The 52,172-nt window shown below is 44.7% G+C and overlaps 2 protein-coding genes across 2 annotated transcripts in view; one reads left to right on the top strand and one right to left on the bottom strand.

Annotated features, from left to right (window-relative positions):
• Positions 1–3,301, bottom strand: part of RPS6 (ribosomal protein S6) — a 4,549-nt gene extending 1,248 nt beyond the window's left edge. The window contains exons 1-4 of the mRNA XM_065878710.1: positions 3,261–3,301; positions 2,603–2,734; positions 1,874–2,084; positions 1,557–1,703 (exon numbers count right to left, since the gene is read on the bottom strand). Coding sequence (XP_065734782.1) covers positions 1,557–1,703; positions 1,874–2,084; positions 2,603–2,734; positions 3,261–3,266 — 496 coding nt within the window. The 5' untranslated portion in view covers positions 3,267–3,301. The remainder of the gene's footprint in view (positions 1–1,556; positions 1,704–1,873; positions 2,085–2,602; positions 2,735–3,260) is intronic.
• A 20,280-nt stretch (positions 3,302–23,581) lies between these two features.
• Positions 23,582–51,801, top strand: ACER2 (alkaline ceramidase 2). Its single transcript, XM_065879477.1, has 6 exons — positions 23,582–23,689; positions 30,982–31,096; positions 31,974–32,115; positions 39,563–39,700; positions 48,365–48,502; positions 51,615–51,801. Exons 1-6 carry the CDS (start codon positions 23,582–23,584, stop codon positions 51,799–51,801), a joined length of 828 nt encoding a protein of 275 aa, XP_065735549.1.
• The last annotated feature ends 371 nt before the right edge of the window (positions 51,802–52,172 follow it).

Here is a 52,172-nt window from a genome sequence, read left to right as displayed (position 1 = left end):
CTAATGATATTTCCAGGGGTGCAACTGCAGGGAACTACCATATATTTGCCAGTTACTTCACTGAAAGTCATACCCGGCACACAGTAGGTGCCCAAATATTTCGTATGAGTGACCAATGAGCACTTACCATATACCAGGTATTAGCTTATTTAAGCCCCCAGTCCTGAAAACCAAAACCCAAGCAAAATTTTTCAGATCTGTCAAGAAAACCCAACCCAAAATCAACATGCTATTTATTCCACTTATTATAAATATTCATACAATTTACTACAGAAATATTACTGAGCATTGCTGCTGCAGACCTCACTACTGATGGGTTATCTTGCCTAATAAACAATATACCTTCTTAAAATATAAAACACCAAGGTTCCTGAAAAAACTAAAAATTGAGTTCCCATATGATCCAGCACTCCCACTCCTGGGCATATATCCAGACAAAACTGTAAGTCATAAAGATACACGCCACCCCTATGTTCATAGCAGCACTATTCACAATAGCCAAGACAGGGAAACAACCTCAATGTCCACCGACAGATGAAGGGATAAAGAAGATGTGGCAGGTATATACAATGCAATACTACTCAGCTACAATAAAGACCTAATGCCATTTGCAGCAACGTGGACGGACCTAGAGATTATCATACTAAATGAAGTTACAGTAAGACAAATAGCATATGATATCACTTACATGTGAAATCTAAAATATGACACAAATAACTTTACAAAACAGACTCACAGAGAACAGACTTGTTGCCAAGGGGGAGGGATGGATTTGGGAGTTTGGAATTCAGATGTATATTATACAAAGAATGAATAGACTAAGGTCCTACTGCATAGCACAGGGAATTATATTCAATATCCTGTGATAAACCATAATAGAAAAGAATATGAAAACGAATGTACATACATATAACTAAACCACTTTGCTGTACTGCAAAATTAACACAACATAGTAAATCAACTACACCTAAATAAATTTATATACATATGAAAACCCCCAAACCCCAAACACTTGTTCCCTGGTATTTTGAATAAAGTTTCTTTCCAACTTCTAATTCTCACAACTCTACTGCTATCCACATTCCAGTTGAAGTAAACCAAGGCCAGAAGTTAAAGCAACTTAAGTGGATGAAAGCATGTATTTCTTTGGTAAACAAAAAAATTAAAACCACTGATATAGAAAGCAAGCAAGCTGGGGGGGGGTGGGTGGGTGTGAGAGCACATTCAATAACAACCCCAGAGTTTTCTGTCATTCTTTCAATTCCTAACCCCAAAGCAACGAACTTAAAATGTCTCATAAGTTATCTCTGAATGAACTTATACATCAGTGACCCAAAGGCAGATTTCCAAGAAAAATTCTATCACTCTAGAGGGCACTGGATATAATAAGGATTCATACCAACTGCACGTCCTGACCCTCTCTCCCCTCCACTATCTTCCTAAAAACTCAGATTCTAGGTAACTAGCAGGCAGATTTTTATCTTCTGACGTGCACACGAACCGCTACGACGAATCAGTGAAATCAAGCAAGCCCTCAACTGCACAATGCCCCGTACCTTCTTTGTTTAGAGGCTTTCTCACAACATACTGGCGGACATCATCTTCTTTAGAGAGATTGAAAAGTTTGCGGATTCTGCTAGCTCTTTTGGGCCCCAGGCGACGAGGCACAGTAGTATCAGTGAGTCCAGGAATATCCTTCTCCCCTGAAAGAGAAAAATGAACAGACGTTTTAATTCAACAACCTCCTTACAAACAAGAACCCTAAACTGTTCAGGCATTGCTAAAACAAGTCCACTGGTCAAAACTGTGGATCAATCGACAACCAGCTTTAAATCAGTGTGGACAAAAATTAACTCAAGAATAAAAATCTCACCTTTTTTTACAATGACCAAATTGAGAACGCTCAGATTGGCATCCACAATGCAGCCCCGTACAGATTTGCGCTTTCTTTCGCCAGTCCTCCTTGGTCTGTAACAGGAATGCCCCTTACTCAGTAGCAGGCGGACTCGGCCATGGGTCAAGACACCCTGCTTCATGGGGAAACCCTGTTTGTCGTTCCCACCACTGATTCGGACCACATAACCCTGGAAGAGAACACAATGACACATTATAGAACAAAAGACTGTGGCCTCCAACAAGTACACACTTCATTAGGACCAATCTGAAACTTAATAGCTTTCTCTGGTCACTAAATTTTGTCTATACTTCCAATTTCCCAAGTTCAATTAGCAAAGTCCTTTCAGTCAAGCTACTTCTAGCCGATGCTTTACCAGAGTTAACAGCTCTTGGGGGAGAAAGACTATGTTAAGGAACAAAGCATCAATGAACCACAAATAAATAAAAAACAACCCTTCTTGGCACTTTTCAAAAAAAAAATGGAGACCATTAGCTTGCAGGGCCAAGAACTATGTATTTTTTCACGAACATAACCCTGCCAGGTGATAGCTCCACGTTATAAAGTGACATCTGGAAGTAACTAAACCCAAGGTCAGAAGACAACCCGAGTTTGAACCCCATAACATTTACCAATTACCAACAGCGTTTACCATCTCTCTTAAATATTCTAACAATTCAATTCGGCAGTCCGGCAGGCCACTTTTACCTTCCATTCTTCACCCAGAGCGTCAGCAGCAACTTCTGTGGCCATACGCTTCTCATAAAAGGTTCGAAGTTTTCGTTCATCGTCCACTTCAATGAGTTTCTGGCAGCCAGTGGCCGGGAAAGAGATGTTCAGCTAAAATTTAAACGGGGGGGGAAAGAACTTCATGAAAATCGCAGAACCACTACGAAGGTTATTCCACTGCAAAAAGCCTTTCCTGTCACCCACACACAACTAACAGAAAATTTGATACTACTCGCTAAAGCATGTGTGTACATTAAGACCGCGCAAGACACACCGCCCTAAAAAAGTAGGACACATCTTTCAAGCCTCGCGGAATGACGCCGGGGCGAAGGTCGCTGCGCAGCCGTTCACCCTCTCGGAGCAAGAAGCCCGACCTACTTGCCGCCAACCGGGCAGCAGGGTCGCCTCTATCCCAGCTGGGGGGCAGGACGCCACCATGGCGCTCCCCGCCTGGCGCAGCTCCAGCTGCAATCGCTCGCCATCCGCTCTCCCAAGGGGCTCCGGCCCCAAAAGAGCGATCCTTCTCCTGTCTCAGGCCCTTCTCCATCCAGAGCCAGGATTCTGGAGCGCAGCGCCCTATTCTGGGGCTAGATCCACGTTACTCAAACCTAGCGCAACACCCGCCACCACTTCCCACCTTCATTCTGAAGCTGCCGACCGCCTCCGAGGCGCCACGAAAAAGAGACCCAACTTCCGCTTAGCCCAGGTCACATAGGCTCTTCCAGTTCTCGCGAGACGGTAAGACGCCTGGGGTAGCGGAAATGAGCGTGGGTAGGCGGCACTTCCGGGGGTGGGGATAATCCGCGGTGGGCGGTGTTAGTGAGGTAACCTAGGTTTAGTTCCGAAGATTAGTCTGTCCACTCCTTGTTCTTTCCGCCGTCGTTCTGGGTCAGAGAGCATCCCCGGTCGGTCCCGGCCACTGCTTCTGATGACACCAAAGAGGGAGAGCGGGATCGGAGTTCGGCTCTCCTGGGCTGTCTTGTACCTCAGCCTCCGTCTGAAGATTTCCACTTTAGGAGCGTGCCCTGCCCTGGTTCCGGCTGTTCAGAACAAGACGCCTTGAAAGCTGTGCTTTGTTTTTTCCTTAAATACTCGATCATCCGCTTGTCCTCTAACCGCTGCAGTCATCGTTCTACCACAGAATGATACACTCAGCCACCCTGTCACCCAAGCCAAAAACCATAATTACTCCAAGTCCTGGTACCTCCTAAATAGTCTCCCTGCTTTCTGCCTTGCCCCTGCGATCTTTTTAAAACGCAAAATTCTATCACTCCCTTTCTGGAAATGCACCATTTATTTCCCACTATAGTTAAATACTTTCCAAACTTCTTAACCTGGCTTTATAAACTTTCCACAGTCCAAAGCTCACCTATCGCCATTCGTTAATGCCATGCCAGTCTTTTCAGATTGCATGAAGCCTTTCCTGAACACAAGAGAAATTGTATTCCTCTCCTCTAGTGTAGCACTATTTCCCTTTATAGTACTGTTTACTCATGATACATAAATGGTTTGCTTATGGTCTGCCTCCCCTACTAGATGGTAAATTAGGCCAGGGCTCATGTCTTAACTTCACTGTGGAATACTCAGGACGCAGCAAAGTGTATGGTACTTAATAAGTAAGGCTCAGTAAATATCTGTTATATGATCATAACCCCAGCTCTGCTATGTGTTAGTCTATCAGTGTAGTAGTATGGAGCCAGCCAGCAGAGGGAGAAGGAATGAATGTATTATAGTAAATCTTGAATCAGCAATGATTCAACTCTTATTAGAATAGAAAGATGCAGGAAAGATACAGTGTATCTGATAGTCCTCCAGAACATTCCTGGGAGAATGAGAATGGGAACCCAGGTGATCTAACTTTGAAGCCCACAGTACCCTGAATCAGTACCCTGAAGGAAGAAACATTTATTATCTATTACATATTTACTCCATATTTTTTCTTCAAGAAAAAATCTCCTGCTTAAAATAAACAAAAATAATTTTTACTTTTCCAAGATTATTACATCCCATCTTCCATTTCAGTATCACAAAGTTTTGAGTTTAGGCCTGCTTCACATTCAAAGCTGAAATATTCTGCTAAATCCTGTTCGATCATCTGATGTTAGTGTAAAAAGGTTGGTGAAATGATGCATTTAAATCCTGTGTATGTACTTTTTGTTAAGGTGAAATTGACACAACCTAAAATTATTCATTTTTACGTGAACAATTCAGTGGCATTTAACACATTCGCAATGTTGTGCAATCACCACCTCTATCTAGTGCCAGGATATTTTCATCACCCCAAAAGGAAACCTTGCATCCATTAAGCAATTGCTCCCCATTCCGCCCCCCTTCCACCAGCTACTGGCAGCCACAATCTGTGTACTGTCTCCATGGATTTACTTACTCTATATATTTCATATAAATGGAATTATACACTATGTGACCTTTGTGTCTGCCTTGTAATATTTTTGACATTCATCCACGTTGTAGCATGTATCAGTGTTTTATTCCTTTTTACGATTGAATGCTATCACACTGTATGTGTAAATCACAATTTGTTTATCCGTTCATCCACTGATGGACATTTGGGCTGTTTCCAACTTTTGACTATTGTGAATAGTGCTGGTATGTTTGAGTACCTATTTTTAGTCCTTTGGGGTATATAGGAGCAGGATTGCTGGGTCACATGGTAATTCTGTGTTTCCCAGGGGAACTGCCGAACGATGTTCAGAGCAGCTGAACCATTTTACATTCCCCCCAGAAATGTATGCACTTGTTATTTTGTTATTTTCTCTCTTTTTAAATTATATTCATCCTGGGGGTGTTTAGTGGTACCTCAATGTGGTCTTGATTTGCATTTCACTAATGACTGATGATGTTGAGCATCTTTTCATGTGTTGGGCCATTTATATATTTTCTTTGGAGATATGTCTACTTAAGTCCTTTGCCCGTTTTTTATTTTAGCTCTATTTTTATTGAAGTAGTGGTAGTGAGTTAATATGAGGCAAAGAGTAAAATCCAGGAAAATTCCTCAGACTTTTTTTTTCTTTTCTAATGCATTTTTTCAAAGACATAAAATTTACCATCTTAACCATTTTTAAGTATACAGTTCAGTAGTGTTAAGTATATTCACATTGTTGTGAAACATCTCCAGAGCTATTTCATCTTGCAAAATGGGAACTCTATACTCATTAAACAACTCTTTCTCGCCCTCTCCCATCCCTGGTAACCACTATTTTTCTTTCTGTTTCTATGAATTTGACTACTTTAGATATTTCATACAATTGGAATCACGCAGTACTTACCTTGTTGTGACTGGCTCATTTCACTTAACCATGTCCTCAAGCTTCATCCATGTTGTAGCATGTGACAAGATTTCCATCCTTTTTAAGATTGAATAATATTCCATTGTATTTACATACCACATTTTATTTATCCATTCATCTGTTGATGAACATTTGGATTGCTTCCACCTCTTAGCTATTATGAATACTGCTGGTATTAACATAGGCATGCATATATCTCTTCAAGACCCTGCTTTCAGTTCTTTTGGATATATACCCAGAAGTGAGATTGCTGGATCATATGGTAGTTCTATTTTTAATTTTTTGAGGAACCTTCATACTGTTTTCCATAGAAGTTGCACCATTTCATAATCCCACCAACAGTGCACAAAGGCTCTTTTCCTGTATTTGAATTGGCTTGTTTTGTTATTGAATTGTAAGAGTTCTTTATATATTCTGAATGCTATACCCTTATTAGATATATAATGTCCAAATAGTTTCTCCCATTATGTACATATCTTTCCACTTTTCTTGAGAATGTCCACTGATGTATAATAGTTTTGAACTTTGATGAAGTCCAATTTATCTAATTTTTCTTTTGTTGATCATGCTTTCATTGTCATATCTGAGACAAATCCATTGCCAAATCCAAAATCCCTATATTTTTGTCCAATAATTTTATGGTTTGAGTTCTTGTATTTAGGTCATTGATCCATTTTGAGTTATTTTGTTAATATGGTGTAAGGTTGGCAGTACAACTCCATTCTTTTGCATGTAGACATCCAGTTGTCCCACCACCATTTGTTGAAGAGGCTATCCTTTCCCTCATTTAATGATCTTGGCACCCTTGTTGAAAATCAACTGGCAATAGATGTATGAGTTTACTTCTGGCCTCTCAAATCTATTCCATTGATTTATGTATCTATCCTTATGCCAATACCACACTGTTTTGATTTGTAGTAAGTTTCAAAATCAGGAGGTGGGGTCCTTGACTTTTTCAAGATTGTTTTAGTTCTTTGGGAATCCCTTGTAATTCCACATGAATCTTATGCTCGTTTATGCAAAATATGCTCTTGGAATTTTGATAGGGATTGCATTTAATCCATAGATCAATTTGGGGAGTATTGCCATTTTTACAAAATTAAACTCATTAAACTCTTTTAACTCATGAACATGATATGTCTTTCCATTTACTTAGGTTTTCTTTAACTTATTTCAGCGCTGTTTCGCAGTTTTCAGTATGCAAGTCTTTTACCTCCTTGATTAATTTTATTCCTAGGTATTTTGTTGTTTTGGATAATATATAATACATATATATAAATATATATATATATACACACATTTATTTATTATATGTATATGCACACATATACTATTTTTTTCTGAGCCATTTGAAATTAAATTACAAACACCATGGTATTTCTCTTCTGAATACTTAAGGATGTATCTCCTAAGAATAAGGATATTCTGCCACATAGCCTCAATACCATTATCACATGTAAAACTTATTATTTAGGCAATACATTCTACTACACAGCCCATAAAATTTTACCAATTGTCACAAATCTCTCCTTTAGTGTTCCCTCAAGCCTATTAGTGCCAGGGCCTGGCCCCACCCACCAGCAGATGCGTACCAGCCCCTGGACCTCCTGGGCCATGTAGCTAGCCACACTGTGACCCACCAGTGGACCAGCAGCCACTGCATGAGGTAGGGTCTAGTAGCCAATCAGGCTGTTGGCCAGCCCCACCTACCAGCATGCTCAAACAAAGGAACAAGACAAAACTCCAGAAGAAGAACTAAACAAAGTAGAGGTAAGCAATCTACTTGATAAACAGTTCAAGGTAATGACCATAAAGATTCTCAGTGAACTTGGGAGAAGACTGGATGAACACAGTGAGAAGTTTAACAGAGTAAAAATACATAAAGAAGAACCAAGCAGAGCTGAAGAATACAATAACGGAAATAAAAAATACATTAGAAAGAATCAATCAATTCATACTACCCAAGGCAATCTACAGATTCAATGCAATCCCTATCAAAATAGCAAAGTCAGGGAATTCCCCGGCAGTCCAGTGGTTAGGACTCGGCACTTTCACTGCCAGGGCCCGGGTTCAATCTCTGGTTGGGGAACTAAGATCTTGCAAGCTGCACAGTGTGGCCAAATTAAAAACAAACAAACAAACAAAAAACCGCACCAAAGTCATTTTTCACAGAACTAAAACAAATAATTCTAAAATTTGTGTGGAAACATAAAAGACTCTGAATAGTCAAAACAATCATGAGAAAGAAGAACACAGCTGGAGGCAACATGCTGGCACAAAAACAGGCATATACATCAATGGAACAGAACAGAGAGCCCAGAAAGAAACCCACACGTTAACCTACGACAAAGGAGGCAAGAATATAAGATGAGAAAAAGACAGCCTCTTCATAAATGGTGTTGGGAAAATGGGACAGCTACATGCAAAAGGAACTGCACTACTTTCTCACACCATATAAAAAAACAAACTCGAATTAAAGACTTAAATGGAAGACCTAAAACCATATATTTCATAAGACTCTTAGGAAAAAAACATAGGCAGTATACTCTTTGATATTGATCTTAGCAATACTTTTTGGGGGGGGATGTGTCTCCTCAGACAAGGGAAACAAAAGTAAAAATAAATACTGCACCAAACTAAAAAGCTTTTACACAGTGAAGGAAACTATCAACAAAATGAAAAGTCTGCCTACTGAATGAGAGATGATATTTACAAATGATGTATCCCATAATGGGTTAATATCCAAAATATACAAAGAGCTCATTTAACTCAACATCAAAAAAAAAAGATTAAAAATGGGCAGAGGACATGAATAGACATTCTTCCAAAGAAGACATATTGATGGCCAACAGGCGTATGAAAAGATGCTCAACATCACTAATCACCAAGGAAATGCAAATCCCAACCATGATGAGATATCATCTCACACCTTTCAGGTGGCTATTATCAAAAAGACAACACATAACAAGTGTTAGTGAACATGTGGAGGGAAAGGGAACTCTCATGCACTGTTGGCGGGAATGTAAATTGGTGCAGCCCCTATGGAAAACAGTATGGAAGTTCCTCAAAAAATTAAAAATAAACTACCATATGATCCAGCAATTCCTCTTCTGGGTATTCTTCTAAAGAAAACAAAAACACTAATTTGAAAAGATATATGCACCCCTATGTTCACTGCAGCATTATTTACAATAGCCAGGAAATGGAAGCAACCCAAGTGTCCATTGATACATGAATGGATAAAGAAGATGTGGTATATATGCAACATAATATTAGCCACAAAAAGAATGAAACCTTGCCATTTGCGACAACTTGGATGGACTTACAGGGTATTATGCTAAGTGAAATGAGTCAGACAGAGAAAGAGAAATACCATATGATTTCATTCTTACGTGGAATCTAAAAAACAAAACAAACGAACAAATGCAACAAAACAGAAACAGATTCATAGATACAGAGAATAAACTAGTGGTTGCCAGAAGGGAGGTGGGTAAGAGGCATGCATGAAATAGGTGAGGGAGATTGAGGTATAAACTTCCAATTATAAAATAAATAAGTCACAGGGATGTAATGTATAGGAAATGGAATATAGTCAATAATATTGTAATAACTTTGTATGGTAACAGCTGGTAACTAGACTTATCATGATGATCATTTTGTATTGTATAAAAATATCGAATTATTATGTAGTACACCTGAAACTAATATATTTTAAGTCAATTACACATCAATAAGAAATTTACAACATTCACATAGATATCAAAAGTTTACAAAAGGGGGCTTCCCTGGTGGCGCAGTGGTTGAGAGTCCGCCTGCTGATGCAGGGGACGTGGGTTCGTGCCCCGCTCCGGGAAGATCCCACATGCCGCAGAGCGGCTGGGCCCGTGAGCCACGGCTGCTGAGCCTGAGCGTCCGGAGCCTGTGCTCCGCAATGGGAGAGGCCACAACAGTGACAGGCCCACGTACCACAAAAAAAAAAAAAAAAAAAAAAAGTTTATAAAAGGAATATTCAAAGTATTAACATCAGCAAGATGGCTGAATAATACTTTCTTGCTCACACCCCTCCTACCAACAACAATAATTCAGCATCCATCAGGGAAAAAAGTGCCTTTGTGGCAGCTTTGGGACCCAGGTAGATTGTGAAATCTTGGTGCAGTCCAAGACCAGGAGAGATATTTTGGGAAGGGAGGCCTGAACCCAGGGTGCTGATTTCACCCGTCACAGACCCGAAACAGCTCCGCGTCTGAGGACTCAGCTACCACCCCATTTGGCTTTGGTTCTGTCACCAGCACCATATGCTATGGTACCCAGAAGGAGTCATGCCCACCCATGCATTGGACAGTAGGCATACAGACCTCAGTCTTGGTTATGGATCTTGAAGTGGCCGGTGAACTGGCTCTAGCCACTCTCGGCTGTGATCTGAGAGCCCTTGCAAGTAAGCCTGTCAAACTCAGTCAAAGTGTAGATTTCGAAATAACTTTGAACTGGGCTCCAGTCCATCTTAGCCACAGTCAGCGAACAGTCCTGCTGACAGAAGGACCGAGCAGCAGACGCTCAATGCCCCAGAGATCATGAAATGGCCCTATACTTTGTTCCAGCCCCCGTGGCCACGGCCGTGGAGCAGTCCAGCCCACCCAGGGCCCTGACGGGAGACCTACCAATCCATGCCTCCCGAGCCAGGTCTGCAGACCTCAGTGAAACCTGAAATAGCCCTGGGCCTCGGTTTCAGCCCTTCTCAGCCACAATCCAGAGCCAGTCCCGCCCACCCAGGGATTCATCCAATTACCAGGTCCACCCAGGGTTTCATCCAATTACCAGGTGGGAACTACCTCCAAGCACCTGGTGATAGGCTGCTGTCTGAGGACCCAGCTGCAGAATCTGAAGCAGACCCTTCTCCCAGCACCACCATATTGAACAAGGTACTGGAGGCAGTCCCTTACCACCGGTGACCAGACAGGATCCACGCCTGCCCCAGCCCCTAGTAACACACCCGCCAGCCAGAGACCCCTCTGGAGACCCAGCAACATCACATAACTGGCTCTAACCCAGCAAGACTGCAATTCTGAGAGTAATCTCATCATCCCTGGGAACTGACCAGGACCTTGAAGAGATATCTGCACCCACACGTTCATTGCAGCATTATTTACAATAGGCAAGAAAGGGAAACAGCCTAAGTGTCCATTGACAGATGAATGGATAAAGAAAATGTATCTATTGGGAATTCCCTGCCAGTCCAGTAGTTAGGACTTGGCACTTTCACTGCCAAGAGCGTGGGTTCAATTCTTGGTCAGGGAATTAAGATCCTGCAAGCCGTGTGGCACGGCCAAAGGGGGAAAAAAAAAAGGCAAGAAAATGTATCTATCTATAATGGAATATTATTCATCCATAAAAAGAAGGAATTTCTGCCATTTACAACAACAGGGATGGATCCTGAAGGCATTATGCTAAGTGAAATAAATCAGACAGAGAAAGACAATTACTATATGACCTCACTTATATGTGAAATCTAAAAAAGAAAAAAAGGAGACAGAGAGAGCTGAACTCACAGAAATAGGATGAGAATGGTGATTGTCTGGGGCTGAGGGGTGGGAGAAAATGGTGTTAACACTGAGTGTTAATCGTCTACGGGATATACAAGTAGAGATATCCAACAGGCTGTTAGGTATACAGGTTTGGAGGCTGAGTGTTTGACTCAGTGAAAAAGGTGGTTTTGAGAGGGGGCCCATATTCATTTGCTAGGGCTGCCATAACAAAATCCCACAAACTGGGTGGCTAAACAGCAGAAATTTATTTTCTCACAATTCTGGATGGAGCTAGAAGACTGAGACCAAGGTGTCAGCAGGATTGGTTTCTTCTGAGGCCTCTCCTTGGCTTATAGATGGCCATCTTTTCTCTGTGTCTTCACATGGCCTTTCCTCTGTGTGTGTCTGGGTCCTAATCTCCTCTTCTCCTAAGGACGCCAGTCATATTGAATTAGGGTCCTTCCTAATAACCTCGTTTTAACTGAATTACCTCTTTAAAGACCCAATCTTCAAAATACAGTTATATTCTGAAATACTGGGGGTTAGGGCTTCTACATAAGACTTTGTGAGGGACACCATCCAACTCCTAACAGAGCCCAAAGGTAGTCTCTCAACCATGAGGAGCCTGACTAAACAGAATAGAATTTGTATTCAATAACACTCAGTTAAAGTAATCCTGGAAGCAATCAGTAAAGGTAAAATTTCCCCTAAGTCACTGAGCAAGTGAGTTTTGCAAGCGTGTTTGGGGAAGGAGATACTTTCCAAAGGGAGATATAAACACAGGAAGGAAGAGAAGTAGTAGAGGGAGGAAATGAGCTTGTGCCTTTCAGGAAGCTGTCTCATATTTGGCCCCAGTCAAGAAAACAGGAAAAAAAGATCATTTAGACAGAAAATAACTAAATTTCAAGGGCAATTTCTACTCATAGGAAGAGACTAATTTTAAAACATGCCATGCTGTGTTTGAGAAAGGAAGTTAAATCAAAGAAATGAAGCTAGGAAAACTCCTTGCCAATATTTCTGTAACTATACCCAGGAGCAAGAATTACAATGGATTTCTCACCCCTCGGGTCAGGGACTAAGGGCTGTTTTTGCAGTGCTGTGGAAAACAAGCTCTAGCATATGTTTATTAAATATTTGGTGGTGGGCAGGAAGGAAAGGGGATGACAGGAAAAATACAAGAATAAATCTTGAGTTTTTATCAGATCAATTCACTCTATGGGGCAATCTTCTTTTTGTCCCATGCATTTTCATTCTTTTTTTTAAATATTTATTTTATTTATTTTGGCTGTGTGGGGTCTTTGTTTTAGCATGGAGGATCTATTAGTTGCGACATGCGGACTCTTAGTTGTGGCATGCACGTGGGACCTAGTTCCCCGACCAGGGATAGAACCCGGGCCCCCTGTGTTGGGAGCACGGAGTCTTACCCACTGGACCACCAGGGAAGTCCCTGTCCCACGTATTTTCATTCTTTAATAGCTATGTGACCTTGGACAACTTATTCACTCTCTTGGTTCCTTAGTTTGCCCATCTGTAAAATGGTGGTAATACCTTCCTCACAGAGTTCTTGTCGGGGATAAATGAACTGATACATGAAAAAAGTTAAACCTTTCTGGGTGCACAGTAGACTCTCAATGAGTGTTAGTTGTCTTCATCATCCCTGACACCACATCATCACCTGTCATTACCCACGTCCCTCTAACTTTACTCGTGTCACTCTCACTCCCAGGAATGCCTTCCTTTCCCCTCTCCCAAGTTGTGCTTTGGGTAGGCTTTCCGTGAGGGCTCCAACCCAGACTGACCTTGCTACAAGGAGAAGATCGAAGGCTGAGCTTGGTGCTGAGGTGCTGTGGGTTGATTCAGATGATGGACAGCCTTGGGGAGGCGTACCAAGAACATACCTTCTGGGCTCAAGAACTTCAGATGGCAATTCTAACAAAAACTGGCACTGAGGTTCCAGTTTCTTCCATGGGTGGAAGTTGAGAGTGGGATTTAATCTAGTCAAGGACATCATCCAGTAGGAAACCACACAGACCCCAGAAGCAGCAGAGAGAGGGCAGGGAGAGCTGTGGCCTGGGCCCGATCCACTTCTTGTTCCTAATTGACTGGCTGGAAAGGTCACCAGGATGATAATCCATGAGTTGTTTGTAGTTAGTTGATATCTGCAAGGAGATGCCCAAAATTATTCTCTAAAATTGTCGCTGCAAATCCTAGCAAAGGTTTCTTCAAACTGCTCATCCTAAAATACACTAGAAACTTTTTCATGTGAAGAGAAATCCCAGGTTCACTCATTTTGGGAATCATCAGATATTTCTAAGAGGGTCAAGCATCCCTTAACTTCTCATCATTTGTTCCCCACGCTGCATTGCTAATGAGAAAGATTAAAGATCTGTGGCTCTTCTTGTCTAGTCTGCAACCTTCCGGGCAATGACTGTCTCCATCTATAGAACATACTACATTTTAGAGTCTTGCCTCCAACTATTAAAATGATCAGAGAATTTAGTTAAAAAAAAAAAAGGGATGATCTTCTCATTGGCTCCAGTCTTCTCCGCTTTCTTTAAAGCCCTTGACCTCTTACCTGGGCCTCTTTCTTTCAGTAGACAACGTATCCTGCCACTTTTCTCAGAAGTATGAACTGCTTCAATTTTCTCTCACCCTCAAAATGTGTCCAGACATTCGTATATATACTCCATATTCCCTTCGTTCTTAGCATGGAGTTCTGTTAGGACACTTAGTTTTAAGTCACAGAAATCCTATCCAAATTAGCTTAAGGAAAACTGCAACTTTACTATAAAGGTTCCAGGGTATCTTGGGAACATTTGGATGTAGCTAGATCCCTGGGCAGAGCTGGAGCCAGGGACTTCTTTCCCATTTGGACTGTCTCTTATCTATACAGTTCTCTTTGGAACTGCTTCATCATTCTCTTATGCTGTGTACCAGTTCTGCCTACATCTCCATCCATTTGAACAAGTTACCAATAGTGCCTCAGTTCAAATCTCTATTCCATCAGGCAGCCAGATGGAGCTGGAAAGCTCCATTCTGATTCCAAATTCCCGTGGGTGCATTCTGATTGGCCAGCTTGAGCCAAGACCCCCTCTTGGACCAATGAACTCTAGCCACGGAGTTGGGTCACAGTGCATTGCACGGCTGTTCCTATGGTAGCCATCTGAATGGAGGTGAGGGCAGCGGGATGTGGGAGGTGGGCAGACCTCACTGAAGAGGCAGAAGGTCCCAGAAAAGGAGGGGATTCTGGGACAAAACAATACGTGTCTACTGCACGCTGTCCCTTCTCTCCAGGCAAATTGCATTCCACCTCTTTGCAGCTCCTTCAGGATCTGGTCTCATTAATCACCTTTTTTTTTTTTCTTTTACATTTTCAATCTGTTTCTCTACCTGGGCGTTAAAATTTGCTCAAGGCCCTCCTGTACTAGAGGACCATCCCATAACCCTTCTTCAAGCTCCTGCCCAACTGGGTACCATTTCTCTCTACCAAGTAAATTTCATCCACCCTTTACTCACTTTTTACCCCAACCTGGCCTCCTCCCCCTTGACTCCTGCTGCTTGCATTTCCCCAAGGTGCTTCTTGGTGTTGGAAGGGCTGAAGACAAGGCAGAGAGAAGGAAGCATGAAGTGTATAGGCCACTGTGAGTAGGCGTGATGTCTCTGACGTGCCAGAGACCCCCTCCTGGCACATCTCAGTAGCCACAGAGCCTAGCCCCAAGGGGCACTCTGGACTGTGAGGTGTGACAGTGACCAGTCCCTGACCTTTCGAGCTTCCTAGTTCCAGAGAATCTGTGGCCACAGCACCACCTGGACCCCACCCAGGATGCTGATAGCTTGTTTACCAAAGCCTCCCTTGGTGAAAGGGCCTTCTCATACAGAGGCCTGAGACGGTACCCTTCAGGCCACTTGCCATTCACTTCCTCAGGTAAGGGTAATCTCTCTGCTAGGTCTGTGCCCTTGGGAATGAAGGGGACAGGGAACAACCACAGGTTTGACCAGAACTGCTGCTTTAAGGGTACCCACTGGTAAAGGCCGAACCCCCCAGCACTTGCTCCCCAAGCTGCCTTTCTGGTGCTCTCGGCTACATGGGTGCTTATGGAGACACCCCAGCTAATGAAGCCCTTTGCTGGTTTAATTTTTTTCAAACTTTTTATTATGGTAAATTTTAAACACGTACAAAGTAAAGAGACTAGTTTTACGTGTCTACCACCCAGGTTCAACCACTCAGGTTCAATAAGAATCCATTTAAAGCCTGTGTTGTTCCATCTGTACCACCAAACCAACACCCTTCCCCATAATCTCAAAGCAAATCTCAGATATATTTTGTCTGTAAATATTTCAGTATGTATCTCTAAATAATAATGTCCCTTTTTTGTTTTTGTTTTGTTTTGTTTTCTGGTTTTGGTCCTGTTTATTAAGGTATAATTTACATGAAGTAAAATTTTCCCTCTTAATGTACAGTTCTGAGGTTTTAGAAACTCATTCAGGTGACCACCACAATCAGGATACATATCCCTTTGCAGTGAACTCCCTCTCCCATCCTCAAGCAACCACAGATCTATTTTTATTCCTTAGTTTTACCTTTTCCAGAACGTCATAAAAATGGAATCATAAAGTATGTAGCCTTTTGAAGAATCACCTTTTAAAACATAATCACACCATTATCACACCTCCTCGGTCAGCAATAATTTCCCCAATATCAAACATCCAGTGTTCAGGGCTTCCCTGGTGGCGCAGTGGTTGAGAGCTCGCCTGCCGATGCAGGGGACGCAGGTTCGTGCCCCGGACCGGGAAGATCCCACATGCCGCCGAGCGGCTGGGCCCGTGAGCCATGGCCGCTGAGCCTGCGCATCCGGGAGCCTGTGCTCCGCAACGGGAGAGGCCACAACAGTGAGAGGCCCGCGTACCGAAAAAAAAAAAAAATCCAGTGTTCACATTTCCACAATTGCTCTAAAAAACATTTGTTTATACTCTCATTAGGATCTAAAGAAAGGATTGCAAACTGGTTGTTATGTCTCTATAGAAAAATCTATAGGTTTCCTCCCCGTTTTAAGAAATGAGGTTGTTATGAAGCGTTTCCCTCAATCTGCATTTTATCGACTGCATCTGCACGTTGTCATTTCTTCCATTCCCAAAGCCTTGTTTCTAAACTACGGCCCAGGCCCAGCGGCATCTGCATCACCTGGGAGTTTGTTAGAAATGCAGAATCTTGGACCCCACTCAAGACCTACTGAATCAGAATCTGCATTTTTAACATTTTTAACAAGATCTCCAGGTGATTCACCTCCTGTGAATTGGTAGTGAGAGCTAGAGTTTGGGCCTCTCGCTGTTGTGGCCTCTCATATGCGCAGGCTTAGTGGCCATGGCTCATGGACCCAGCCGCTCCACGGCACGTGGGATCTTCCCGGACCGGGGCATGAACCCGCGTCCCCTGCATCCGCAGGCGGACTCTTAACCACTGCGCCACCAGGGAAGCCCCGAGAGCTAGAGTTTTGATATGGTTTAGGTTCACTATTTTGGGGAGCAAGGCTGCTTTGTAGGTGGTGTTGCATCCTTGATTACTTCTCAACCCAGTATGCCTGCTCCTCGTCTGCCAGGACTTGTGCCTCCTTGTCACTCAGGCCTCTGAAAATGCAGGCACGACCAAGGATCTGCCCTCTGCCAGCCTCCACTCTCTTTCCCTCCTGAGCCCCAGTGAGCTCACTTACCCCAGAGCTCTCAGGTATCACTTTTATAATCATGATCCACAAGTCTTTCTCTCTAATCCTGACCTGTCCTTGGTCTCCTGATTTGCCTTTCCAGTTGCTGAAAGAATATATCTTCCTAGATGTTCAGCCTGCCCTTTAATTCAACACATCAAAGCCTAAACCATTATTTTCCCTCTTATCTTCCCTTTTGGGTTAGTAACCTAGCCATCTTCTGATCACTCAGGCTACACTGTTTGAAGTTCTCTTGTATTTTCCACCCACTCTTTCATGTCCTGCCTCTAATCGGTAGTTAAGTTTTATTAATTCTCCTTCTGTATTTGTCAGGCTTCATTAGGTTATTCTGGGGTAAGAAACAATTTCCCTCAATTTCAGTGGCTGACAGCACAAAGTTATATTTTTTGCTCAAGTTACGAGTTGGCCGTGAGTCGACTCCAGCTCTGTTCTGCTGTAGGTGTCTTCTTTCTGGGATCCGGGCTGAAGAAGCAGTCCCAATATGGGGTGTGGCAAAGGGAAATGAGGAAAGGCAGGGCTACGAATCAGTTTCAAAGCCTCCGCTGGGTCGTGGACAAATCAGTTCCCTGCACATTTCATTCTCCATAGCCAGTGACAAAGTCAAGTCCCATATCCGTGGGTTGGGAAAGTGCATCAAGTATCTCAAATCCACAGTGCAATCTATCACAACTACTGTTTTATATCTCCGTCGCATTCCTTATTCAATTCCTTTACCCCTGCCTCAAACTTCACTTTTCTCAGCTTAGAATTCACTTCCTCGGGGAAGCCTTTTCCCTGACATCCTCAGACAAGATCACATCCACTGCTCTCTGTTGTCATGGGACTTGTACTTTTTCATAGCATGTGGCACACCTGTAATGAATTATTTATGCAATATTTAATCTCTGACTTTCCCCCTAGACTGCAAGTTCTGTGAGGGCAGAGACAGCATCTGCTTTGCTTACGATGTTATCATTGGCACCTAGAAAACTGTCTAGAGCCCATCACATATTCAGTAATTATGTAAAAGATGCAAAAGAATGAATGCATATCTTAGTCATGCCCATATCATCCCACACCTGGATTACTGAGAAACATTACCAGTAGTTTTTTTTTGTTTTGTTTTGTTTGTTTGTTTTTGTGGTACTGTGGGTCTCTCACTGTTGTGGCCTCTCCCGTTGCGGAGCACAGGCTCCGGACGCGCAGGCTCAGCGGCCATGGCTCACGGGCCCAGCCGCTCCGCGGCATGTGCGATCTTCCCAGACCGGGGCACGAACCCGTGTCCCCTGCATCGGCAGGCGGGCTCTCAACCACTGCGCCACCAGGGAAGCCTATCAGTAGTTTCTCACGTCTATTTTATTCTTCAGCCATCAAGGTTTCCGTCCTAAAGACCTACTCTTTTCACATCATCTATTAGTCGTTTCATTCAGCTTCTTCTTCTGCCATGTTTCCAGCTGAAACATAGTATTGAAGTTTCCTGAATTATTACGCTTTCTCAGACCTCCATCCTTCTGCACATACTATTCGTTCTAAAGAATTCACCTCCGCCCCACTCGGTGCTCTGCCTGGTAAAATCTTATTCACCTTGTACATCTCAGTCTGGAGGCTGTCTCCCCTGATGAGCCCCCCTTGGCTCTCAGTGCAGACTTGGGCCCCCTACCGCTCTGCTTCCCCGTTCTGTGTCCGCACCTCCTTTTCAGCAATTGTCGTGTTGTATTCTAATGGTTTGTGTGCTTCTACTAGACTAAGCTCAACCAGGGCAAGAACGATATTTTTGTCTTCTATTACCCAGCACTTAATATAGAGCCTGGCACAAAGCAGGTGCTCCAAATTGCTGCTACACTGTTGCAAGCTACAGTTATTGAACAAAGGAACAGCTTCTCTATCCAAAAGCAGAGGTCAAAACACATATTAACAGCTTCCACGCACTTCAGGCAATGGGCAAAGCCTCAGACTTCCTATCAGAATCAACATACACCCAGTCCTAACATTGTTTGTGGTTTTCCAGCACAGATTAGAGAAAGGAGAGAGGCACTTCTAAAGAGAGGCCTAGCGACAACTGCAGAAAGTGGCCTCTGACGGCTGTCAGTAAACAACCAGAGAGCACCCACGGCAGCAAAGGTGGCTGCTTTCTTGGAGTGGGTGCACTAGTGTTTCCCTGGCAAGGTCCTGCTTCCTGCAGCCCTCCCCCATAATTCTGAGCCTGGAGACTTCTTAGATTAAAAAAAAAAATAATAATAATAATAATCCAGGGCTTCCCTGGTGGTGCAGTGGTTGAGAATCTGCCTGCCAAGGCAGGGGACACGGGTTCGAGCCCTGGTCTGGGAAGATCCCACATGCCGCGGAGCAACTAGGCCCGTGAGCCACAACTACTGAGCCTGCGCGTCTGGAGCCTGTGCTCTGCAACAAGAGAGGCCGCGACAGTGAGAGGCCCGCGCACCGCGATGAAGAGTGGCCCCCGCTCGCCGCAACTAGTGAAAGCCCTCACACAGAAACGAAGAGCCAACGCAGCCAAAAATAAATAAATAAAATTAAAAACAACCAACCCCCCCAAAAAAACTATAAAAAAAAAATCCTTGGTGACTTTTTTTGTTTCCCTCCTAGCTGGAGAAGGGGGCCAGACTCTGGGCCCCAGTTTCCTGGTGACGAGCCTGATGAAAGGATGACTTCCTTCGTTGGGTTCCTCTTTTCTTCTTCTTTTTCTTGGTAGCAGCAGCAGTCTTGGCTTGGATTTGGTTTTCCAGGAAAGCAAAGTGTATATAGTCCAGAGTGAATTTTTGCTCCACCACACATTGGCTAAAATGGTGATTCTCGTACATGAGAGTGGGTCAGAATCACCTGGAGGGCTTGTTGGATTCCAACCTCAGAGTTTCTGATTCAATAGGTCTGGGGTATGGACCTAGAATTTTGCATTTCTAACAAGTTCCTAGGTGGTGTTGATGCTGCCAGTCTGGGGACCATACCTTGAGATCAGTCACTGGCCTAAACAATAAGCCTAAAGCATGACCAGTGATGAAAAACTCTGGCCAAACAGAAAAATGCAGAAAATTTCATCTTTGATCACGCACTTCTTGCTTCATTTACACAAGTGTTTGCTTTTCTTTCTTTTTTTTTTTTTTGGTTTCTACTTGTGGGACCAGTTGAACTGGATATTTATTATCAGATATTTACTTAGACCAAAAAAAAAAAACTATAAATTCTGTAAAAATAGAAGATGCTGGCATCCTGACTTCCCTGCAAGGGCAGTTCTCCAAAACTGCTCTCTCCTAGATCTCTATCACTGACTCATCTTTAGATCAAAAGCACCAGAAGCAAAGTCATCGTCAGAACTCAACAGCACCTTGTTCTCTGCTGTCACCACCCCCCCCCTCCGCATCCTTACCCCAACTCTCCCCAAGCTCTTTTTACTCCAGATATCAGATTTTGTATTAAACCATTAATGGTAGTTGCTAAGGCAACATACTCTTAATATAAGTCCATTTCAAAATTAACATCATGGGGCACCCCTGGTGACACAGGGGTTAAGAATCCGCCTGCCAGTGTAGGAGACATGGGTTCGAGCCCTGGTCCGGGAGGATCCCACATGCCGCGGAGCAACTAAGCCTGTGCATCACAACTACTGAGCCTGCGCTCTAGAGCCTGCGAGCCACAACTACTGAGCCTGTGTGCCACAACTACTGAAGCCCACGCACCTAGAGCCCGTGATCCACAACAAGAGAAGCCACTGCAATGAGAAGCCCGCGCACCACAACGAAGAGTAGCCCCTGCTTGCTGCAACTAGAGAAAGCCCACGCGCAGCAATGAAGACCCCATGCAGCCAAAAATAAATAAATAAATTTATAAAAAAATTAACATCATGACCTATCATTAGGTAATTGACTAAGGTTATATTCATTGAAAAAATGTTAGCAATGTAGAGAGTGGATGAAAACATCAGAAAACTGTTAAAACGCTTCCAAGAAAATCAACACAGGCATATTTGGAGTAATGTAACTTGCATCCTTCGTGCTGCTCACCAATGGTTTTTGGCTTGAGCACCGTCTCTCCGTTCAGTTTTAATTAGACAGAACCCAAGGGGTCAGCTTTGATTTTGAAACAGAACTGTCACCGACAATAAAAGTTCCCGTGTAGGAGGAAAACTCCCTAGCATTCTCTTAGCAGGACTTGGAGAGAAGAATGAATAATATCCAGCAAATTCCAAATTTCATTGATGTTAAAACTCACACTGTTCTGCATTGTAACATTTCTGAATTTCAGGTTCATCTTACAATGAATGGCATTTTATAGTCATGGTTGGTCGGGTGACAACTGAGATGTTTTGTCACTGCCTGAACACACACAAACTCAGTGGTTATTCCTGGTGGGAAGACTTGGCAACTGTAATCTCCATGTTTCCGTCAACAAGTTGTATAAAGACCATCTGGAAAAGAAACATGCTGCCTGTTGTCTGAAAACCTTCTGTAGATGCCTTCAGGTAAGATCAAGAATGTGCCAGCATTGGGGCTTCCCTGGTAGATAATGTCATAGTGTTAATAGGAAATGAGCTTTGACCTGAAAGGGATCTCACACTCTGAGAGCCACTGGCATATGAAATGATGGTGTGTTTTACACCATCAGAATTAATGAATATGAACACATTTCCACCTAAAATATTAGAAGGAGTAAAACCTTAACATGGAGAACTATTGTTGGGCAGTTGGTGTAGCATTGTGAGACACTGAGAAATTAACTGATGTACTTTTCTTTTGTGTCTGTGGGAAATGTTTTCTTCCTCCCACTTCAGCGGCCAGCTCACACTGGGTATCCTGCAGATCTGGGTAATTCTGACCTTAAGAGAAGGTGACTGGGTTCTGAATTTCAGGACACAGTAGAACTGGCTGTTTAGGAAGAGGACACGATAGGAGTTGGGACGAAGTTGAAAGGAGGAGTGTGGTCTGGCTCTGGGCGGAGAAAGCTGGATTTCCTGAAGACTAGGAGAGGAGTGGGCCTTGTAGTTTCTGCCAGTGATGGAGAGCTGGAAAGACAAGTGAGTGTCTGTGCAGGTACCTGTGGAAGAAGGACATTGGGGGCATAAGGCATTGGAACACCAGCCAGGGTCCAAGGGGACTGTCAAGCCAGAGAGAGGTCAGCCTCTGGGGGAGGTTCTGGCCTTCCGGGTACCATGACGGCTGGAGCAAAGAGATCCTACTGACAGTCACCTGACCAGGGCCTATTCTGCCACTGCCATCTTGACATGGAATCCTAGAACTGCCCAAGGAAGAAGGACCAGAGCTATGACCAAAACCAAAATGACAGTTTTCTCTTTCTTCAGGAATCGCTGGAACCAGATTAGCTTTGGTCTAGAAACTACAGAATAGTTACAGCAGCAAAAGCAAAGCAGTGATGAGCAGATCTGAGATCATCCTGAATTTGATTTCTCGCGCTGACACTTACTAGCTGGAATGGCATTGCTGATAGAACCCACTTCGCAGGATCCCCTCTGGGAGCACTAAATGACTGACACACTCGGAAGTTCTTCAAACAGCGCCTGGCACAGAGTAAGTGCAACATACCTGTCATCATCTCTTGTACCTGGGATGTTCTGGAGGTGTCATACCAGCCACACTGCATCTTTTGGGGACTGGGATAGCTGAAGTTTGACCCTATGTGTAAACGAAGACTACCTTCTAACACTGGAGTCCACGGGACCGAGGGCAGGAAGGTATTCAAAACTGCAGAAGCGCTCTACCCAGGTGTGGGTGGCAGAGGCTGTATGGGAGAGTCCTCGGCTCCACTGCAGACTCCAAGGTCTTCCTGCCTTAGCCCAACGCACCAAGCAAGCCGGAGGGGCTGAGGGCTTTTCTCGGCCGTGAGTGCAGGCGTGCCACGTGCACTCAGACATGTTCTCCGACATGCAGGCAAGTCCGAGCAAAGGCTGCCACGATTTCTTAGGGGCCGGGTCCTCCTGGGTTTCTTAATTTCTGGGTTTTCAAATTTTTGTCAGGGCGGGCTCTGGCGCTCTTTGCGCAACTGGGGTAGGGGGCGCCTGCAAGTCTGAGCCGCAAGGTGGGCGGGGGCAGGCCCGTCGAGGCCTTTGCCACCTGCTGGCAACAGACGCGTCCAGGGGTGGGGGAGGAGGAGACAGTTCCCCTCCCCAACCCCACTCTCCCCTCCCCCGCGCATCCCGCCTCCGGCGGGGGGCGAGGCCGGAGCTCAAGGTCCCGCGGGCTCCCCCAGGGGGCGGAGCCGAGGGAGGGATTTGCGAGCCAGTCACGTCCTACGCTGCAGAGCGGAGCCGCGAGAGGCCGGCCCAGGAGGCGCCACATCCGGCGGCTGCCCCGTGGTGCATAAAGCCGACGCCGCTGCTGCCACCACCGCAGTTGGTGTCCAGCGGCAGCTCTGGCCTCTTCTCGGCTGCGGGAGCCGTTTCTCCAATGCCCCAGAGCGGCCATGAGCTCCCCGCACTGGTGGGACCAGCTGCGGGCTGGCAGCTCGGAGGTGGACTGGTGCGAGGACAACTACACCATCGTGCCTGCCATCGCCGAGTTCTACAACACGGTGCGGAGTGCGGGAGTGGGGATGGCAGCCGGGCTCGCGGGAGGGGGCTGTCCCCAAGCGCCGCGGCGCCTGGAGCCTGGACCTGGGTCTGTGTGTGCCTCTGGGGCATTTTCGCTCCAGGGCCAGAGTCGACCCACGCCCCCTCCCCTGCGCTCCTTCCAGTTCTCCATCTGTCCTCCTCTCCTGTCCCTATCGCCGACATCTGGGCTCATCCTCCTCTAAGTCATTTCTTTCTGATGGCTCTATTGTCTTGTTTGGTCCTCACCTGTCCCGAAGCCAGTGCTCCGTGTCAGCCCATACTTCCAGTTTGGGTCATTGGGGGCGGTGAACCCGCCAGGACTACTCCCTTCGTCCCTTAGGATCTCTGTGGCGTGACGCACTTGGGTCGCATTGTGCGTTTTTGCCCTGAGCACCTGCTTTAGGAGTCCGGGGAAACGGGGAAACGGGGAGACCTCCCGGCAGGTCTCTGGGGCGGGGCCCACTCCGAACGTTGGCCCCGCCCCAAGCGTACACCAAAAATAGGTCGAGTTCCTTTGGGCCAGAATTAAGTTAATTGCTTCGAGTTCTTATTTCCTTGGCTTTAGTACAGAGTTTCACACCAGCCCCAAGTTCAGCTCCCCCAGGCCTGTGCATTCTTCAGTTATTAAGCCTGGGAAGTGAAAGGGAAATTTGGGAGGGATCGTGTGCGTGTTTTATGGACTTGCCTAGGTCTCTAGATGTGGGCAAGACGAAACTCCCCCACTGCAGAATCCTGTGTGCTTTTAGTCTTTGTGGGAGAGAAAGCCTGCAGTTGGGAAGGAAATGCCTCTTCTTTTTGCTATGCCCATGCCTCAGGATTCTGGTACCAAAATGTGAGACTTTGCATGGTCATTTCTGTGGCTTTTCATTTCACTGCCCTAACATGGAAAACAGGAACTCCCGGTTTAAAAGTCGCTGTGAATTTGAGATTGCTCTTTAGGATTTCTCCCTTAGATTTGCTGGAGAGAATGTCCTTGGCGTGAGTCAAATACTTCTTGCCTGGAAGGATCTCCCATGAACTAGTCCCTCTTTTATTCATTGATGAGAAAACTGAGCTCTCCAGAGGGGAGCTGCTCTGCGTACATTTCTGGCATGGCTGGGGCCACAATCCAGAGCCTGCACTCTCCCTCCCCTCTTTGTTGAAATCCACTGCTGCCCTCCCAGCAAACGTTCCTCCTTTTTTTATGACCGGATTAATTCCTCAAGGAAACCTGGCCCTCTGCTGCCCCTAGACGCTGTGACAGGTGCAGTCAGTGGAGGTGGCCATCCTTCACCTATTGTACAACCTGTTTCAGAGCGTGCTATCAGGTGTGGACAGGTGCCTTCAGAGGATGAACTGGAGCAGGGCTGGGTGCTTTCAACGGCAGTAACTCAGTTTCTCCACTTGTAAGTGGAGAGTACTACTAAGGATTTCACCAGAGTTAATGAAGAAATGACAGCTTGGGGACAGGTTCTCACACACCCAGTAAAGTAATTATCTGTGGAGTCTGAGGCCAGCAGAGTCAGGCCTGGTTATTTGGCCAAAAATGTTAGTGTATAGCTGCTCTGGGTCTGCCTTGAAAAGCCCCAGAGTGCTGGATGAGGGGAAGACCTTATTTTGTCTTAACTTTTAATCTAGTCCCATTGGAGCTGTTTCGTAGTGAGTGCCAAAGTCTTTTTTAGAAATCAGCTGTTGATCTTTAGTTGCAGTGTCTGTGGCTGATTAGCTCTGTTGGTCTGCCTGGCAAACCTAATTCTCTGGAATACTTGTAAACCGCAGAATTTGCTTTAGCAAAGTGGAGAGATTGAGGGTCTCAGAGAAGTAGTTGGCCATCAAACTTTGTAGAGTGTCGATCCAAAGAGTTTACCAAAAAAATGCTTCCTCCTCTTCTTCTCACATCCTAGTTACCTTCTGTTCCTCATCATAGGACAAACCCATGCTTGTCTTACGCCTGTATTAAGGAAGACATCGAGCTATTGGTGACAAACATCTCAAATCCTCATAGCAAGGCAGCAGGCCTAATTATCCACTTTACAAGAAAATAATAATCATCACTCATTTAGAGAAAAAATTTGAAGGAATAAAGATGTAAAATTAGGAGAAGACTGGGAGGGAGATCTAGAACCTTCTTAATGGAGCTTGGCAGTAGCACATCACTACTGCAACTTTAGTTACTCCTGGCTACCACCAGTTGTTCGCTATGTGTTGAAGCTCTGCTGGGTACTCTAGTCACCCTCAGCAGTGGGTGCTATTTATTACATCCGTTTTGTAAAGGGGGAAACTGGGGTCTAGCTAGATTTTGCAACTTGCTAAGGTCAAGAAAATGGCAGAACTAGAGTCAGAACTTGGACGTTCTAACTTGGATCCTGCTAAAATACTGCTCTTGAAGAGGCACATGCCGTTGTAGCTGTTTTAGATTTATTTATGTAGCATGGTACAGGTGTTTATTGTTCAGTCATTCTTTAACTTAAAACTCCTGCATTGGGACCATTTGATCTCTAGGCTAATCGTGGTGTTTGATATGGGGAAAAAAAGTTTTGTTTAAAGTAGTTTTTTTTTTTTTTTTTTTGGCTGTGCCATGTGGCATGCGGGATTTTGGTTCCCCAACCAGGGATTGAACCTGGGCCCCCTGCAATGGAAGTGCAGTCTTAACCACTGGACCACCAGGGAAGTCCCTTAAAGTAGTTTTTTGAAATTGTTTATTATAAATGTTTTATTATAAAAAAAAAGTAAATACAAGTTTTATTGAATTGAGTTCCTTTTTATGTTTTAAGGTTTTTTTTGTTGTTGTTGTTGTTGTTGTTTTTTTCTTTAGCGGTACGCGGGCCTCTCACTGTTGTGGCCTCTCCCGTTGCGGAGCACAGGCTCCGGACACGCAGGCTCAGCGGCCATGGCTCACGGGCCCAGCCGCTCTGCGGCATGTGGGATCCTCCCGGACCGGGGCACGAACCCGTGTCCCCTGCATCGGCAGGCAGACTCTCAACCACTGCGCCACCAGGGAAGCCTATGTTTTAAGTTTTAAGGCTCAGTCACACTAAAGAGAAAGATTCCCGACCTAGCAGCTTTGGAGAAAAGGGGGTATGCCTTTTAATCACCGAGCTTGGCCTTTGGGAATTCTCTTGGGGACTCGGGGACAGAAGGAAATCAACTGGTGCTGGAAAAAAGTCTTGAAGCAAAATATATGCCTAAAATCAGTCCATGATCTGTCACCTCTCCTAATCAGCTCTGCCCCCAATCGTCAAGATAAGTAGAGTTCTCTTTATATGCCAAAGCCCACATCCCACTATCTGTAGGGCAGAGTTATCCATCAGTCAATCTATCAGTCTGTCCCTCCATCCATCCACCCACCCATTTGCTGGGCAACTGTGTGCCTGTCACAGAGACCAGACCTGCAAACAGTCATCTGGATGGTGAGGACCATAGGAGGGGTATGTACAAGTCACTGAGGTGTTATTAGTACTCTGCTGGGGGTTGGTGTTCTGTGGAGGTGGAGTAGGGGATTTTGCAGGAAGGCTTCTGAGTCGGGTGACCAACTTGTCCTGGTTTGTCTGGGACTTGCCCAATTTTAAAACTGAAAGTCCCGTGTCCTGGAAACCCTCCTCAGTGCCAGGCATGCCAGGATAGTTGGTCATTCCAGAGGCAGAAAGGGAGCAATGGAATGGATAGTTAGGAATCTGCATACGATTAAGATACATAGTCTACTCGGCCAGGGTAATGCCCCTAGCTGTTCATGAACTTGCTGTTCAGAAAAACTTACCGCCTGTTGCTTTGTCAGTATTTACCCTCTGTCTGGGAAAGTGCAGAATCACATGGGTCAGGATGAGATTGCAGTGTGTTCCTGAGATTATTTTGGTACAAATGGCTGATAGGAATTCATAGAATGAGGAACTTTCTAAGGAAATAATAAATTTTAAAATTGTGGTTTCCTTTTAATTAAAAAAAAAGAATCTGTTCTGCAGGCATTGAACAAACCAATTCTCCGAAGGATAATCCAACAATAGGCTTTAAAAAATACCCCTTGGCTGAACTATTCAACTTTAGTGAGCCACACAACTTTGAGGGGAAGTTTCATTTCTCAGTAGACATGGAGCCATTGAATCTGTCTTTCAACAAATAAATCTGTCTTTTACCAATGACTTGTTTGCTTTTCCGTATTTCTTTACGAGTTCCTTCCTCTTTTTGTCTAGGGGAGCGTCTCCCTCTAATTTGGTCTTTTCCTTTTCATAGATTGATGTCTTCTTTTTTTCTTTAATTGAAAAAAAAAGTTTTGGCTATACCACGCAGCATGCAGGATCTTAGTTCCCTGACCAGGGATCACACTCGCCCCCTCTGCACTGGAAGGGCGAAGTCTTAACCACTGGACCGCCAGGGAAGTCGCCATTGATTGATGTCTTTAAAAAGCATGGTGGGACTTCCCTGGTGGCGCAGTGGTTGAGAGTCCGCCTGCCGATGCAGGGGACACGGGTTCGTGCCCCGGTCCGGGAAGATCCCACATGCCGCGGAGCGGCTGGGCCCGTGAGCCATGGCCGCTGAGCCTGAGCGTCCGGAGCCTGTGCTCCGCAGCGGGAGAGGCCACAACAGTGAGAGGCCCGTTTACCGCAAAAAAAAAAAAAAAAAAAAAAAAAAAAAAAGCATGGTGGAGACCAGCAGACACTGGTAGATGGGCTGTGCAGAAGCAATAATGTGATTTCAGTGTTATTTGGGATTGTTAAAATGGTGCTTCTAAATTGAACTCCCTAATATGGGCATTAAAAATATTTGAGCTATTATAATTTTACTGCAGGTGTAATAAACGACCTCATGTTTTTGTGACTAGTGTGTAAATACATTTAAAGGTTATTATTGTGTACATTGCTAGTGGTAACATAGGTTGAAAAAGCCTTTTAAGGAGGAGTTTGGCCATAGATAGTTGCACCTGGCTGAAGCAAAGGAGATTGAGAGAACTTGAGGCAATAAACATATACAGTTGGCCCTCTGTATCCATGGTTCTGTATCTGTGGATTCAATCAATTGTGGATTGAAAATATTTGAAAAAACAAATTCCAGAAAGTTCCAGAAAGCAAAAGTTGAATTGCTGTACATTGGCAACTATTTACATAGCATTTACATTGTATTTACAGCTTAAAAATTTTTTTTGTTTATTTTTATTTATTTTTATTTGGTTGCGCCAGGTCTTAGTTGCAGCAGGTGGGCTCCTTAGTTGCGGCAGGTGGGCTCCTTAGTTGCGGCTCGCCAGCTCCTTAGTTGTTGCATGCATGTGGGATCTAGTTCCCTGACCAGGGATCAAACCCAGGCCCCTTGCATTGAAAGCGTGGAGTCTTAACCACTGCACCACCAGGGAAGTCCCTGTATTTACAACTATTTACATAGCGTTTACACTATTAAGTATTATACATAATCTAGAGATGATTTAAAGTATACAGGAGGATGTGTGTATGTTATATGCAAATATTATGCCATTTTATATAAAGAGACCTGAGCATCCAGGTGAGTTTGGTATCTGAGGGGGTCCTGGAGCCAATGCCCCACAGATACCGAGGGATGGCTGTACTGGGGTAAAAAGCTGTGTTATATTTATTCCCTGGCATTGTAGGTGAGGCTGCAAATTAGTGTGTCTCCCACTGGGGAATGGCTCAATAAACTGCTTCTGTCTGCAGCACTTACAGCAAGTGTGATAAAGCTCTGTGAGCTAAGATGAAAAAGTTTGCAAGGCATGTTGTCGAATGAGGAGAGGAAGTTGCAGAAAGATGATGCTGTAATCTATGATATATATATGTATTTGCATAAATGCAAAGAAATTGAAGACTGTGAATCTGAGAAGAGGGGATATCTCCAGGGAGGAGGATAGAAAGGAAGACTTTAGTTTTGTAATGTATTCTTTTTCTTACACGGAGAACACATTCATGGACGTGAAAGGAGAAAGTTACTTATAGCATAACAATTACATTTTTCTCCCTCTTCTTCCCTGTCACCTCCTTTTATTCCTCCTACTTCTGTGTTTAACAAAAAGGAGAGCTGTGTCTAAATCACATAAAGGTCATAGGTGCACAGTGTGTGATGCAGTTCAGAATTTTTGGATGCCCATTGAGGCATGAAGCCAAGGAGGTCAGAATGTGGTTGGGTGGGTTGGAGGCAAAAAAACATCAGCTTGGGGCAGTGGAAGGAGTGACTGGATGCTGGCCCCAGCTCTGTGGGTGACTGCCTCTCTGACTTTGGCCAGCCTGGGAGCCTTTCTGGGCCCTTAATTATAACCGCTTGTAAAGCAAATGATCTTTAAGATCTCTCATTTTAACTCTTAAAGATCTCTGATTCTTTAAATGATTCCAAGGAAAGTTAAAGCCTGTGATAATATGTAGACCCTTGTCCTGATTCTTCCTTCTCTGCTTCTTAGTAAATAAATGAGAGTCGGCTATATTTCCAAGTCTGGAGACTGCATACCACCTGGGACAGCTGAGGCCATTTATCCAGACTCTTGCCCAGGGTCACCAGTAGCTCAGAGGGCTCCTAGTGGGGGAAAGAGGAAAAGGTCCCCACCAGAATGGGCCAACTAGAACAAGGTACCCCCTTCTCCAGAAGGATGCAGCCCCACGAGGGATTTCAGTCTTGAACTTTAACCAAAGGCAGCAGCCTTGCTCCTATCGCACCCCTGACCAAAGGTCTTGTCCTCTCTTTATTTCTCTCCCACTCTGTCCTTCTCCCCTTTCTAAAGACTGTGTCATTCCCATTCCCTCTTGTTCCCAGATGGTGACAGAGGCATGCGTTAGCTACTGTTGTTGCCAATTCCTACCTGTACTACACCTCAAGTTCTGGAGTTTGCGATGCATTTTGTTTAGTTTTGATTTCTTTGGTCTGGACACGGGTTCGAGCCCTGGTGCGGGAAGATCGCGCATGCTGTGGAGCAACTAAGCCTGTGCGCCAGAACTACTGAGCCTGGGCGCCTAGAGCCCGTGCTCTGCAACAGGAGAAGCTGCCACAATGAGAAGCCCGCGCACCGCAAAGAAGAGTAGCCCCCGCTTGCGGCAACTAGAGAAAGCCCGTGCACAGCAGCGAAGACCCAACACAGCCAAAAAAAAAAAAAAAAAAAAAAAAAAGAAAGAGGCAGGAAGGAGCCCCCTAAAGTGTTATTAAAGAAGTTGTGAGTTTTCCTGGTTGTGCTTTTTTTTTTTTTTTGGTTAAAAAAAGATGTATGGCCACATTCATCTCCATTTGCAAAGGACATACTAGGAACAAGCTGCTTTACTTTTTGCCCTTTTACTTAATATTCATCTTTTCGTTTTACATTTTCTCCCCCCAGATCAGCAACGTCTTGTTTTTCATTTTACCGCCCATCTGCATGTGCTTGTTTCGTCAATATGCAACATGCTTCAACAGTGGCATCTACTTAATATGGACTCTGTTAGTTGTAGTGGGTAAGTGGATTTGTTTGCGAGCATGGGCTGAAAGGGAGGAAATGGAATTCTGCACACTCCCTGACCCCTTTGAACATTATGTTTTGTAAACCAAAGTCATTCTGACGTCTTAGCAAACTTTTATGTTGTTTGCTAGATGCCAAAAGGAGGACTCTTTTGGGCTTGATAACAGGGTTGACCGTAGTTATCACAATTGCGTTTGAGAATTCATTTATGTAATAGCTATGGGTGTTGTGCCAGCGCAGTTTTCTGTGAACTTCTGAAGAAAGTCATTTGAAACAATTGAAGTCTGATGAAACTGTGGTTTCTAATGGACTAAAATAAAAAAAAGAAAACAAATGAAGGATCAAATGTTTGATCCTTCATTATTCTGGGAAATACTTGTATAATTTTCATTTCCTTCCACAGGCAGATTGGGAATTCTTAACTGTGAGAGAATGTTGACTTTTATTTACTGCCTGTTCCCATGAACAGGTGGATGAAGACAGAGTGTGTTTGTGCAGTTATTAAAGATCTGTGCGAGGGAGGGAGATGCAAGAGGGAAGAGATCTGGGAACATATGTATATGTATAACTGATTCACTTTGTTATAAAGCAGAAACTAACACACCATTGTAAAGCAATTATACTCCAATAAAGATGTTAAAAAAAAAAAAAAGATCTGATGTGCTGGTGTTTGGGCCCTTCTTCAAATCTTCTTTCTAGACTTGAAGTCTGCATGCCTAGGTGGTGTGAGTTTCTTCCTTCAGTTTCTTTTCTCAGAGAGATAGAGTGACCTGATCATTGCTGTTTGTGAAAGGGCTATCCTTAAGCAGTGTATTGAATTTGTGAGTCTGTTCTTCTATGTGACCTTTTTTATTGGTTGTAATTGATTCTAGGAATTGGATCCGTCTACTTCCATGCAACCCTTAGTTTCCTGGGTCAGATGCTTGATGAACTTGCAATCCTTTGGGTTCTGATGTGTGCTCTGGCCATGTGGTTCCCCAGAAGGTATCTACCAAAGATCTTTCGGAATGACAGGTAAGCTTGTACTAAATTTTTGCATTTACTACTAGGTGTGGTACCCAATATAAAGATGTATTGGCTTGGCCAAAAAGTTCGTTCGGGTTTTTCCATCTTATGGAAAAACCCGAACGAGCTTTTTGGCCAACCTAGTATATATCAAGAAAAATCACGCACATACACAAAAAGGGCTTCCCTGGTGGTGCAGTGGTTAAGAATCCACCTGCCAATGCAGGGGACACAAGCTTGAGCCCTGGTCCGGGCAGATCCCACACGCCATGGAGCAACTAAGCCCGTGTGCCACAACTACTGAGCCCGTGCTCTATAGCCCGCAAGCCACAACTACGGAAGCCTGCGCGCCCAGAGCCATGCTCCGCAACAAGAGAAGCCACCGCAATGAGAAGCCCGTGCACCGCAACGAAGAGTAGTCCCTGCTCACCGCAGCTAAAAGCCTGCACACAGCAACGAAGACCCAGCACAGCCAAAAATAAAATAAATTAGAAAAAAAAAAGAAAAATCACACCCTGTTGAGTCTAAGCTAGTGATGAGCTTATCATATACTTATTTAATATCCACTGATTGTACTGTCAGACCAAAACCAAACTGCCGGATAAAAAAGGTGATTTTAATATGTTGGGGAAGAAGTTACCTGACAGTAGGGACAAAAAGTCAATATCCCCCTTACTGGTACTAGCAAAACTAGAAGGATTTTCAGGGGAGGAGAAAAGACTGAATGGTAGTTCAAAGACCTTTGATTTCCTGCTATAATATTTCCTGAGTCCCACCCAACTCCACTGGTTTTAAATGTTTACAGTAGAATCCACACTGAGGAACTGGTTCTTGGAGCTATAGATAATATTCAAATTGTGTCAGTATTGCTTCTGATGAGAGCTACACACACACACACACACACACACACACACACCCCTTTAAGCTGGAAATCCAGTATTTCAGGAAGGGATGCATTTTAATATCCATTGTGTTATTCCTTTTTTTTTTTTTTGCTGTACGCGGGCCTCTCACTGTTGTGGCCTCTCCCGTTGTGGAGCACAGGCTCCGGATGCGCAGGCCCAGTGGCCATGGCTCACGGGCCCAGCCGCTCCGCGGCACGTGGGATCCTCCCGGACCCCTGCATCGGCAGGCGGACTCTCAACCACTGCGCCACCAGGGAAGCCCCATTGTGTTATTCTTATATGGTTATTTATCAAGTAAATATTTTTTGGACTTACTATTTACCATGAACTATTTACTATGAAGTTTTCTAGGCGCTAGGACATAACAGCAACGTCTCTGCCCTTGATGAGCTTACACTGAAGTTGGAGAGATTATGAATCAACAAACAAACACATAAATAATATTATGTTAGGGTGTGAGAGTGCTATGATGAAAAGTGAAGCTGGTAAGGGGGTAGTGGTGACTTGGGGGGCTGGTTTAGAGTTTGGTCAGAGAAGGTCTTTCTGAGGCACTCTTGTTAATATCTGAAGTAACAGAAGAGAGCGTCATAAAGATGAGAAATTCTCCCAGAACTCATTACTCATATGTTTCTCTGTACACACTGTTTAGTTAAAATATATATATATAGAGAGAGATAGATAGATAAACAATCCAAAAATATGGATTCAATCAAGCAAGCGGTGTGTGCCCAGGGAAGAGCTATACCAGGAAAATAAAAGAGTTCATTACAGTTTTCCTGGTAATGGGAGGAGAATAGGAGCAATGCAGCTATTAGAGACGCAGGCTGTTCTGTATGGATAGAGGTGGAGGAGTGTCAATGAAACGTGCTGGCTGCAAAAAGCACCTTGTAGAACCTGTGTGTGTAACACCCTAATTTTAGAATGAATGAAGCCTCTTTTTTTGAAGCCTCTTTTTGAGTATATGTCTTTGTATATGCATAAACATGCCTGAGAGCATGAGGACAGCAGCTACTACCATTGGCTATTCTTAGGAATTGGGGTGGAGAGAGAACTTTTACTTTTACCTTTAATCTGTACTGTTTTACAATTTTTTTTTTAAAAAGAGCACATGTTAATTTTTAATCCTAAAAAATGCATTATTAAATGAGGTAGGGAGAAAACATACTTTATTTATTTATTTATTTGCCACACCACATGGCTTGCAGAATCTTAGTTCCCTGACCAGGGATTGAACCTGGGCCCCAGCAGTGAAAGCGCTGAGTCCTAACCACTGGACCGCCAGGGAATCCCAAGAAAACATACTTTAAATGGATTAGCTGTACAGTCTTCATCCTGGGCAGCAGGATTTGAATTAAATAATATTATCTCTAAATAACCATTGAGCAGATAGAAGTATCCTCAAGAGGTTACTTATCAAAAAAAGAGAGAGAGAGAGAGCAGCTGTTTACAAGTAGAAGCGAAAAGGAGGGTGTTCCTGGTCTTAGATGAAATATGTTCTCCATCGTGCTGAGACCTTCTCCAGAATAGAAACCGGAAATAGCCTAAGCCAACCTGCTGTGTTTCAGTTGTGTGTCTTGTTTCCTTGTTCAGCTTCAGGAGGATGACTGGGGGGTAATCGGAAAGCCTTGGGAGGTAGGGCAGGGGTGAGGGCAGGGGTGGAGGTAGATGCCACTCGGGCAGGGGCACAAAGTGGCTTGGCCGGTGGGGACTTTTTGCCTCTGCCTGAGAGACACACCCCTTACCTTTTGGCCTTTTCTATGGTCTCAGAAGGTGCCCACCAGTCACCTCCATGCTTTCCCTGAGCACACGTGCATTAGGTTGAGAGCTGAGGAACCGTTTTGATCTTAGATCTGATTGTTCAAGTCCTGGGATCTGAGTGAGAAGCTGACGAAATGGGAATAAGGGTTTTGTTTGTTTGTGGTGCTCTGGAGGCCTGGGTTTGAAATTCCACTGGACAGTTTTTAATGTGTTCATAATAGAGAATCTTTTTCTTTTCTTGTCTCTTGGTGGGTGCAGGAGAAAAGAAAATGGGGCAATGCTGTAGTAATGAAAACTTACCGACTTTAATAATGAAACACATTTTGAGGCAGGGACGTCTCTGACCACCCGGGACTCTTCCATCCCCAGCACTCTGCAGTCTTTCTCTGCTGAAGATGTGAACTCTCTGCCTTCAGTTTGGGGAGAGTCCTTTGGAGGCACTGAGCACCCTATATGTCTATATCCTTGGCTTTGGAGACCCACCTGGGTTTGGTTGCTGGCTTCCCTGCTTACAAACTGTATAACTTGTCTTGACTCTTCAACTTTCTGTTTCCTCATCTGTAGAGTTAGGTGACTCATGTTGTTCACCTCAGGGTTCTTGTGAGAAGATCCTGCAGAGTACTCTGTAGAGTACTAAGGACATGGTCAGTGCTTCAAGTTAGCTTTCGTTATTACCAATGGCACGTGGAAATTTCTGCCCAGCATTTCTGAGATATGCATACCAATTGAAGGAGAGAATGAACAGTGCTAATTTTAAAGAGCAAAGAAAGAAAAGGTGCATGTTATAGCTCACTGTAAATCAGGATTTCAGCTCTATTTGTTGGCCTTCAATTTGCCAGTGGTGGGGAGAGCAAGAAGGCCAGAAGCCCAAACCCCTCTGCGTGGGCTTCACTACCCATGATGCGGGGACAGGTGGCAGCTCTACAGTGGAATGGCAGGCCAGACCAAAGATTTCGGGTCAAAACCAGGAATTCTGGAGACTGGGGAGTGTGTGTTTTAACTGCCTGAACTTACACAATAGTTAACATTTGTCTCCCCTCAGCCCCCCACCCCCTTTTTTTTTTCAGTGATCTATACTTTGCTGGAATGTTTCTAAAAACCTATTAGGAGTGGTTCCAGTGTGAGATTTCTAGAGAAGAGAGGAGAGAATGTGTTGGCTAAGTGACTTTGGATCAGACAAATACGGATTTCAATAACAATCCAGTTTGTTTTTTTTTTGAGCTCTGATGCCTCATTTTGTTCATCTGTAACGTGCAGATAGTAAAAGAATCTACCTTAGGGGTTAGAAATATACGGGAAAATCATATCAAGTGTATAATACAGTGTCTCTTACAGAGTAAAGACTAAATGCTAGAAGTTTTTATGAATGGCTAATACAGGTAAGAGTTTTGAAGATAAAGATATCTAGAACAGCAGGGAAATTATCAAAGTTCATATGTAAATAGAAGTAATTGGTGGGATTTTTTAAAAAAGGGCTGTCTTTCATCTTGCCTGGAATGTCTGAAGAATTGTCAGGATATACACTCAGCTGTTGATGGTTATTAATAATTTGGGGCTTCCCTGGTGGTGCAGTGGTTGAGAGTCCGCCTGCTGATGCAGGGGACGCGGGTTCGTGCCCTGGTCCGGGAAGATCCCACATGCCACGGAGCGGCTGGGCCCGTGAGCCATGGCCACTGAGCCTGTGCGTCCGGAGCCTGTGCTCCGCAACGGGAGAGGCCACAACAGTGAGAGGCCTGCGTACCGCAAAAAAAAAAAAAAAGGACATTTTTGTTTTGAGAAAAAGACCTTTTGTAGGCTAATTGTATCCATTTTCTAAAGAATTTATCTTGGTTTTTATGATGATGTGTCTACAGAATGTAGGGTCAGCCCTCACTTTACGATCCAGTTCATTTTTTGAATCCTGAATAGCAAGGTTTCCCTGTCCTGCTCTCTCTCTGCCTGGATAACCTGGGGCCTCCATCTCAGACTCTCTGGGCTGTATCAGTTCCTTAGAAAATGACGGGGGTGGACCTTCCAGGACCAAATGCTGGCGTCCTGTGAGTATCAGGGGCTTGTTCTAAATAGGTTATATTTTAGTCTTAAAGGGGAGTTTAAAGCAGTGGATCTTACCCAGGGACATTTCTATCCCATGCAGGCCATCTGGGAAGTTTAAGGACATGTTTTTGGTGGCCCCAGTGATGGGAGGTTTTATCATCCATAAATTCCATTTCACTTCAGAAGAGTAAAGGGGGCATTACCAAACATTTGATATAAAAAAGGAGCTCAGGGCCTGATAGGGCTGAAAACCATTGCTTTAAAGGGTAGCTAATGATAAGAACAGTAACGGCATTATTATAGTAACATTGTGATGATGGTATTTGGTTGCTAGATTTTGGTTTGGGGAATACAGGAAGAAGGGGTGCTAAGGGTTCCCTGACCTCGTGTTCAGTTTGAGCCCATAATGGGCTGGAAAGTTGAAAACAGGAACAGGGGCCACAGTAAGGGTTGTTTAGAAAACACCCGATGGGGACCCCTTGCTTCCCAGTTATTTCTAGCTCTCTCTGTCCCCAGGGCCTCTGGTGACTGTGGGGTCGGCTGGTGACCTCTGTTGACTTCTGCTGGTTGCAGAATCGTGCATTCACACGATGTCCTCATTGGTTAAGCTGCGTTCCAGAAGTGCATTCCTCCACACCCTCTGGGGAGTGGTAGGGAAGTGTCTGCCCACGTTCCCCTTAGAAAAAGCATGCTTCGTCAAGCTTGTGGCCTTTGAACTCTTCGGCAGAACTATATAGAGCCTTTGCTGATTGCTTTTCCCTGCGTGTGATATTATCAACAATGATGTTATGTAAAATAACATTTCTTCTCAAAGGATGGTCATGATAACAGAAATAATGGATTTTATTAGCACACACCATGTACCAGGCTCTGTATTGAGTGCTTTAATGCTTGTATGAACACCATGGGGCCAGTGTCTTGATTTCCATACGGAACACCTGAAGCCTGGGGAGTTTTAGTGACTTGCCAAAGACCCCAGCACTGCTAAGTGATGGAGGCAGAATGTGAACATAGTGGGTCTCACGTTGCTCTCCGTGTCCTGTGCCTGAGTCCTAAACCATTGGATACAGAGAGATGATGCAATTTGGAAGTATCTGATTATGTGTTTATGCGGTCTAAAAGGCAAAAAAGCCTTGACGTGTCACAGAACCTCAAACCCAGTAACAGAGTTACCGTGGGTCCCCAAGGGCCATGCGCATGCTTGGGGCTGGGGCCTGTCACGCTGCCGTCCTCAGGCTGAGTCGCAGACTTTTATCCGGTAGCTGAAGGATGCCGGCAAGGCCAGGAAAAGAACATGGTTCTTCTGAGGATTTGCTGTCTGGATCCTTTCCCATATACATATATTTTCCCTCTGGTTGAAGTTCAGGGCTGCAATTCCTGTTCATTCCAGTCAGAATGTTGGCAGCTTGATCAATGATTTCCTGTGCCTTGATGATAAGTGGTGTTCCTTTTTAAGAGATCCATTTGTTTTTTTTGTTTGTTTGTTTTTCCGGTACGTGGGCCTCTCACTGTTGTGGCCTCTCCCGTTGCGGAGCACAGGCTCCGGACGCGCAGGCTCAGCGGCCATGGCTCACGGGCCCAGCCGCTCCGCGGCATGTGGGATCTTCCCGGACCGGGGCACGAACCCGTGTCCCCTGCATCGGCAGGCGGACTCTCAACCACTGCGCCACCAGGGAAGCCCTGATCCATTTGTATTTTGAAGGTTTCAATGCACTTTGATTTCTTTATAATGGAATTTCATTCAGATTAGCTTCCTAACTGTGACCCTTTCCAGGACTCTTGGCCAAAATAAATTGTGCTAATGAGGAATAACAGAAACTTCAGGAAAATCATGTGCCCCTAAATTTCAGTCATGGCTATGGCCTTTGAGATCATCTAGTCCAGACTAGACAGGAAATTTGTAGATAAGGAAACGGAGTCCCAGGGAGGGAAGAAGGAGCATGGCCAGGGTCACGTCGCCACTTCTAGATCTTGCTACCGAAAGCACCTTCACTGAAGGGTATAAGGATGGTATGGATTATTTTTCTAAGATTTGTGATGTCGAAAACCTAACACAAAATTCCAATGCATACAAGACTGGATTGTCAGTAAATATAAACACTAGAATTTTAGACTTTTGTGTGCTAGGGCATACACATAGGGCATTTTTTTCTTTTAATCTAGGAAGTTTTATGGTTTGTAAATGGTCTCTGTTTTTCTGATAAAGGTCATACATGTTCACCTTGTAGAACAGGGGTTGGCAGACTATGTTCTTCGGCCAGATGGGCCCCCTGCCTGTTTTTGCAAATCAAGTTTTATTGGTGCATAGCCACGCCCATTTGCTTACTTGCTGTCCACAGTGGCAGAGTTGAGTAGCTGAGGCAGAGACCCTGTGACCTGCAAAACCTAAAATATTTACTGTCTGACCCTTTACAGAGAGAGTTTGCCCAATCATGCTGTAAAACATCTGAAAAAAACATACAGAGAAATGCCACTAAAAAAAAAATCAAGTATTCATATCTCACCCTTAGGGATTTAGGTTGATTTTAATTTTACCATTTTCATGGCTAAATATTTTGAAAATTCCTTATTGTTTCCTGAGGATAAATTCCTAGCATAACTGAGCCAGTGCACGAGAATGGGTTTTTAGGTTCCTGGTACTCAGTGCGGAATGTCTTTTGAGCTTGCATTCCCATCAGCAGTGCCCGTACTTTGCCAGCATTCAACAAACCAACACGACCTCCTTTGCTAATGGATTTGGTTTGCTTTCACCCATGTAGGGGCAGGTTCAAGGCGGTGGTCTGTGTCCTGTCTGCAGTTACAACGTGCCTGGCGTTTGTCAAGCCTGCCATCAACAACATCTCTCTGATGACCCTGGGGGTTCCTTGCACGGCGCTGCTCGTTGCTGAGCTAAGGAGGTGGGTGCGGGTCTTCCTGCCTGGCCCTGAGGCTGTCCCTGGGGTAGGAGCAAACCAGCTCCTGGTTCTTTTACTGCCCTTGAATGTGGAAGAGGAGTTACCCCTCACAAAGAGTAGTTCCTGACTTTTGGATTAGCGTCAAGTTGCCTGGTTTGGTTCAAAATGTTAATGATCTCATTTTCAGAAAGAGGGGAGCAGTGTATGCAATGCCTCCCAATGGTTCGAAACTAGCTTAGGAGGAAACATCTCAGGGACCTGGTGAGTGCCTAGACGAAGCTGCCCAGAGTTAATTCTGTAGAAAGGAGAATAGATGTGCTCATGTGACAAGAATAAGGAGGAAAGCAAAGTCCTAGAGAGGCTATCACATTTACATACAGAAGGAAAAAGAAATGAATGTCTATATACAAAGCAGCACTGCTACTTTCTCTGAGGCTTAGTTTCTTACAGTCTATCAGGTAAAGCCTTTGCTGTTTGCATAAGCATTTTCTTGTGGGAAGTTGTATGTGCAGAGTTCAGGTTGATATCCAGAAACATTTTAGTTTAGCTCTTGTACGTTTATGACTGTCTTATTCAGCCCCAATTAAAACACAACTCAACCACTGCCCTTATTGTAATACTCTTTGAAAATGCTTCTTTTTCTCTGCACTCACTTGTAGACATCCATTTTAATTCATGACTCATGGTCATGGACATAGATGCTCTTAATTGAAGTCTTATATTTATCTACCTTAGTGAGAGTTTCTCTGTGTAATGTGTTATAAGCTTTCTCTCAGTCTTTGTTTTGAGTGGAGACATGTATATATTTCCTTCCATTGCTTTGCCTCTGTGTGTTGTTTTGATTATCAGCAATACCAGGCAGGGACAGAGGTGGTTGAAGAGGTATTTAAACTTGCTGGCTGGCAGTGGAAAGACTCTGCCCTGTCTTGTCTTGTTTTGTCTTGTCGGCTTTGAGTAGCCTTCACGGACCTGGGAAGTAAGAGACCCATTTCAGAACACTAACAGATCTTAAAACTCTTTGGAAAACAATTATTGGGTTGGCCAAAAGTTTCATTCGTTTTTTTCCATAAGATGGCTCTAGTAGTCCTTAGTTGTCTTTAACTTCATTCAAAACAATTTTGTTAGACTGTATGTGACAGCTGTCATATCAGCGTGCATTTAAAAAAACCACTTATCGGGACTTCCCTGGTGGCGCAGTGGTTAAGAATCCACCTGCCAACGCAGAGGATGCGGGTTTGAGCCCTGGTCCGGGAAGATCCCACATGCTGCGGAGCAGCTAAGCCCGTGCGCCACAACTACTGATGCTGTGTGCCACAACTGCTGAGCCTGCGCTCTAGAGCCCGTGAGCCACAACTACTGAAGCCCGTGCGCCTAGATCCCGTGCTCTGCAACAAGAGAAGCCACCACAATGAGAAGCCCATGTACTGCAACGAAGAGTATTCCCCGCATGCCGTAACTAGAGAAAGCCTGTGCACAGCAGCCAAGACCCAATGCAGCCAAAAATAAATTTAAAAAAAGACTTATTAAAATTGGTGAATTTTTGTGGCCATTTTAATATTGAAGATGGAAGAAAAAAAGCAACATTTTTGGCTGACTATGCTTTATTATTTCAAGAAAGGTAAAAATGCAACCAAAATGCAAGAAAAGATTTGTGCAGTGTATGGAGAAGGTGCTGTGACTGATTGAACATGTTAAAAGGGTTTGTGAAGTTTCGTTCTGGAGATTTCTCGCTGGATGGTGCTCCCCGGTCGGGTACACCAGGTGAAGTTGATAGTGATCAAATCGAGACGTTAATTGAGAACAGTCAACGTTATACCATGAGGGAGACAGCTGACATACTCAAAATATCCGAATCAAGCATTGAAAATCATTTGCACCAGCTTGGTTATGTTCATGGCTTTGATGTTTGGGTTCCACGTAAGTTAAGCGAGAAAAACCTTCTTGACCGTATTTCTGCATGCGATTCTCTGCTTAATCGTAATGAAAACCTTCCATTTTTAAAACAATTGTGACGGGCAGTGAACAGTGGATGCTGTACAATAATGTGGAATGGAAGAGATCGTGGGGCAAGCGAAATGAGCCACGACCAACCACACCTTCATCCAAAGAAGGTGATGTTGTGTATATGGTGGGATTGGAAGGGAGTCCCGTATTATGAGCTCCTTCTGGAAAACCAAACGATTAATTCCAACAGATACTGCTCCCAGTTAGACTAACTGAAAGCAGCACTCGGCGAAAAGCATCCGGAATTAGTCAACGGAAAACGCATAATCTTCCATCAGGATAACGCAAGACCGTGTGTTTCTTTGATGACCAGGCAAAAACTGTTACAGCTTGTCTGGGAAGTTCTGATTCATCCATCGTATTCACCAGACGTTGCACCTTCGGATTTCCATTTATTTCGGTCTTCACAAACTTCTCCTAACAGAAGAATTTTCATTTCCCTGGAAGACTGTAAAAGGCATCTGGAACAGTTCTTTGCTCAAAAAGATTAAAAGTTTTGGCTGAGTAATATTCCATTGTATATATATGCCACATCGTCTTTATCCATTCCTCTGTCGATGGGCACTTAGGTTGCTTCCATGTACTGGCTATTGTAAATAGAGCTGCAGTGAACATTGTGGTACATGACTCTTTTTGAATTATGGTTTTCTCAGGGTATATGCCCAGTAGTGGGATTGCTGGGTCACATGGTAGTTCTAATTTTAGTTTTGTGAGGAACCTCCATACTGTTCTCCATAGTGGCTCTATCAATTTACATTCCCACCAAGAGTGCAAGAGTGTTCCCTTTTCTCCACACCCTCTCCAGCATTTATTGTTTGTAGACTTTTTGATGATGGCCATTCTGACTGCTGTCAGGTGATACCACACTGTAGTTCTGATTTGCATTTTTTTTTATAATTAGTGATGTTGAACATCTTTTCATGTGCTTTTTGGCCATCTGTATGTTTTCTTTGGAGAAATGTCTATTTAAATTTCCATCTATTTTGGTCTTTACAAAATTCTCTTACTGGAAAAAATTTCAATTCCCTGGAAGCCTATAAAAGGCACCCGGAACAGGTGCTCAAAAAGATAACACATTTTGCGAAAGTGGAATTATGAAGTTGCCTGAAAAATGGCAGAAGGTAGTGGAACAAAAGGATGAATATGTTCAATAAAGTTCTTGGTGAACATGAAAAGTGTGTCTTTTATTTTTACTTAAAAACTGAAGGCACTTTTTGGCCAACCCGATAAATTGCCGATAAAGACATCTGGATGGATTTGTGGCAGTCAGTCCAGTGATGCTGCCTGCTGTTAGGCCTGAAGTCAATAGAATGTTCTGCTCTTCCCTATGTTTCTTGAGAATTCATTGCAATCTTGTTGTCATTTTAACTCCTGAGTCTAATCATCTGTTTTAGTCTATAATTTTGTTAAAAAATAGCTAAGGAAAGGGCAACTTTTAAATTCATATTACCTAAACAAGAGCAAATGAAAGACAAGTGGTTAGGGCAGATGATTTTAAGGTTTAAATTCTGCTTCACAACTGTGATCTTTAAGCAGGGAAACATATCTTTCTTTAATATTCCAACCTTTGCAAGTAACTACAGAGGAAATAATTTCTGTTCCATACTTAAAATCTTGGCCCTGAAAAAGCTAGTCCTCACTACTGCTAATTGGTCTTCATCACGACATTAGCAGATTGCCAGATCATGGGAAGTATCCCCGCTTCCACCTAGGGTCAGCCTTTCTGCCCCTTGATAATTCCCTCTTCTCCTATGCTTAGTTTACCCCTGTAAGTTGTCTACTGTGTCATTCCTCCCTCTCCAAAGGACCCATCCCATTAGCCTGCAGCCGTGTTTGAGTCTCCCCCGTCTTCTCTAACACCCAAACCTGGACTCAGTCACATCTGTCTCCAGCCATCACCCTTTCTCTCCCCTGTCTGTCGCAGCCACACTTATTTAAAAGTTGTCTCCAGGGAATTCCCTGGCCGGTCCAGTGGTTAGCAGTCGGAGCTTTCACGGCTGTGGCCCGGGTTCAATCCCTGGTCGAGGAACTAAGATCCTGTAAGCCATGTGGCGTGGCCACACACACACACACACACACACACATAAATAAATAAAAGTTGTCTCCATCCATCACCTCTCATTTAGTCTTCAAGCCACTCCAGTCTGGCTTCTGTCCCCACTTCAGTACCCAAACCCTCTTGGTTGTGCATCCAGTGGTCATTTTTCTGTCCTCCTGAATCTCAGCTCTCTGCACAATTCACCCCCTCATCCTTGGAACATTCTTTCCCATGATTCCTATGACACCACGCCCTCCTGAGTTTCTACCAACTCTGCGACAGGTCCTCTCAAGCCCCTCTTGTAAGCTCCTTTTCTATGCACCTGTCCATGTAGGGACCCCATAAGGTACACCCTCACCTCTCTGCTTTTCTCCCACTGTATTTCCCCGTACAACCTCTCGTCTACTCCATGGCTTTAATTCCTGTACGTATGCAAATGGCTCTAACCCAGTCCTTCCTTCTACTCCACCACTGTGTATCTAGCTGCCTGCCTGACCTCTCCAACTCCACGTGTCACAGGCATCTCAAATCCAACTTATCCAAACCCAGATTCCTGATCTCCCTTTCCAGTTCTGGCTCTCTTAATATTTCCAGCCTCAGTAAATTAGAGCACCATTTACCCATTTGCTCAAGCCGGAGGTCTGGCTTCCTCTTCCTTCCCCAGTCATCTCATCTGATCATCATTATTTTTCTATTGGTTGGCATCACAATTAGGTTAAAGTTCAAAATCCTCCACGTGGTCCCTGCCTGTGGATCTCTCCCCCACAAAGCTCCCCTTACATTCTGTCCTCCAGCCATTCTGACCTTCCGTGTCCCCAAGGGGGCCTGGCTTCTCCCGGCTCCAGTTCTGGGTGCATGCTGTCCCTTCTTTCTGACCCTCTTGCTTGGTTCATTTCCGCTCATCCTTCAGGTTTTGGCTCAACCATTTATATGCTCTCAGAGCATCCCATACTTCTCCTTTATGGCCCCCATCTTGGTTGTAATTTCAAAAGTATTCGTGCTGTTGTTTTGCTCGACGTCTGTCTCCTCTGCTTGACGTAACTCCACGTGGGCAGGGACGAGGACCCCGTACACTGCTGTGTCACACTTCCCACTCAAGTCCCGGAGAGGAAAGAGAAGATGCTTGTTGGCCTGCTTTGATAACATCCCCAGCAAGAAGATGCCCTGTCGCTCTTGTCATGTCCTTCCAGAGTGTTCCCTGCTTGTCATCAGCAATGATCTGTCATGTCTCAGCTAAATGTTCCTCATCCCACCTCCCTCTGCTCAGAACAGATAGGGGAGGGGCTGTTTTTTAGCTTTCCATTTCTCATTAGCCTCATTCCTAGAGCTTGTTTCTAGTCTTTTCATACATTCATTGTCCTTATTAAACCTTCTCTCACACCAGGAGGAAACAAAATTTTCTTATGTCTGGGGGTCATGACCTGACAGTGACCGACATTTGTGTTGTCACATCACCAAGTGACGCAGCTGTGATGAGAATATTTTGAAATAGACCTTTTCTGATTATAGGAGTGAATTTATTGTGAAGGAAAACCTTGAGAGCACAACGAAGGGTCAAGAAGAGAAGAAACGACAGCCATCCTCTCAGTTTTTCTATCCTAAAATAGGGTCCTGATACATATGTGTTTATATATATGACTTGTGTCCTGCTTTTCCCGTTTAACGTTACATTGACATTGTGATATAAGCCCTGAAAAGTGGGGATAAAACCTGATGAAGCGCAGGTTTGGGCAAGCCTCAAGTTCACGTAGCCCTTGTTAGTGGTGTACAGCAGGACCTGTGTCTCTAGAAGCAGAGAAAGGGTCAGTACCAGGTGCCCTGAGTCCCTGACTCTGCAGGACTTTGTTTTCCCTCCCTGCTTCACAAGTGTCAGCCCCGCCCCGCCTCTTCCGTGACCACCTGCCTTTCAGCCTCTCTTGCCACCTACACTGCCTCTGCAGCTCTCTGTGCTGGTATGGCCCTTAAGCCAGATTTCCTAGGTTTAGTTAAATTGAGCTTACATAGCTCCTGTTATACCAGGCTAACTGTCTGCTTATTTGTTGATGCTTGTTTTTGTTAGTTTTCATTTTACCTTTTAACATGGCAAGAGGCCTGTTTGTTATTATTATTTTTTATAAATTTTAATTTTATTTTTGGCTGCGTTGGGTCTTCATTGCTGCATGCGGGCTTTTCTCTGGTTGCCGCGAGCGGGGGCTACTCTTCGCTGTGGTGTGCGGGCCTCTCATTGTGGTGGCTTCTCTTGCTGCAGAGCACGGGCTCTAGGCGTGCGGGCTTCCGTAGTTGTGGTACATGGGCTCAGTAGTTGTGGCTCATGGGCCCTCGAGCGCAGGCTCAGTAGTTGTGGCACACGAGCTTACTTGCTCCGCGGCATGTGGGATCTTCCCAGACCCGGGCTCGAACCCACGTCTCCTGCATTGGCAGGCAGATTCTTAACCACTGCGCCACCAGGGAAGCCCAGGCCTGCTTGTTTTGCCTTGTACAGTGCCTGGTGTGGATTCTGAGAATTTGGTACCCAATCAATATTGTTACTGTTTTTTTTTTTAATCTAAAAAAATGTTCTGATCAGATCACTAGGAGGCAGTTAAAATAAAGAAGTGAAGGACAGTTTTATCTGTTCATGGAGCAAGCCTTATTTTTAAGTGCTTATTCTGGACCAGGCACTGTTGCTAGATGCTGGATATACATTAGTAAAAGAGTAGGCCTAGTTCCTGCGCTCATTGATCTTACAGTCTAGGCGGATACTAGGTATTAACAAACACTTAAACAAATACACGATCTCAGCCTGTGATGCATGTTATGAGGGAAGATGGCAGGGCCCCAGGACAGAATGTGATGGGGGAATTCGATGGTACTTGGGCTGTCAGAGAAAGTCTATTTGAGAAAGTGCCCTTGAAGCTGAGACCTGCAGGGGTGGAGAAAAATGGGCAGAGTGAGGGGACAGGGCTCTGTGAGAGGGGCCGCGGGTCCAAGGGTGAGCCGTTCAGAGGCGAGTGTGCTGAAGAGGAGAGGGAAAATGGAAATTGTTCATCTCTGTTTTCGTCACTAAACTGGAAAGTACTCACTACTTATGTCGTGGGCTCTATTAATTCTTTCAAAAATTTTTTCAAGTGGTGCATTTAGCCCTCCTACCGACAGGGTTTCTCAGTTTGTTTTTTGAGCGGGTCTCTCTGAGCCTGCTGTCCATCCCGTTTTCACTGACGCTTTTACTCACGTTTCTGTCAGGCAGCTGGGAAAGGTCCCAGCAAGTCAGGCTTCTGACACCGTCTACTCGTTCAACAAATATGAACCGATGCTGACCCTGAGAGTGAGCGAGCTTGACTGACCGGGGAGCAGTCCTTTAAGGGAAAGAGACCCTGAGGGAGGGTTCGGAGGACCCTCAGCCACCAACTGCCTCTGGGCATTTCTCCCTAGGAATAGAAGTCACCCACTTCGCGAGCCATTTGGTGACAAGGAAAGAGAACGGCAGCTGAAATTTCCTTTGAGCTGTTGGGGTTTATTTCAGAAACCCTTTTGTTCCAGCGTGCGTCCAGGAGTGCTGTGAGTCTCCTATGTGCCTGGCGCTGTCCCAGGGGCTGGAGGTGCAGCAGCGAGCAGCTTACCTGCTGGTAGGAGATAGGTCTTAAATATATAAGGAAAGCACGGAGGATGTCAGCGGGGCTGTAGTCGCTACAGAGAGAACTAGAGGAGGGAAGAAGGTGATCGCGAGGGTCACTTAGGGGGTAGAAACAGGTGGTGCGATTGTTAGGAACAGTGCTCAGAAGAGGGCTCACTGAGCGACATCTGAGCAAAGACTTGGAGGTGGCGAGCCGCGTGTATATCTGGGAACAGCATTCCAGGTGGTAGGAACGGCAAGTGCTAAGGCCTGGAGGAATGTGCCCAGGATTTTGGAGGAATGGCAGAGGTCCCTGGGGGGTTTGATGAGCAGAGGCAGTGAGGGGCAGAGTATGGAGGACGGGGGTGGAGCACAGAGGAGAAGCCAGCACACTGGGGCCCCATGGCCTCCGTGAGCACTTTGGCTTGCCCTCTGGGAGAAGGGAAGCAGTCGGAGGCTTTGGGGCAGGGTGTTGAGAGGTGACTGTAGGAGCGGGGTTAGATGGAGGCAGTGGCTGTAACTCAGGCAGGAGATGATGGTGGCTTGGACCCAGGTGGACGTGATGGAAAGAGGTCAGATTTTGGATATATATTGAGGGGCTGATGAATTGGATGTGGGGTGGGTGAGAAAGAGAACAAGGACTCCAGAATTCTTGGCCTGAGGTCCTGAAAGCACAGAGTGACCTCTTCCTGAGAGGGCTGGGAGAAGGACGGGCATTGGGCAGAAGGAAGGATTTAGGAGTACGTTGTGGATGTGTAAACTTTAGATCAACACTGGGCATCGGGTGGACATGTCAAGAATGTGACATGTGGTTTGTTAAGTCTGGAGTCAAGGAGAGGCCTCGGTGAGGAGTGTGGCTTTTTGAGCCATCAGGGTACATACGGTGTTTACATCCGTGAGCACGTGTGACGGGGCGTTGGGTGGGAACCCCGGTGCCAAGGGGCCAGGGAGGCAAGAGGAAGCAGAGAAGAAGTGGCCAGCAAGGTAACAGGAGCCAGGACTGACACGAGCTGTTCTCTGCATCCCCGGGCAGGTGTGACAACGTGCGTGTTTTTAAGCTGGGCCTCTTCTCGGGCCTCTGGTGGACCCTCGCCCTCTTCTGCTGGATCAGTGACCGGGCCTTCTGTGAGCTGCTGTCGTCCTTCCACTTTCCCTACCTGCACTGCGTGTGGTGAGCCCCGCTCGTGGTGGGGTGGGTGGTCACCAGGCAGGGTCTACCCTCGCTGTCACTCCGTTCTCCCTGCGCGGGGCGCAAATGTACACAGGGGACAGAGCTGAGCCTGGGTGCCTCCTCTCCTCAAGTAGACTGTCAGACGTTTCAGAAGCTATAGAAAAAGCAGAAAGAGCGCCAGGGAGCAGGCTTAGCCAGAACAAACAGACCTAATTGTCTGTGCTTCATGTCTGTGGTCTCTCACCTCTAGTTCCATTATTAAAACAGAAAGGAGCTTGGAACTTGAATCCGTAACCTGAGCTCTAGCTAGATCTCCAGGGTGGGGGAAGGTGGCGAAGGCTTGGGACAGATGTGATGTGGGGATAGGACGGTCCTGAATAGGAACCAAGCACGCCTTTTGAGCCTGAGTGACCAGCCTGGGCCTCACAGGTCACCTAGGGACAGTCTCTTTGGCTTTGTTCAGGATCACCCACCTGGTGACATCAAACCAGTCTAGGAACTCAGTAATGGGGAATTGGAGCATCTACAGTTTAGAAGGCTCAGGATACACTGTTAAGAAAAAGAAAGCTACAAAACAGCACGCAGAATCCCGTACTCAGAAAGCTGAGGAGGAAATCCAGTGGTTTTCTTCCTGGGAATAATCAGATGCACAGATTTTAACTGTGTAGTCTGGTAAATTTTGATAAATGTATCCACCTGTGTAAATAGGATCTCACTGAAGATATAGTATGTTTTTAATCGATCCAAGCTCCCTTATCATACAGTGATTTAAGTAAAATTCAAAAAGTTGACTGTAATAACTTGGATTCCAACTTAATTTGTTTCTAAATTTGGTGTACTTTCTGAGGTTGTTTTTTTTTTCCCCCCCAAAGTTGAACCATTTTCTGAGACTTCCCCTGTGGTCCAGTGGTTAAGACTCCGTGCGTCCCCTGCAGGGGGCGCAGCTTTGATCCCTGGTCGGGGAACTAAGATCGCACATGCTGTGTGGTGTGGCCTCAAAATAAAAACAAAAACAAAGTTGAACCATTTTTTCATCCCAGTTGTAAAGTGACATATTTATTTATTATAACAAATTTAAACAGTAGGTAAGTATAGAAAGGGAGACTTTCATAATTCTGTCCACCAAAGAGAGAGAACAATTGTTAACAGCCTGAAGTGTATCCTTCCAGGTGCTTTATATACATAGTTCTCTAATTCTCCTTTTAAAAGCAAAAATAACATCATTCTATACATGATGCATATTGGTCCTTCTTTTGTTGTTTAAACTAAATACTAGATCATAGCTCTCCTTACCAGTGCATTTATATTATCTTCAACAGTTTTTGTGTCCAGTTAATACCGCACAATATGGGTGCTTTATAATTCATTTAACCAACCTCTCTATTAATGGATATGTAGGTTATTTCTAACTTTGCACTTTTACAAATAGTTGGTAATGAACATCTGTATTTGTTCATATGCCTGAATTGTGTCCTTATGTTAAATTATAATATGTTGCCAAATCCAGAGATATTATATCAACTAACACTTTTTACTAAAATCTGTAAGATAGTAAAAGTGTAAGATACACTTTCACATATACTGGATATTAGTAACTTTAAAAAAATCTTTGTTAACCTGAAAAGATTTTATTTTTATTTTCATGTCTTTTAAAATAATTAGTATTTTGTTGGGCATCTTTTCAAATGTAAAATTACTATCTTTGTAAGATATCTTTGTAAGATAGGGATTTTAATTCTTTGTCACATGGTGCAAATATTTACCCCCAGTTTCCCATTTATCTTTCAGTATGTTAACGATATTGTGTGCCATACTGGTTTAAAATTTTCATGTTCTCACATCTGTCAGTCTTTTCCTTTAGGTTTTTTTTTTTCCCTCTCCCTTCTGTATGCATTACAGTGTGACTGTGACATCCCTTAAATGACACTGTTCTCAACTAAGCAGAATGGTAGTACTCTTACAGCCATCTTTATTCGATGCCTTTTCAAATGTAGAGACGTGCATTACATGTGGCTCTCACAGCCATTCCCTTTAGGGTTTCTGAACTTTGTGTCATTCTAAGAAAGGCCTTCCCCACCAAAGTTTATAAAAATATTTTCTTTAATTATGTCTTTAAATGTATTTTAAGTCTTTAATTCATCTGGAGTTAAGTTTCAGTATAAGGTACAAAAGTAGGATTACATGCCTTTAAATGGTCCCTGGCATGATAAAGATCAATATGAAAACTTTTTACAGGCACAGTGAATTTAATAATAGTAATAAAAAAGAGTTCGCTTACTAAAGTGCAAAAGCAGTTGAATCAGTATAAAATTATTCCTAATGAAGGGCGTCAGATATGTACAGCCGATTATTAAAGCTAGAAGGGTGGGGGGACTAGTTCCACATGCTCATCGGTTATTTCCTTAGTGCCTCTGTTTTATTTATTTTGTTTTTTTTTTTTTTTTTGCGGTACGCGGGCCTCTCACTGTTGCGGAGCACAGGCTCCGGACGCGCAGGCTCAGCCGCTCCACGGCATGTGGGATCTTCTCAGACCGGGGCACGAACCCGTGTCCCCTGCATCGGCAGGCAGACTCTCAACCACTGTGCCACCAGGGAAGCCCTAGTTTGTTTTTTTAGTTTAATTCATTAATCAGTTTATTTACATGTCAATCCCAACTCCCCATCTGTCCTTCCCCCCCCTTCTTCCTCCCTGGGAACCAAAAGTTCCGTTCTCTAAGTCTGTGAGTCTGTTTCTGTTTTGTGAATAAGTTCTTTTTGTTTGTTTGTTTAAGATTCTGCATATAAGTGATATCATATTAGTGCCTCTGTCTTAAATCCTTGGGGCCTCGGTCTTCTCGGCTGAGCCCCAAAGGCATTTGCAGGTTTTTCCTGTTATCGAGCTGGAATGTTTTAGAACATTCCGAAAGAGGCTTTGTTGGCTCAGGAGTTACCATTCTTCTGCTATTCCAGGGATCGTTGGGCAACCTCACCCCTTCTTAATTAAAGGAGGCCCCTGCCTGTCTTTGCATCCAGGAGAGGCAGGTTAGCCGGAGGGAGGAACGGGCTGAACCCGCACACAGTCTTACTTGCGTCGGGTTCTCTCAGTTCTCACACCGCCACGTCTCCATCGCAGGCACATCCTCATCTGCCTGGCCGCCTACCTGGGCTGTGTGTGCTTCGCCTACTTTGATGCTGCCTCCGAGATACCCGAGCAAGGCCCTGTCATCAAGTTTTGGCCCAGCGAGAGATGGGCCTTCATCGGTGTCCCCTACGTGTCCCTTCTGTGCGCCAACAAGAAGTCACCGGTCAAGATCACGTGATGGCAAGGCAGTGGCTGGCCTCTCTGCTTATCTTCTCTCACGCACCTAAACCTCATCTGCCAGCAGAGACAGCCAGGGGGGTTCGCAGAGTCGGGGGTGGGGTCTGTCTTTTAAAAATTCAGTGCCCTTGGGTTCTAACTAGTGTGTCTGTGGACCGCCAGGACTCCACGGTGCCTGGGGAGCAGCGGGTGTCTTCCCCTTTCCCAAAGATGGGAAGTAGAGGGCCGAAGGGCACTAGGTGTGTCTTCTCAGTGTCACCTCCAGCTGCAGTGCTCATTGGGCTGCGTCCTTCATGGTGATGGCAGAGCCGTCCCGTGGGGGACCCAGGGCTGCACACGCCTCGCTTCCTGGTGAGAGTTTGCTCCAGATCC

This window comes from Phocoena phocoena, chromosome 6 (genome assembly GCF_963924675.1).
Source record: "Phocoena phocoena chromosome 6, mPhoPho1.1, whole genome shotgun sequence".
NCBI lineage: Eukaryota > Metazoa > Chordata > Mammalia > Artiodactyla > Phocoenidae > Phocoena > Phocoena phocoena.
This window is presented reverse-complemented; position numbering and strand designations above follow the sequence as displayed.

What these genes read in the sequence shown, in the direction of transcription:
- ACER2 (XM_065879477.1), top strand. Translation starts at nt 23,582, where the DNA reads ATGAGCTCCCCGCACTGGTGGGACCAGCTGCGGGCTGGCAGCTCGGAG. An exon ending in GACTCTGTTAGTTGTAGTGG is followed by an intron (nt 31,097 to 31,973) that starts GTAAGTGGATTT and finishes AATTGATTCTAG; the next exon opens with GAATTGGATCCGTCTACTTC. An exon ending in CTCGTTGCTGAGCTAAGGAG is followed by an intron (nt 39,701 to 48,364) that starts GTGGGTGCGGGT and finishes ATCCCCGGGCAG; the next exon opens with GTGTGACAACGTGCGTGTTT.